Raw genomic sequence first — 60,948 nt, forward strand, 5'->3', positions numbered from 1 at the left:
TCTGTAGTCATGGTTATAATTTTGGACGGAGTTGGTTTCGGATGCTTGGATCCGGAGTGGATTTAGCATCCGAGTGTGGATCTGAACAGGGGAAACCGAGTTGTGCATGGATTTTGAGTTTTCTGCTCTCTTTTTGTTTTACTTCGTCTAGCAACCGTAGATCTCCCTTAGTTTAAATTGTTCTTCGTTTAATTTTTTTTAATTCAGTCTGTTTCGTTTTTGATTCACGTTCCATCGCTGTTTCTACTGAAATTTTTATGCAAATTGATTGGAGAAGATGATGTCGCTGTTAGTTGGTACTTTTGTTAGTTGTTTTTCAGCTTTTCATCCATACTTTACCTTTTCAGCAAATGGTCCCCACCGTCAGTTTATTTCCCAGGTCTAGGTAATTTAGAAAACAGTTTCTTGGATCTAGTGATTGACTCGTTTCCAGTTACATGCATGATTTCTGTTCTGCCTAGATCTAGTTGTTAGCGTAGCAGATTTCAACTCCAAGTTTAGTTTAATTTCCTCAACCCAAAAATGCGTGGCAGCAGCCAACCCAAAAATAGACCCGAATCCTTGAGCATGTTTACTTGCGCATCCATCTCTGTGGGATCGATCCCTACTTCCCTGTGCTAATTTTAGTATACGTGGTTGAGGGTTTTTGAAGAGGTGTTCTGTGTGTCCGACGACCGAGATCTTCCAACGATACGTGAGTTCCTAGACCTTGTGATCTAGTGGATTCACTGGACCTAGGAGACTTGTTTTTCCTTACTGTGCACACAGTCTAAACACAAATCGTTGGAGCTTCAAATGGCGCCGTTGCCGGGGATGGATGGCGTTAATTGTTTATGCATTTGAGGATTTGGCGTAAATAGTTTAATTTCTGTTATTTGTTTTTCTTGACAGTTTATGAACACGGGCTTCCATTCTGGAAGTTGGGCTAGTTCATCTGGGTCAGGAAACGCTCGATACAAGTGGCAAGTCAAGGAGTCTACGTCCACCGTCACTACCAGATCAGGGTTAAGGACAGTAGACCCATTTCCATTCGAATCAGAAAGTGAGAAGGAGTGGAACTCGTCAGGGGAAGAGGACCCGAAGTCGTCCACAGAAACAGAGCATTCCGAGACTAAGGAAGAGAAAGACGTGAATATGGCACATTTAGTGGATCCCGATCCGGAGATAGGCTCACTCACCGCGCATCTAGACGGTGAGCCCGCCCATGCCATAGTCTCAAACCCGCGCCGGAGGTCTATAGACATCAAGACAAATGTGCTCGGGGTTTTGCCCACATTCTTTGGACGAAGGAACGAATGTCCTTACGAATTATTAAACGAGTTTAGTAAGCTGTTCAGCATTCAAAAGAGACCCAACGAGGCGACTGAAGAGGACTACCGTTTGCCCTCTAGGGGGAGGCTAATACTTGGCTGCTACGGCTCCCACCAGACTCGATAAACACATGGAAGGATTTCAAGCTGGAGTTCTTGGACTATTTTTTCCCGTCCAACAAGACAAACGCCTTGAAGATGGAGATCCAGGAGTGCAAGCAAGAATATGATGAGTCTCTGAGCTCTTATTGGTCCCGGTTCAAGTGACTGTTGGATGCTTGTCCGAACCATAGGATGATTGAGGCAGAGACTTACTATCTGTTTTACGAAGGTGCAAACCCTGAATCAAAGGACTTGATGAATTCCTCGAGCGGGGGAAATTTTACCAAGAATAAAGCAAGTGAAGCCAGAGAAACTTTGGAAAGATTGATCGAGGCGAAAAAGGCCTATGATAACCCGCGGAGGACTCACCCCAACTTTAGATGGACTGACAATGATCAAAGTCAGTCACCCCCACTGCAACTCACAAATTATGCACACCCTCCAGAGACGCAGTCCAACTGGTCAGGAAGAAATCAAGAGGGGCAACTGCAACCGGGGTACAGGAATCAGGACCATACTAATTGGGGAAACAGGAATCAAAACAATCCAGAGAGCTCCTATGTGCCACCTCACCAGAGAAATAACCAAGGGAACTATCAGAATACCCAACCAACTCACCAAGGGAATCAAGGATCTAGCAACCAGTACAATAACCACCAAGGAAATCAGGGGAACTATCGGCAAACACAAGGACAGAACCAAGGTCAAGGATCAAATTCTAATCAATTCAACCCCAGGCCACCAAAGAGTTTGGATGACATGGTCCAGGACCTAGTGAATTCACAGCAGTTCATGCAGAATAACTTGCATTCCAACAATGACGTGGTGCACAAATTGCAAGACGCTCAGTCGGAACACAAAGCAGCCATGGACATGATGGCAAAACAGTTGTCCCAAATCGCGGTTTCCTTGAATGAGATGCGGGGAAATGAAGGAAAACTTCCTGCCACGGTCAAGCCACCCGACCAAGCAAATATTAGTCACATCACCTTGAGATCCGGGAGGGGCTATGAAGGACTGACAATGGAGATCGACGAAGAAGTACCCACACAGGCAAGTAAAGGGAAGGAGGGTCAGGTGTTTCGAGAAGACAACCCTAGACCCAGAGAAGTTCTTGTTCAGGATGACCTCCAGAAAGGAGATTTAGGGGGATCTCTACCTCGAGCAACTAATCCATTTTTCCTAGATCCAGAACCTGAGTTAGTAAGTAAGGAAGGAAGTAGGGAAGCTGGCGAAACCCCGGCTGGGAGTTCCACAAATGCGGTGAAGCGAACAAAGCCGTTTCTATACCGAGGGGAAGCAAAGAAAAAGAAGGATGATACAGAGGACCTCATGGAGATTTTTAGCAAGCTGGAAATCAACCTGCCCTTCTTGCAAGCCCTGAAGATGCCTGCCTTTAGCAAGTTCATCAAGGAATTCATAGCTGGGAAGACCAAGCCAGACGGGAAGATTGTGATCGGGGAAAACGTGTCTGCTGTGATACAAAAGAGAAGGATGCCTTCGAAATGCATAGACTCAGGTATGTTCACATTACCCATTTCTCTAGGACATATCAGAGTCGAGCATGCTATGTGTGATCTAGGGGCGTCTATAAATGTTTTACCGCTTTCGATCTACAAGAAACTGACAGGAGTTAGGATGATCGCCACCAAGGTGGTAATCCAATTAGCAGATAGAACTTGTATCTGTCCTGAAGGTGTGTTAGAAAATGTCATAGTCAAGGTGCATGATTTTTTATATCCTGTTGATTTCTATGTTATCAAAATGAACGATAATGAGTCTGCTGAGTCTAGTGGTGTGCTCTTAGGGAGACCATTCTTGCGCACTGCTGAGACCATTATCGATGTCTTTGATGGAACAATTTGCTTGGATTATAATGGGGAAAAATATACATTTAGCGTTGATGAGGGGATGAAAAGGCCATTGGATGTTGAGAATCTGTATGCTATTGATGTTATTAACCCTTTGGTCCAAGAATATCTTGAGACAGAATTGATGCAGGAACAAATGGAAAATTCGGAGTTGAGCCATTTAATCGACCGAGAAGTTGTAGGGTGGTGTGCAGCAATGAACACGACGGAATTGACAGATGAGGAACTAGCAGAGGCCATCATGGAGTTTTGCAGAAATCCCGAGTCAGCTAGATCAAGGGGATCAGCCCATGTGATTAGTCTGGAGAATTCTCCTGGGTCTGGGAAGGAAACATTACCTGATATTGCAGAAAAAAATCCCTTGCCCCGGGAGATGATTGACACAAAGAAGGAACTGAAGACACTCCCACCAGGCCTCAAGTATGCTTACTTGGAAGAGAATGAGGCATTCCCAGTGATAGTCAACAGTAACTTGACTGAGGAGCAGGAGAAGGAATTGTTGGAAGTGATCAGGCGGAATAAGAAAGCAATAGGGTGGACCCTCTCGGATTTAGTGGGAATCAACCCTGATCTCTGTATGCACCACATCCGTCTAGAAGAAGGTGCGAAGGCTCACCGGGACGCACAACGGAAACTGAATCCGAACATGCGAGAGGAAGTTCTGAAGGAGGTGTTGAAATTGCTCTCTCTAGGGATCATCTACTCCATTCCGGACAGTGAGTGGGTCAGTCATGTCCATATGGTGCCCAAAAAGTCTGGAATACAGGTTGTTGTCAAGAATGTAAAGAACGAGTTGGTTCCCACTAGGCTGGTGACGGGGTGGAGGATGTGCATCGACTACAGGAAGCTGAATGAGGCCACGAAGAAGGATCATTTCCCCCTACCTTTCATTGATCAGATGTTAGAAAGGTTGGCTGGCAAACAGTATTTCTGCTTCCTTGATGGATACAGTGGCTATTTCCAGATCTACGTTAACCCAGAGGACCAAGGGAAAACCACGTTCACGTGCCCTTTTGGTACGTATGCATACCGAAGAATGTCGTTTGGGTTGTGTAACGCACCAGGAACGTTCCAGCGGTGTATGATGAGTATTTTTTCGGATTTGCTTGAAGTATGCATTGAGATATTCATGGATGATTTTACCGTATACGGGAATTCATTCGACACCTGTTTGGCCAGCCTTGACCTAGTATTGAAAAGATTCCAGGAGAAGCACTTAGTCTTGAATTTCGAAAAATGCCACCTCATGGTGACTGAAGGCATTGTCCTGGGTCACGTGGTTTCTGAAAGAGGAATACAGGTAGACAAAGTAAAGGTAGATGTGATATCAAAGTTACCTTACCCCACGAACCAAAAAGAAGTCAGAGACTTCCTGGGTCACGCGGGATTTTATAGGAGGTTTATCAAGGATTTTGCGAAAATCGCGCAACCGCTCACTCACTTGTTGCACAACGATGTAGAATTCGTCTTTGACGAAGGATGCAAGAAGGCATTTCAGTTGCTTAAGGACAGACTGGTGTCCGCACCAATAATCAGGGCGCCAGATTGGAATCACCCCTTTGAGATAGACGGAAAAAGTTATGTGATCTTCTATGCATCCAAGACTCTAAATCAAGCTCAGAAGAACTATGATACCACGGAGAAGGAAATGTTGGCTGTCGTTAACTCATTCGAGAAATTTCGACCTTATCTTCTTGGGTCGAGGGTTATAGTCTTCACAGATCACGCAGCAATAAAGTACTTACTGGCTAAGAAAGAGTTTAAGCCGAGGTTAATCCGTTGGGTGTTGCTTTTGCAGGAGTTTGATTGGGAAGTGAGAGACAAAAGAGGAACGGAGAATAGAGTAGTCGATCACTTGAGCAGAATTCATCAAGGGGAAACAGAAGAGGCCATACCCGATGCTTTTCCTGAAGAACATTTGTATTATCTAGGGGATTTTCCTAGACGGATCAGTTGGGAAGCAGTTTTGGCATTAACCGGTCTAGGAGATTCCGACAAGGGTAAGCGAACACTTAACGCAGAGCCATGGTTTGCTGACTTAGCCAACTACTTGGTCACGGAAGAAGTGCCAAGTTCAGACGAAGTTTCCCGGGCCCAGAAGATGAAAATTAAAAGCGATGCCAAATATTACTTTTGGGACGATCCTTACTTATGGAAGATGTGTTCGGAGCAAGTGATTAGACGCTGCATTCCCGAATGGGAACAAAGAAATGTGCTAATTCATTGCCACACCTTGGCGTGTGGAGGTCACTTTGGACCAAGGAAGACAGCAAGGAAAGTATTGGACAGCGGTTTCTACTGGCCGACGCTTAATAAAGATGTCTTTGAGTTTTGTCAGTGTTGCGAGAGATGCCAATAGACAGGGGGAATTTCAAGGAGGGACGAGATGCCTCAGGTCCCGGTGATTGTTTGCGAAATTTTCGACGTATGGGGAATGGACTTCATGGGACCATTTCCATCATCCTGTGGGAACACATATATATTGGTTGCAGTAGACTATGTGTCTAAATGGATAGAAGCTAAAGCCACCACGACATGTGAATCGAAGGAGGTGGCAAAATTTCTGAAGGCTAATATCTTCAACAGATACGGAGTTCCTCGAGCCATTGTCTCAGATCAAGGAACACATTTCTGTAATCGCACCATCGAGGCTCTGATGAAGAAATATGGTGTTCACCATAGGGTATCTACCCCGTACCACCCTCAGTCTAACGGCCAAGCAGAAATTTCTAATCGTGAGATCAAGGCAATATTGGAGAAGACAGTTAATCCGTCAAGGAAAGACTGGAGTAAGAGGCTCGGTGATGCATTATGGGCCTACAGAACTGCTTTCAAGATCGGAATGTCTCCTTTTAGGCTGGTGTTTGGCAAGATGTGCCACCTGCCCGTGGGTATCAGGCATAAGGCGTACTGGGCAGTAAAGGAGATGAATATGAAGCCTTCGGCTTGTGAAGAGGAAATGAAATTACAGCTACAAGAACTGGAGGAACTGAGGCTGGAGTCTTATGAGTCTGCCATGTGATATAAGGAAAGGATAAAATTCTGGCATAACAAGAATCTCCGGGTCAAGGAACTCCATGTTGGACAGAAGGTGCTCCTTTTCCAATCCCGGCTCAAGCTGATGCTAGGGAAGTTGAAGTCTAAGTGGATCGGTCCATATACCATTGTCGGCCTCCGCGCAAATGGAGCAGTAGAAATCCAGGGAAGTGCCTCTAACTCTGTCCTTTTTCTTGTTAATGGTCATAGAGTGAAAGTCTATAGGGATAATTCTGAGTTGTGTGTAGTGGAGGAAGTGCCACTACGCGCACTCCCTATTATCACCTAGTCAGACGAGGAGGTATTCTCGATGAATTCCTGGGTCAGGTAAATTGGTTGACATTTTGAATATATACACTGAACCAGGGAATCTCGGGAATACTAAAAAAGAGTGTGTAAATAGTTTAATTGCTTTTCAAACAAAGGAAAGCCTGGAGAAGGAAGTCAAGGAGGGATGGAGATAATTTGAATTTCAAAATTGCCGATATTTATGGGAGGTGTACGGTTGCTTACATCACGCCTGCAACCGCACCATCTTTTCACCAGAAAAGGCTAACCGGCATTTCTCTCTCCAATAATCCCAATCGACGAAACTGCATTTTCTCTTCCTTCTCTCTACTTCGTTCTCTCTCAAGAAATACAAACCCTAACCAATTTCGACCGAGTTTTCTTCTTGATTTCAGATTTACAGTAATGGATCCAACTCAGGCCACCAGCAGTTCGTAGCCGGCGGTGTACGACGCGGTTCTGTTGGTAGAATTGACGCAAAAATTAGGGAGCGTCGAGAAGGCGAAAGAAGTTTACGCTCTGTTCTCCACCAATCTGATGGCATCCGCGGCGGCCGTACCATCACCAACGATCCCAGCGGATTTGGCAGCACAACCCGCAGTTCCCCAAGAAGAAAGGCCTCAAGATTCAACCAGGGTGCCGGACTCTGGATCTCAACAAGCAGAAACCGCTTCACTGGAGGCGGATAAAGAAGAGGCAACGAATGAACTGCCGGCAGATGGTGGGCGGAAGAATGGTGAAGCGGAGGTGGAGACCGAAAGACAAGGTAATGAAAACCCTAACTCTGAGGGTGAGAAAATTGCTGAGGGGAAAACCCCTGTTATGGAAGACAATGTGGAGGGGGAAACCCCTGTTGTGGAAAGGATTCGTGAGGGGGAAACCCCTGTTCACGAAGAAGTTGCTGAGGGGGAAACCCCTGTTCGAGAGTTGATGGATGAGGGGGAAACCCCTATGGAGACTGGGGATGAAACCCCAAAGGATTTTAGGGGTGCGACTCCTGAACCCGTGGAGGAGGGGGCGACCCCAAGTGATGTCAGGGGGGGAAACCCCTGTTTATACTGAGGGGGCGACCCCGATGGTGGATGATGTGGGGGAAACCCCGGTAAAGCTTTTGGAAGAAACAAACCTGGATACTACTGGAATGCCGGAGCCCGGTGAGGAAGGGCTAAATCTGATTGTGGACCTGGTGGACGACCAGGAAGAAGACGAACCCCGGGTGGACGAGAGAGCAGAGAGGAGAAGAGCCAGAAGGAGTCTGCTTGACGAAGTGGATGACTTGGTTTATTCCGAGAAGAAGGAGTTCCCTGCCCGGGGGATGAACGCTGAAGAGGCAGAGGAACGTCGCCTGGCCAAGGAGAGGGAAAGGAAAGGAAAGGCAGCGGCGACTCAGTCAACATGATCAAGGAAAGCTCCTTCCGTCAAAGAGGTTGAGGAGACCCTTTCCCCAGTGACCGAAGCTCCCTCTACCGAGGAACAAGACAAGCCTACTCCTGGGTCCAATTCTGAACTCGAAGAATCTGAAGAGGAGTTTATCCAGGGACGCCCGGAGGTGTGGCTGACCAAGGAGCTGCTGGAGTCGATGAGGCATTTCGACGATCAGAAACAGGCCACAGTGTACAAAGAGAGATGCAGTGCTGGGAAGATGGCTAAGTCTGGCAAGCAGTACAGCCCCAAGGAGCTTCGGATGATTGCATGCGATGAGGACTTCCGCGCATGTATCTATTCAATCGGTTTTGAGTGGTTATTAAGGCACAGCCAGGAGAAAGTACTGGTGGATTAAGCAAGGGAGTTTTTCTCAACATTCCGATTAAAAAACACTTCTGACCTTGATGCGGATTCCATAACATTCAGGCTTTTTAATGAGGAACATGAAATGAGCATCCGAGAGTGGTCTTTGAGGATGGGGTTGTTTACCCAGGCTGAGGATGATGAAGGAATATGGAACGAGAGGATGATCGGCGTGCCGAAGAATATGCCAGGTTTCAAAGTGCAGGCAGCGTGGAAACTAGTCACCCACTCTAAGGCAGGGGCATTTAAGTCCAGCTACTCCAAGGCCTCTCACATTGAGGACCGAATCCTTCGGTTTGCCCAGACGTTTATCAGCTACAACTTGATGGGAACTGCGAATTCAGCTCTAACAACTACCGACCTCTATTTCACTTGGTGCATGGCAAAAGGCGTGAAGGTGCATCTAGGTTATTGGCTGGCTCAAGCATGCCACCAAATGACAAGCAACCCTGCTCGTCATATGTATACCTGCCACCTCCTCGGCGCCTACCTCCAGTGGAACATTGAAATAAAGATAGCCAAAGCCGCTCCCTTAGTCGTCATGTGCGAGCCCCCGGAGGTTTTCAGCGTTGAGTACTTTTTCAACAAGGGGTTACTCCAAGCCCACGGCAAAAAGACCTTCTTCTACACGGTAGGAGACAAGGTGAAAGTGGAGGCTGGAGAGGCTGAGGAGGCTATGCCAAGTGAAGAGGTCGAGGAGCTGAGGAAGGAGTCCAGGAGGTGAAGAAAGAAATGCAAGTGATGTGGAAAGAGATGGTGAGAGAACTTGAAGGGATAAGGAAAGAGCTGAGCGGGAGCCGTGAAGAGGTGAAGACCCTGCGCGGAAACATTGCGGACCTGGCGGTGAAGTCCGCCAAGCAAAACGAGCGAATGACGGAGGTTGAGGAGCTTGTAATGAAGATGTTGAAATGGTTGGAGAAGACACTTCCCTTGACCCAGTCGAAGGTAACTCCTGGGTCCAGCAGCGAGGTCAGGCAACCAGGCCAGAGCAGTCCATCCGTCCAGCGACCACCGCACCCGCTCAAGCAAATGGTCACCCACCCGTGTCTAAGCCAGTGTCAATCCCAACGAAGCCAAAGTCCTTGACGAATAAGAAACCAGTGTCTGATCAACCAGAGAAGGAAGAAGAGGAACCAGCAAGAAAGAAAGTGAAGATGTCCCACCCCGGGATCCCACCCCAATCTGGCTCTCGAGGGAGCCAGCCCCAGAAGTGATTCACCCCCATGACCAAGTAACTTTTAATTTCTGCTATTTTGTTTGTTTTTTTCGTTGTCTATGTTTTTGTGGTGAGGAATGAGTGATCAAGTGAATCCAACAATTGGAGAAGTAAAAGGCTATCTTGACGAACTGACAGATTGATTAGGTAGAAGAAGGGAAAGGGCTGATTTGGAGAAGTGCAGCCTGTTGGATTGATCTTGATCTTGTGGGGACGGTTGCTCAAAAGTTGAAGCTAGTTCATGCATATGTGTCTATGTGTTTTCATTTATTTTAAGTGTTTGTTATTTGTGCGTTAGTTATGTCTAGGTCTAGGAGTGTGTGTTAAGTTAGAGTCTAAAGAGTCGTTCAGGGGATAACCGTGCTTTGAAATTTGCCTTTCTTTTTCTTGTCTTTATACTTGAGGACAAGTATGGTTTAAGTGTGAGCAGTTTGATAAGGCTAATTTCATGCATCGGTTATGTGGTGAAATCCAAGTGTGTGAAGGAATCGCTAGATCCAAGAAGAGCTGGAGAAAATGGACTAGCAAAGGAAAATGAAGGAAAGTGAGCAGAGTTGAAGAGAAAAATGGCTAGACGAAGGAAGTCAATAGCTAAGGGCAACAAAGACTATTCATACCTCGTTGGACCCACTTCAACGCCTATAAATAAAGGAGCATGCAGCACACTCACACATACTTGGGAAAATTGGGAAATTCTGGGGTAGTTAAGGCTTCTAGGGGTTCATCTTCGGAGAAAAGTTAGTTGTAACACCGTCCTTGCGAAGGGCGAAGAAACAATCTGTTTACATTCAGTTTTTCATACTTTTATCCGTCGAACTTCATCGTTTTGGAAATCGATTTGGCTGCTGGCTACTTATCGGTTATCTATGCATTTAGTTTATGTCATGATGGTGTTTATCTTGTGTTGATTTACGTTGATTCTGTGTTTTGAGGTTTAATTTCGGAAGTTGAATATTATTCTTTGTTTTGGACGTTTCTGTGCTTGATCTAAGTAATATAGCTGTGGATCTGTGTTGTTGTTGTTGATCGGTGGTTGTTTGGCGAATCTGTAGTCATGGTTATAATTTTGGACGGAGTTGGTTTCGGATGCTTGGATCCGGAGTGGATTTAACATCCGAGTGTGGATCTGAACAGGGGAAACCGAGTTGTGCATGGATTTTGAGTTTTCTGCTCTCTTTCTGTTTTACTTCGTCTAGCAACCGTAGATCTCCCTTCGTTTAAATTGTTCTTCGTTTAATTGTTTTTAATTCTATCTGTTTCGTTTTCGATTCACGTTCCATCGTTGTTTCTACTGAAATTTTTTTGCAAATTGATTGGAGAAGATGATGTCGCTGTTAGTTGGTACTTTTGTTAGCTGTTTTTCAGCTTTTCATCCGTACTTTACCTTTTCAGCAAATGGTCCCCACCGTCAGTTTATTTCCCAGGTCTAGGTAATTTAGAAAATAGTTTCTTGCATCTAGTGATTGACTCGTTTCCAATTACATGCATGATTTCTGTTCTGCCTAGATCTAGCTGTTATCGTAGCAGATTTCAACTCCAAGTTTAGTTTAATTTCCTCAACCCAAAAATGCGTGGCAGCAGCCAACCCAAAAATAGACCCGAATCCTTGAGCATGTTTACTTGCGCATCCATCTCTGTGGGATCGATTCCTACTTCCCTGTGCTAATTTTAGTATACGTGGTTGAGGGTTTTTGAAGAGGTGTTCTGTGTGTCCGACGACCGAGATCTTCCGACGATCCGTGAGTTCCTAGACCTTGTGATCTAGTGGATTCACTGGACCTAGGAGACTTGTTATTTCTTACTGTGCACACATTCTAAAAACAAATCGTTGGAGCTTCAAGCAGCCACTACAGAAGTAATATTGAACTCTCCCCATCCAAATCTGAAATTACAAGTAATCCAGGTGTCCACTTTGTTTATTATTTATTTCTCGCGCTTAAGATATAAATGTCCATTAATTAATTAATGTCTGCTATGAACTTAATTAATTAACATCTTATTAATTTCCAAGAGTGGACTTAGCAAGAAACATTTATTTATTATTCATAGAGCGATAAAACTCCAACTGGCCAGTTTTCTAAATAATAAAACCTTGTTTCGAGCTCCTCTTGAGGACATTATCATACGAGACTCACCTCGTGCACGTTTCAACATAATAGCAATCCTGGCACCGCTAGATATTAACCACCACTACCCAATATATCAGGATAATTGGGTTGCGAAAAACCCGCACCATTTGATAATTCAAAGTAGTGCATAATCAATATCGTATGCTCAATGTTAACATATGTAGATTAAGAAATAGTATTTTATCAAGACCTAGTCTTTCAGTAGATAGCATAAAGACACGTCTTGCTGTTAGATTCGTTCAGTGCTATACCACACCAATGTCATCTTATTTCAGTAAGGCTTAGAAATATGCGGACTGACATTGCAACCTTTCATGATAGGTAGCCAAAGCCTATCTAGGTTGTGAAATTCTTCTTTTTCTTTTGCAAAGCATTGCATAGATCTGACCGTGTTACCTTAAAGTGGACGACGCCCACAACCGGTCTACTAAGCAAAAGACTTAGACTTTGTTTGCTTCTTATGCATTTAAATGTTTATAAAACATCTTATAAATGCACAAGCAAACACAATGTAATAATAATAGTGATTCTATTCGTGCGAGACTACTCGAATAATACTGAATCGGGTTAAAAGTGGATTATAGAGTTTTACGTATACAAGCAAGATTCTATTCGAGCGAAACTTGCTCGAAACATGCTTTTCAGTATACCAAACCTAACAGTGTCCTCATCACTCACCAACTTGTATGAAAAACCTAGACTCACAATATCGATATTGTATATAAAGTTATACCTGCTCTACAAATAATACGACTCGGGAATTTAGAGTCGGATGCGATGAAGAGCGATATTGAGGAATACAATGTGAGTGAAAACTCAAAGAATATATAATATCAAAGTAAAAATATGATTACAAGTTATGAAAATTTATTGGCACAAGTATACTCACATTCGGAATACTCTAATACATGCGAGATCAATATTATTTTTAATTGCATCATTGTATATTTGTTACTCCCTCCGTCCCTGAAAATTTGTCACTTATTTTCTTTTTCATCCGTCCCTAAAAATTTGTCACCTTTCACTTTTACCATTTTTGGTAGTAGACCTCACATTCCACTAACTCATTCTCACTCACATTTTATTTTAAAACTAATATATAAACGTAAGACTGAAAAGCCTCTGATGTATTTGTATGTATTCAAATAGGGAATAACAGGTTCCCTACATCCAGCAAATCCACTAGATCACGTGGTCTAGGAACTCGTTGATCGCAAGGAATCCCGGTCATCGGACACACAAAGCACTTCTTTTCAAAAACCCTCAACCGTTTTACTAAACCTAGTATAGGGAAGTAGGGATCGATCCCACAGAGAAGGATGCGTAATACTCATGTTCAAGGATTTGGGTGTGTTTTTGGTGTTAGCTGCTGCCACGCATTTTCTTGGGTTGAGGAAAAAAAACAAAATTAACTTGACTTGGGAAACTTTAAAATTCTTAAGCTAACAGCTAGACCTAGGCAAAAATCATGAAAGAGCGTAGTAAAGGAAATTAACTGTTCGACACTTGACCTAAGAAAACTACTTCACTACTAGACCTAGGAAATAAACCTACTGTGGTGACCATGACTGAAAAAGCAGAGTACGAACGAAAAGTTGGCAGAATAACTAACTCTCATACTAACTAACAGCGACATCGTCTTCTACAACCAAATTGCGTAAAACTTCTTAAGAAATTCAACATGAGCGAAATTAAAACAGAGCAACTGACTTTTAAAATCAAATTAAAGCATGATCAACGAAGGACCTAACAGATCTGCATACTCTAGACGAAGCAAAAACAGACAAAACAAGAAGAAAACAGAATCCATCTAACAACAATCTTTCCACACGTCGAATCCAACCTCAGACGCTAAATCCACTCCGGATCCAAGCGTCCGACGCGAACTCCAACTAACAGAAACTCTTCATCACATCAGATTTAAACAAGGAACTCCGAATGCTCAAATAACCACATATCTATCACCAAATTCCATATCAAACACCACAACATCAAAATAAACAGAGATCGACATAACATTTGAAGAAATAAACTAACAGCAGAGAGATCTATGCAAATTGACTTGAAATTTTAACTGCTAAACGCAGATCAACAAACGGAAAGACAAATAAGTATCATCAACAGCAAGGTCGACTCCCAAAAGCGAAGTTCGACGGTAAAAACGAGCAAAACAACTGAAATTAAAAGGAATTGTATCTTCGCCCACACTCGGACGGTGTTGCCAACCACGAAATTTCTAAGAAAGTAACCTTCCGTTCCCGACTACCCCAGATCCATTCCCAAGTGTGTGTAATGTGTGTGAGCTAAGAAGAGTGAAAAAAAGTGTATATCCTTGCGTTGCATGCTCTTCTATATATAGGCGTTTGAGTGGGGCCCAGCGAGGTATAGATAAGACTTTGATGTCCTCAACTATTGACTCCTCTGTCACGCCAATTTCCTTGTAAATCCTGCTCACTTCGTTCCTTTCCTTCGCTAGACCATCTCCTTCAGTACTTCCTTGATCTAGCGATTTTCTTCACACACCTGGCTTAGGAAACGTGTTAGACCCAGCAAATTATAACATTTTTCGCACATTTCTTAAAACCTGTGTCGGGTCAAATGGTGTCAAATTTTAAGGGACGGGGGGAGTACTATATTTTCAAGATAGAGTGAACTGCATGAAAGGTCCCTACCTTTTTCGGTTTGTAACACCGGTGACCCCTAACAAAACAAATTCCCACCTCATGGGTCTAACAAAATATACAATCATAAATAAGGTTTTTACGGACCATAACACCCTCAGCCCCTAAAAGGGCATTCTCGTCAAACACAGACACCATGCTGACGCCGCCCCTGCCATGCAGCCTGCTTCATGTACTGCACACTTACACATCAAGAGGATGTGACTTAAAGTAATATTTTTTCAATCTTCATTTCTTTCAATTTTACAAATGATTACGTAGGGCCAATTCTCCAGAATACTGCATATTTTACATAGAGTTAATTCATCTTCATTTATTTCTCTCTCATGGTGACTCGTACAAGAAACACTAGCCATTCTTCATCTATCCTTTTCTGAGTGTCAAGTCATGTGCCCTCACAACGCCTTCATCAACTGCAAGCTTTCTCCTCCTCCAATGGCGGCCGCACTGCCCGCCACGTCTTCTGGGAATTCTCCCTCAAAACGTGTCCCAATTCTACAAACTTGGATACTCAACAATTTTCCCCTATCGAAACACTCTAATTTCTCCTGAAACACAACTGAATTCGCAGCTATTTGAGACTAAATGTGACCTCAAAAGATTCTCACATGGTAATTTCTTGCATACGAAACGTGATTCCTCCGCCATGATTTTCGATTTTTTTTCAATTTGGGGTGGGGTGAAGATCGAGATTAGTGGAGTTCTAGAGAGGTATTAACTAGTACTCCATTATTATATTCCAATCATAGAACTTGTGAAACCAGAGAGAAGGGAGGGGCTTAAGCCCTTCCTCCCTCCTTACTGTGTCTGCCACTGGGTGGAAGATGCGTAAAATTGCGATGACTAACTCAGAGATGGCGATGCACACTAACTGTAGAAGCACACTAAAAATAAAAACAAAAGAGAATGAAAACTCTTCAAATGCAACATCATAGGATATATGACTCTTACACTGTATGATTTGACAAAGCTCTGCAAGTCAATGTAAAGTGGGTGAGTAGGTTGGCAGTTATTAGACAAAATTGCCCTTCAAGTCATTTGGGCATTTTCTTCTGAAAAATGGCTAAAAACACCTGGTTTGTGAATGTATATTTTGTTAGACCCCTGTGGTGATATTATATTTTGTTAGGGATCACTGGTGTTACAAACACAAAAGTTAGGGACCTTTCATGCAGTTCACTCTTCAAGATATATGGAAAATAAATGTGGAAATCAAATCTTCTACTCTATTGAATAGTATTCTAAAAATTTATATTTAATTTTATAAACAATAATTGAATTAATTTAATACTACCCTATTAAATGTAGCGACTTTGGGGGTTTGCCTTTATTAACAGTGTCATTTCTCTATCCACCGGAATCCAAATAATTAGGCAATATGATACTCCACTTCTCAATCATCGACTTGTAATAAAAAAATGCATACAGATATGAAAAATCTAAATACCTGAAAAGGTAAATATCAATATTGTACATAAAGTTATACATGAACACTCTACCAATATGGATATGTTGAAGGACAATAATTTATTAAAAGAATAATAAATTTAATTTGTCACTAGAACTCAACATCTACTTGGATCATTTACTATCATCAAATAAGGCTCATAACTTAACAAAGGGAGAATGATTGTATTATGGTTATAATTGTTATAGTAAAATAAGAGACTCCCTCAGTCTCATGTTACTTGAGTCGTTTCTTTTCGGCACGGGATTTAAAAAGTTGTGTTTAATGAGTTAAATAAAGTAGAAAAAGAGAATAAAGTAAGAGAAATGAGAGAGAATAAAGTAAAAGAAAGAATAAAGTAAGTGTGATTAGATGTTTTGTTTTTAGTTAAAAAGAGAAGTGAGTCAAGTAACTTGGGACAACCCAAAATGGAATACAACTCAAGTAACTTGGAACGGAGGGAGTGTTTTCTTTCCAACTGGTGGGCCGTCTTCTTCCCGCCTTGGTCGAACCTCGGGACAAAGGCAGAGTAGCCGACTGAGTTTTTTTTTTTTTTCTTAAGAGGATCGTCAATGGTTCCCCATCTACCCCCCCAATTGGGTTCGAATTATGACAAGCAAACTTAAACCCTCCCCCCCCCCCCCCCCCAACTGGGTACAGGCCCATAAGCTCGGAGGCACACAAGCAAACTTAACCCCCCCCCCCCCCCCCAACAGCTTAGTACAGGCCCACATGCCCACACAAGCAAACTTAATCCCCCCACAGCTGGGTACAGGCCCATAAGCTTGTCAGTTCCACATAGGAAATTAATCCCAAATTGCGCCTCCTAGGGGTCGAACTCGTGACCTCTAGGATGGGGACGCGGTATCCTTGCCTCCTTTAACCGCTAGGTCAAGGGGCTTGGATAGAGTAGCCGACTGAGTTGTAGAGTAGAGTGATGTTAACGTCTTGGTAGCTTATAGGAACTGGTGGCGGATCTAGGATTTTTCATTAGGGGATTCAAAAAATATTCTAAAAACTATATTTAGTTTTATCAATTTAGTATACATATAACTAATTTAAAATTAAAAAAAAAACATTAACATGTCCAGAATATAAAGAGAAGCTCCACTGTTTTGTAATGAGAATATTGAGAAGATATGATATGATATACTCCATTCGTCCCGCTTAAGATGACATGTTTTCCTTTTTAGTTTGTCCCAACTAAGATGACACATTTCCTTTTTTGGAAACTTTCTCTCTCCAATTAATACACCCACCATCTTTTTCTCACTTCTATTAAAATATTCATCTTTCATTTTCTCTCTATTTTAATACTTACACTACATTTTCTCTCTCCAATTAAACATTTTAACCAATAACTCCTAAAATCTCGTGTCGGCCAAGAAATGTGGCATCTTAGCCTGGACGGAGGGAGTACTATTTTTTAGGATGGTAAAAGTAGTATTTTGAATTATTGCATATATGCCAAGACGGGTCCTCTTATAATACTTATAGCATCATAATCCAAAACTAAGACCAAATCCACACTCTTAAATTTTAAGATGAATAGATGAGATTAAATCTCACGAATTTCAATAAATAGCAGACAAAATATCAACTAAGAGGTAAGATCGTCATCTGTTATCATATGATAATTTTCGTGATTTTTTTTATATCAACATAGTGTATTAACAATAAATATTTCAACACAAGTACACAAAAATATCAACACGGTTTTATTGATAATTTTTATGTGTTATGTTGAAATTTTTTGATGCATTTTTTGATATACGAAACTGAAATAAAAATTATCAAATTTTTTCATTCGAACGTCAACGGAACATATGCAATTGAAATCTCGTTAGAATCCTTATAATATTATCTTTAATTTACTACTCCCTCCGTTTCTTAAAAATAGCAACTCTTTCCTTTTTAGTCCGTTTCTTAAAAATAGCAACTTTCAAACTTTCTATTTTTGGAAATCTTTACACCCTTATACATCAATTTATTTACCCTAATAAAGTGGGACCCATAATCCACTAACATTAATTCCATTACTTTTTTTTCTCTCTCTCTCTCGTACTTTACCAATTATTTTCTCTCTCTCTCTTACTTTACCAATTTTTCTCTCCCTGTCTCTTACTTTACCAAATTTTGCATTAAAACTCGTGTCGTTTCAAATGTCCCTATTTTTAAGAAACAGATGGAGTATATTTTTAGCGAAAAAATAATTTCAATCAAGAGAGTTATGTAAATTTAAAGTTTTGAGATGATTTTAAGAGAGAAAGTAATTAGTTTTAACTACCATAAATAAAAATTGAGATTAATACCCTTTAAGTTTATTTACTAATTATTTAAATTTAAAATATAATCCACCTGGCATTATTTGAATCACTAGATCTCCTAATCTAACTACTGAGAATTGATAGATTTCTAATTAATTAGCGATAGATCATAATCCATGCCAAATGACTTAAATTGCTCTCTAAGGTAAAATTAATGGTTAGACATTATTCATACCATGTGATATTTATGATAAAAGACTGATAATTCAAAACTTAGATTATTTTCTCAATTAAGAAAATATATTTATGTAGAGTTAATCAGATTGCCCATATATAACAAACTAGGTGAATATATGCAATTTGTTTAATCGTTTGCGATTTTGTATGTCTACATTTTATTGGTTAAATGTCATTTTCAAAACTAAATATACTATTTTTTTTTCTACACTTTTCCTTTTTAGTTCGTCCAATAAAAGATATTATATTTATTTTTTAAAAATGATTTTCTTTTACAAAAATATAAATAAATTATTTTCTTTCTTCACTCAAGACACAAATAACATCTCCTAAAATCTAGTATTATTATTCCAAGTGTGTCATCTATTATGAAATGGTGAGAATATTATTTTATATGTACTACCATATATCACATTCATTTGCTAGATCTGAAAGGTTGCATAACTGGTCAAATTTAATTGTCACATCTATAATGCAGTATATTCACTCCATTCACGAAAAATAGAGCACTTTGTGAATGACATGGGTTTTAATGTATAATTGGTAAAGTAAGAGAGAAGAAAAAAAAGTAAGAGGGAAGTTGTTGAAAATTTTCCTTTTCTGAATGTGTCTTATTTTTCGTAGACAACCAAAAATGACAAATGTGCTCTATTTTTTGTGGACGGAGGGAGTATCATTTTAGAACTTATATGTCAGGCCATCCATGTGTCACGACAAATTTTTAGACCCTGCAATGGACTCGGTACAATTGATGCAAAATCAATACTCATGATTAAAATATTTTATAATGGCTCGTAATTTAATCGATATTGCATAAATAGTTTAGGATTTAACTGTAAGTCACAATCCAAGTGAGCTATTTACAAAATAATTTCCAAATAAGTTAGCTGCGTCGAAATAGTTACTATAAGTTTAAAATGATAAATGTAGTCTATAACTAAAATACTAAGCTATAGAAAAATAGTCAGTAGAAAATAGAGTGAGAAATGTGAATCAAGTCCAACAATGGCACGTATTCATCAACCAACGTTCAATTGAGAAATATGCAACTCTTTTCTTTAATTTATTTTAAGTCTCTCCTTTTTTTTAATCCTCGGATTGTCTCAACCACTAAATATCTCATTAATCATTGACCGTCGCAAATTACGTTATGCCCCAAATATTTTTTAAACATGATATTTCTATTACCGTCCAATAAAAATTATCTTACTTGTGAACCACGTGCATTTTAATATAAAATTGGTAAATTAAAAAAAATAAAAAGAAAAAGTCGAATAAATAGGAATAAATAGAAGCTAATTTTTGTTAATGACGCAAAATGAAAAAACATAGTACAGTAACTATTTTGCATGGAAAGATGTCGAACTTAAAGAGTTATACTCTCTCTGTCCCATTAGAAATGAAACGTTTTCCTTTTTGGTATGTCCCATAAAAAATGAAACGTTTCTAAAAATGATAACAATACTCTCTCTACTTTTTCTTCTCTCTTACTTTATTCTCTCTTTACTAACTCACAAAACAACACTACTTAAAATTCCGTGCCGAAAAGTAAATGTTGCATATTTAATGGGATGGAGTGAGTATTTAGTATTTTGAATCTTTTTCACAGAAACAAATTGCATAGCAAAACGTGGTGTAGAACCTCAAAAATATAATGAACAATTTGATAAATGAATTATGTAAATGTATATAATCTTCCTCATCCGCTATTAAAATCATTCTTATATGTTGTTTGTAATACTCGTATTTTATTTTGTTTACAAGATTTTAGTGAATAAATCAGCTGCGCCAATTACAGCTATTCTATTCATCGTACTATTACGTGGACAGCTAGAATACGCTACACGAAATCTATGGAATGCTGCGGCCCTGCGGTCGAATCTCTTCGCCACGTGGCGAAATAAACTACAGGTGACTACGGTGGTCCGCGTCGCAGAGAAACCATCGTCTCAGTTTAAAGCCTGGTTCACTTGTTGTGGGTTGAATGTGTTTCATTACGTTTTCATACTTTGGGAAATTTTAATAATTGAATATACTGTTTTGAAAAAACCCGAAACACTTCCTTTTCTTCTCCGTCTTGGCGTGACCAGAAAATCTGGCCGCCGATTATTTCAGAAAGAAGGCAAGAAGTATACAGATTACTAGAGCAAAAAAATGAATTAATAATTAATTCTATTGTTGTTGCTCGTGATAACTAGTGCTAGGGTTTGGCGCCCTTGCACAGCGGAAGACTTGTACAAAACAAATAAATCAGACATAGATCTATTTGACCGATTATGCGATTAATCAATTCACATGTTAAACAGATAATTGCATGTTGAACGCAAATAATTCATACTTAGAAAATATAAATCCTAAACATGATTTCTACGGTTTAGAGTTACCGATTCTGATTCTCCAAAGAATCGACGATTGATCGCGCCTTCTCCACGATGATGATCTTCAATACTAGACCACGGATCTTCTGACTGGTTCCCCAACTGTATCTCGATATCAGGGTAGGCTGATCTTATCAAAATATTATACTCGAATAAAGAAGACAGAAAATTTCTCATGGAGGAGGAGCTGAAGATCTCTCAGAGGAGAATAATAAAAAATCGTTCCCTCTCTAATTTTTTTTGGGACTGGCGTGATTTTCAAAAAAATAATGTGTTCCTGTCTCCTTTATTCTCCTATTTATATTAAGTTCATATTGGGCCCAGACAAAGATCTATGGAAGGTTTTGGATATGGGCTCCTCCAATTAGCTTTTTACTAATTAAATTGAACCCCAATTTAATATAAGCTTTTAATTGTAATATTACGAGCAGCCACTACATAAGTAATATTGCACTCCCCTTCTGAATCTGAAATTACAAGTAATCTGGGTTTCCATTATTTATATTATTTATTTCTCGCGCTTAAGATATAAATGTTCATTAATTAATTGAAGTCTGCTATGGACTTAATTAATTAACATCTTATTAATTCCAAGAGTGGACTCAGCAAGAAACACTTATTTATTATTCATAGAGTGATAAAACTCCAACTGGCCAATTTTCTGAATTATAAAACCTTGTTCGAGCTCCTCTTGAGGATGTTATCAAACGAGACTCACCTCGCGCACGATTCAACATAATAGCAATCCTAGCACCGCTAGATATTAATCACCACTACCCAATATATCAGGATTATTGGGTTGCGAAAAACCCGCACCATTTGATAAGTCAAAGTAGTGCATAATCAATACCGTATGCTCAATGCTAACGTACGTAGATTAAGAAATAGTATTTTATCAAGACCTAGTCTTTCGGTAGATAGCATAAAGACATGTCTTGCTGTTAGATTCATTCAGTGCTATACCATACCAACGTCATCTTATTTTAGAAAGGCTTAGAAATAATCGGACTGACATTGCAACCTTTCATGATAGGTAGTCTAAGCCTATCTAGGTTGTGAAATTCTTCTTTTTCTTTTGCAAAGCATTGCATAGAACTGACTGTGTTACCTTAAAGTGGACGTCGCCCACAACCAGTCTACTAAGCAAAAGACTTAGACTTTGTTTGCTTCGTATACATTTAAATGTTTATAAAACATCTTATAAATGCACAAGCAAACAGAATATAATAATATACTGATTCCATTTGTGCGAAACTGCTCGAATAATACTGAATCGGGTTAAAAGTGGATTGTAGAGTTTTCCGTATGCAAGCAAGATTCTATTCGCGCGAAACTTGCTCTAAACATGCTTTTTGGTATACTAAACCGAACAGCTAGTCCATTTTTTCTAGGGTTATAAACTCCATTTTGATCAAATTTGTGTGATTCCCAATCTCTTTATTCATTCATTGAATTTGAATCATTTCAATGTTATTGGTGTGTTTGTTATTGTATGCGTAAAATGTTTAATGATTTTAAGGGTGCAAGGAAATTGTGTCGGTTGAGACTTCAGTTTTCTATTTGTTTTCTAGGTTGAAATAGATGTTAATTTGATGGAATGTAGGAATATTGCTTTGATCTTTAATTCACGTTATTGTTTTGATGTTGTGTTGACATTGCTCTTTCTGTTGCATGGGTGATAGGGCTCGTTACAAGCATGGCTTTATAGGGGTTTATTACACTAACATGGGTGATAATGTGCGAAAAAGTGGTGAATTTGAGTGTGCAGGAGCTAAAAAGTGTTGAAGCGGCAAAGTGCAAGAACAACTTGATCAACTTGGAAAATAAGCGAAAAATGGCCAGAATCGAAGATAAGTTGATCAGTTGAGAACAAGCAATGGAACCTGCCTAGCCAGCAAGCTGATCAAGTGGAGTTCACCACATGAGATGATGAGTCATAGGAGAGAGAAAATAAGATGTCATCTCAAGGGCATTAATGTCGAGACAGGATGAGCTTACCCTAGGGATTTGGGTCCAATGCCATCCTATAAATTGTGAAGAGAAGGCACACAGAAGGGAGTTCGGCATCATCATCTTCAGTCACTTCACATTCCACACTTCACACTTTTATTCGTAGCATGGAGCAAGGAAGCTAGGAACAACCGGAGACACTGTTCTACCTCTACTTTCCTCTCTTCTTCCTTATCAAGGAAGAAGGGACTCAGATTTTTTGGTTTCTAAAATTACAAGAGATAAAAGCCGGGCATAATACAATCCAAAAAAAGGAATACAAAAGAACAAACTGAAACGAAATTACAATGGGAAAATCGAAATAGTAAAACCGTAAAAGGAATTTAGCCGAGTCGAGGAGGCCTCTTTCCGCAAGATGAGATACTCCTCGGTAGTGCTCTTCGGATTGGTGTTTCGTCCCCAAAGATAAAACGGCTACGTCTCCGCTATCAGCAGAGCTCCGGCGAACTGGATGGAAGTGAGGGAAGAACTTCAACAGAAGAACTATGCAAAAGAGAGAGAGAGCTTATGCTTTGGTGAAATGCTTGTGAATTCTAGTGTGTAAAATGCATGGAGTGGCTAGCCTATTTATAGGCTCAGTCCACTGGCTGTCATCATGGTGAGGCTGTAACGGTCGGGCGTTACAAGCCGTTACGAGCTCAGAGCTGGAGAGGTTGAATCTAGACGCGTCTAGGTTCATTCACGACGTGGACTATCACGTTTCAACCACGTTGGCTTTACCTCGTCATCCTGACGAGGTGTTATCCCGCTTGTCTTGCTGACGTGGAAATGGTGGCGGTCTAAAAAGAACTAGATACACTAGCCTTGGGTCGAATCCAAACATCAAGCCCACGACCAGGCCTAAAGAACAGCTGGTAAGGGTCGTTTCATGCATTGGTTTTAGGTTAAAATTCTGTGCATTTGGGGCGCTAATCTGTGTTTCTGAGTTCAGGTGCGTAATAAATCTGCCGAACCTAGGAGTTGTTGTTACCTGACCTGGCAGATCCAAAAGAGAGTAATAAATTCAGATGACCTGGGAGAATTAGAAGTTGGCGACGGGAGCAGAAAAAGGCAGAGAGCAGATATTTTAGAGCGTCTTATTCAAGGGCACAAGCGTCAAATAACAAAAAGGATGTCCTAGGGATTAGAGCCTCTCCTATATAAAGAGATCAACCTAAAGGAAGAAGGCACGACTGGATATATCAATTCTCGATCAGCTTCAACACAATACACTTAGCTCCCTGTTTTTCACACTTAAAACTCGTTTCACTTGCTGCGCACTTGGAGATGGGGTGATTTCTGGCCGCCGTCGTGGTTCTCGTCATTTTGCTGCTGTGTAACACCGCCTTATGAAGGCGAAGAAACAATATTTATCTTGTTTTGTTTAGTTTGTTTTCATTAAGTTTCGTAACTTTACTTTCTGACTTTGATCTGCTGGATTCGAAGCTATTTCTCGTTATTATGGAAGTTTATGTTGGTTTTTGTTGGATCTCGCTGAGTTGATGTTTATTTTTTGCTTTTCGTTTTCGTTGTTGTTGATTGTTGGATGTTTGGAGCTGAGATCTGTTGGTTTGTTGTTGGAGGTTGTGGATTTACGTATGGAGATGTTTGGATTTGTTGAATCGTGGTGGATTTGAGTTGGAGTTTCGTGGATCTGGTGTTTGCTGTTTACGTTTTGCATGATTATGGCTATTTACTTTCTGTTTCTGCATCCTCTAGGTCCAGTAGCGTAGATCTGTTAATTTAGGCTTTAATTTCTCGTTTTAAGCTTAGATCTGAAGTTTGCTCTGTTTTCATGGTGTTTAATGCTCTGTTTTATCTGCTATTCTTGTTTGATTCCCGAAGAAGATGAAGTTTGTTGGTAGTTAGAACCAGATCTGCTTTTGTCAGTACTTTCTACATGTACCTTGCTTTTCTGCGTGTTCTCCAGACCTTGTCAGTACTTTCTGCATATCTTTTTACTTTTCTGCATGTTTTTCCAGACCCTGGTAGTTTAAGGAAACTTGTCCCCACTATTTGCTTTGTCTTTGTTTGTCCAAATTAGGAAAATCCATCTAGTTAAGTTAACTCCAGTTGTCTTAGAACTTTAAAACATTTCGTTTCTCAAAGTCATGCATGTTCCGTACGTTCTCATTTCTTAGACCCAGTAGGTAGAGTAAAGTAGTTTAAGTCTCTCAGACCCAGTAGTTTTAGTACTCGACCCACAAATTGCGTGGCAGCAGCCAACCCCCTTTCCCAAAACATCCTCAAATGCAGTATCGTAACACATCCGTCCTCGTGGGATCGATCATTTACTTCCATGTGCTAGTTGTAGTATAGTGGGTTGAGGTTTTGAAGAAATAGAGTGCACCCAACGACCCCTGTCTGATAGTTTCATGATCTTCTAGCCTCTGAAATCTAGTCGAATCCTCTGGACCTGTTAGATAGAGAGATATCACACACTGCACGTCTACTCTAGTCTCTTCAACAGCCCAAAGACCAACCAAAGACCAATTGTCAAGATCCAAGTCCAAGATCCAAGTCCAAGTCCAAGTCCAAGGTCACAGGCAAGGGCTCAGGCTCGCGGCGGGGCGGCTGGCGACGGCACGCGTGTGCGCATGTGGGCTCTACAGCCCATTTTAGTCCACTATAATCATTACATGTAATAATCCTTCTTATTAAATACTTGATTAATAAGGTTGTAACTTCCAATGTGGGATAATTAACTCTCTTAGTTATTCCCTAAGCTTCTCTCATAGCTCATTTAGTTTGCAATTTTGCACAACTTTAATCCATTATTTCTCACTCACCGGGAATCGGTTTTGAGAAAATGAATATACCACGGGGGCATCTACTCCGAACGTAGATCAACGCTATATCATTTAATTTTATAAAATTAAATATCTCGTTGAAATTATAATTGGTTAAAGTCCATTGACCGGCATAGATTCCAACAATCCCCCACATGAGTGGAAATAGTCCAATGCATATGCATGCAGACACAAGCTCAACCCTCGAGAGGTATATAAGCATAAGGATAGGTAGTTTTTAGCTTTTAAACTTCCATAGTCAACGCCATTGGATACACTGGTGGCCTAGTAGCGCGATGCTTTGAACTAGTCCCCCACAGCGTGCACCGAGACAATGGTGTTAACACTTAAACACCTCAACCTCATCTGTTCTCACGTTTTGTGTCCTTTGCGGCCTTGGACACCACTTTGGATTCATAAGTGTGTAATTTGAAGCGCCACACTTCACACTTACATAGGTGATTCCTACTCGAGTATCTTGCCCTACTCGGTCTCTTTGAGAACTTAATCTCCTAAAGATCCTTAGGAATCATTAAAAGTCATAGACTTATCCTCACCACAAGGCAAGTTTTCAACACTCTATTGCTCTTTAGGGAATAGATGTAGACGAGTGTTTCACACAAACTCTAATAGCTTAGTTTTCCTGTTGAACCAAGTTCTTGGGATCTCCAGTCATCATGGTTGGGTTACCACTATGACAATTCTTTAGTTTGCGGATTTCAAACCCATTCCCTCTAGCAACTTATTCATTTGATCACGGTTTAACCCTTTGGTTAGCGGATCCGCTAGATTATCTATTGACTTCACATATTCAATTGTAATCACGCCTGTTATGATCAAATATCTCACGGTATTATGTCGTCGACGAATATGTCGAGACTTACCGTTATAGAAGCCATTATTTGCCCTCCCGATAGCGGCGTGGCTATCACAGTGAATCAACACTGGAGGCACTGGCTTACACCAATCTGGAATATCCTCAAGGAAGTTCTTAAGCCACTCGGCTTCTTCCTCAGCTTTATCTAAAGTTATGAATTCTGATTCCATGGTTGAACGGGCTATTCCGTGGTTGAACGGGCTCTTTGTTCAACATAAAAGCAATGTAGTCAGGACCAAATGTTTTTGGTGTTCTGACCCTACTACCACGTCTTAGTACTGCATCACTTGGATCAGGCCTCACTCGCTTGCGTGATTTAGGCTCTTCATCCACTGATGTAGTGTTAGAGCTTGTATACTAGAAATCACCTTTCGAGTGATTGAATACTGTTAAAACTCTTATTTTATTTTTCAAAGGAATAAATAGATTATTTTTGTCATAATGTTGTTATGTTTTACATTTAATAGATTTTTATTACATGTTTAAATGTATAAGTAACTTAACAAAGTCTAAGTCTTTGTTTTAGTAGACCGGTTGTGGGCGTCGTTCACTTTAAGGTAACACGGTCAGTTCTAAACAAAGAAAAAGAATAATTTCACAACCTAGATAGGCTTAGACTACCTATCGTGAAAGGTTGCAATGTTAGTCCGATTATTTCTAAGCCTTACTGAAATAAGATCACATTGGTGTGGTATAGCACTGAAAGGATCTAACAGCGAGACAGTCTTTATGCTATCTACTGAAAGACGAGGTTTTGTAAATTGTTATATCTTAATCAATGTACGTTAGCATTGAGCATACGGTATTGATTATGCACTACTTTGACTTACCAAATGGTGCGGGTTTTCCGCAACCCAATAAGCCCGGTATATTGGGTAGTGGTGATTAATATCTAGCGGTGCTAGAATTGCTATTATGTTGAATCGTGCGCAAGGTGAGTCTCGTTTGATAACATCCTCAAGAGAAACTTGAAGAAAGGTTTTATTATTCGGAACCTAGCTAGTTGGAGTTTAATTACTCTATGAATAATAAATAAGTTTTCTTGCAGAATCCTCTCTTGGAATAAATAAGATATTAATTAATTAAGTCCATAGCAGACAATAATTAATTAATGGATGTTTCTATCTTAAGCGCGAGAAATAAATATCAAGTAATGGAAACCCGAAGTACTTATAATTTCGGATTTGGATGGGGAGTGCAATATTACTTTTGTAGTGGCTGCTCGTAATATTCCAATTATAAGATTATATTAAATTGGGTTTAATTTAATTAGTAAAAAGCTAATTGGAGAAGCCCATATCCAAAGCCTTCCATAGATCCATGTCTGGGCCCAATATGTGACTTATTATAAATAGGAGAATAAAGGAGACAGAAAACAGACTTGTAATTTTTACTCAAAATTTTCGCCCCCCCTCTCTTTCTGGGAGTGGTCGAATTTTCTTCTCCTCCGTGGGAAAGGATTTCTGTCTTCTCTATTTAAGTCCTAGTACACTCGTGAGATCAGCCCACCCTGATATCAGTTTACAGTTCGGGAACCAGACAGAAGATCCGTGGTTTTGTACTAAAGATCTTCACGTGGAGAAGACGCTAGCCATCTTCGATTCTTTGGAGAATCATCAAGGTATAATGGCTAAACCCTAGAAAAGCATGTTTTAGATTTCAATTAATTTAAAGCATGTTTTATTTGAGTTATGAGCATGATACATGTGATAATTACACGAATAGAATTTGTCTAAATAATCTGCTAAATAGATCAGAATTATTATGTACTCCCTCCGTCCCACATTTATAGTCACATTTAGTTAGGGCACGGGTTTTAAGGAATTGGTGGAGTGTGTAATTAATGAAGTGAGATGGTAGAGTGTGTAATAAATGAAGTGAGATGGAAGAGTGAGATGGTGGAGTGTGTAATAAATGAAGTGAGATGAATTAGTGTGTAATAAATTAGGTGAGTTGGTTGAAGGTGGGTCCCTTGTTGACTTTTTGGTTTTTTATTTTTGTTTTGGTTTATTTTTGTGTTGATAATGGCATTTGGGTGTAATTTTAGTGAATAATGGGGTAAAATTTTACGTCCAAATATGAAAAATTCTAAATGTGACTATAAATGTGGGACGGACTTTTATGGCAAAATGTAACTATAAAACTGGGACGGAGGGAGTAATTGATTTATGTGAGCGCTTCCGCTGCCAACCCCTTCATGTAGAACTAGTGGCTTCATCCACTGTTTTAGAACTAGTGGCCTCATTTTCATTTCTTGTCTCAGAACTGATTGGAACTTCTTCTTTGTCCTTGCAAGGAAATGTATTTTCGAGAAATACGGCATTCCTTGACTCAATTGTTGTTCCTACTGTAATAGTCGATATTTCAGACTTGTGAACAACAAATCTATATGCACTACTATTAAGATCCAATGAAGATACAATCAACCGTTTTAGGTCCAATTGTCACTTTCGTTTCTCTTGTTTAGTTTTAGTTTTGTTCTAATTTTGAAGTTAGATCTACATAACTTAGTTGTTTATGACTAGATTCGATGTTTAGATGGAGTTTGCGATGCATGTTGGTTTGGTTTTGTTGATAGCTGAGTTGGATTCTGTTCTGATGATTGCTTGTTGTTCTATTTTCGATTCATCGTAGTTAGATTTGAGTTTTTAGTTCGTCAATTTGCATAAACTAGGATAGATATTATAGATATGTTTTCTCTTTATGTCTGATTTACATGGATCCATGCTTTGATTTATCTGTATTCTATTTTTATGTTAGCTGCTCTGTTTTCATCTATCGTAGGTGTTTTATTTAGTTGCTTAGTGAAGAAGAAGATCGTAGTTCGTTAGAGTAGCAGTCCTTGTCACCTTTTCGTTGTTTACAGCTTTTTAGTAGTGCGTAATAGTGTCAGTGGTCCCTATTTACCTTTTGCAGAGTACTTTTCCCATCTTATTTTAATTGATCAATCCAACATGTTTCTCAGCTTTAAGTTTGTCTAGGTTAGTTGATCTATTTAGTTTATTGAGTTGATCAGTTTAGCTTTTAGTCCCAAACTTAACCCACTGGAAAGCAATGTTTTAAAAACCGGACCGGCAAGCGAACCGGCGAAGCTACTGGTTCACGGTTCAACTGGTCTGACGGTCCAACCACTGGTCGGGCCGTTTTACTGTAGCATATATAATTAAATATATTATATATAATAAAATGTAGGTTTTGATCAAATTTAGTGAATAATAAAATCTTATTAAGCTTAATTGAGTATAAGTATAATTAAATTTTAGTGAAATAAAAATATAATTGTATAAATATATACCTAATATATTAAAACTTATATTTATTTAAATATATGTATGACAATATTCAAATTTAGTGTGATAAATTACTATCAAAGTTTATTAGATAATAAGTATAAATAATATATTTTATTTACAATTAATCATAATTATTTAATCAATTTATAAGTAATAAATTATAGAATGAATGAAAATTATTGATTATAAGAATAATCAAAGTTACTGTTATGTCACAATAATTGAAGTGGTGGAGTGGTAATGGAGGTGGACTTGCATACATGAGGTCTATGGTTCGAATCCAATTGAACTCAATTTTTTGTAAAAATTGTTGAAAATCAAAGAAAACCGGTTCAACCGGTTGGCGGTTCCCGGTCGAACCGGACGGTTCATCTGGTTCAAAACGGCCCAACCTCCTGCCGGCTTTATAAGGTGAACCGAACCGGTATGAGCACCGGTTCGCGGCCGGACCGGTCCGACCAGCCGGTCCAAACCGGTTTTTAAAACACTGCTGAAAAGTGTGGCTGCAGCAAAAAACCTCCCAATGTCTCAAACCCAAATCATCCTGCCTCTGTCCCTAAGGGATTCAACCCTTACTTCCCTTTACTAGTCTATAGTATTGTGGGTTAAGGTTTTGAAAGGCCTAAGTCTCTCCATTTGCATATCCAACGACCGATAGATAGTAGTTTGCTTGATCCATCGACTGTTTGACTTGATCAAGTGCGTGAACTCTATGCGCTTTTAATATGTATTGCAAACTAGAGTACTTGGTGAATTTGGAGGAATAAATTTAGGCATTAAATATAAAAAAATTGATTCATGTAACAGTTACAAATCATTTAGAGTATCTTTATATTATGCCTTTTTAATCATAAATTTGAAAAAGTTTTTGGTTTTATTTTAGTGTAAACCTAAATATAAGTATATCTTTACTCAAAAACAAAAAATGAAATTGGATTAGAGTACTATTAGAACTAATTTTCTACTTCATTTTAGATTTTAGTGTACTATTGGAGAAGGTCTTATTCATTTACATTTTACGTTCACTGCTCAACGCATAGAGAAATAAGAATTGTTCATTCAAATGGTTTCTGGCTTTCTGCACTGCTCCAGACCAGCACGTGGTGCAAGTGGTGTTCATTCAAAGTGGATAAAAAATGCTCCCTATATTCCAGTTCAAGTGATTGACTGATTTTCGGCATGTGTTTTGAGAAAATGATAATAAATAGTTAAAGTAGGGAGAAAATAAAGTAAGAGAGATATTAATGTTGAGGAAGTCCTCTTCTACATTACTCTCTATTTTACTTTACTTTATCTGCATTTTAACTATTTACTATCATTCTCCCATAACAACGGCTGAAAAGAAATCAATCACTTGAGATGGGACGGACATAACACTTTTTTTGTGTTTTGATCAAATTTGTATAGCAATTGTTTGTGGTGTTATGTACGTCTATTACTTGATCCTATAATGTGTTAGTTCTCATTCAAATAATACAGCAAGAGAGTGTTCGGTTTGCAAGATTATATCTCATGATTAAATTATGTTTGGTTGAAGAGATTGAATGTCATGACTTAATTTTAGATGGATAGTCATTGATAATTAGTCACAACCAACCCCTCCTAATAAATAATCTCACAACTTATTCCTATATTATATCTTCCAACTATTTTATTTTATCTAGTAAACCAAACACCATCTAAAATGCTAACAATTTTGTTTGACAGAATAAACAACTAAGAACATGGCTACTGCGAGTGAAACCATGATTTATCTTCAGAGATGGAGCTGGATACTTTTCGACGTCTTTTTCCTATACGTTTTCATGAACGACATCTCCTTGAATCTATAAGGTCAGATGGGCGGCCCTCGGGAGAGCTAGAGACACTTCACTTGGTCTTGGTCTTGGTCTTGGTCAATCACTCTGTTTTGTCACCTATATTGCTAATAGCTGATTGCTGAATATATATATCCAACATTTGAAAGTGTAGGAGTTGTGGGTAAAAGTAAAATATTTCTGTATTGGATTGGAAATAGACTCACTTGAGGGATTTGAGGGGGTGAAGCCATTCTACTACGTTTGCCTGTCAAATCAATTTCGTGCCAAATTAATATAGAATACGTAGAGGTTCATATTCTTCTCGTTTGAAACTTTTAGTAAGCCCAATATCACTTGTTATAAATTAACTTAATAATAAATGTCTCACTTATATCTTATACTAGTTGGTTTTTACCTTTCAGAGTACATTTCTTTGACATTTCAAATCATGGTACATTAATAAAAAATTATTTAATTAAAATGACATTCTTGTAAATTCTTCAAAACTTTTTTGCATAGATACTACAATACAAATCTGATTTTCATGGGAGATCTTCTAAGTGCCCATTTCAGATTGAACTATAACCACAAGTATTTGAGCTGTGATTGCTTAGACATTTGTATTGATGAATTTAGATAACAATGTCTCAACTCTGCTCTTACAGAAAATATAATAAGCCTCGATTATTTGTTTTCTTAATGTATACTTTATGATGAAAATTGTTCCTCTTAAACAACACTGTCGTCGGAAGTTGGCTTGGAGACATGTGTGTTGGAGGTTTGATTCTGCGGTGATTGGTGGACAAGTTCCGATTGAGGATACGTGGATACGCTTTGATCGCGAGTCTTTCCCCATATAACTAGGTAGAGCCCAATCACGATCACCGTGGCTCCTGCTACCCTGCAATTTGAGCACCCTCTGTTAGCATCCGTCTCATTCATACAAACACCTAGGTCTAGGAAAATTGGAAAACGTACTTGCCGACGTTGAGCTGCTCGGCCAGAATGAAAGAGCTCATGCCGGCAACAATCACCATGTTTAGAGGATTGAAGGAAGTAACGAAAACCGGGCCTTTGTCCTTCATGATGACTCCTGATACATAGTAGGCCACTCCAGAACATATTAATCCCTGCATTGTCAAAATTCTTTTTTTAAGTGTTAAGTGAAATAATTTGAAGATATATAGTCCATCACAAATGCGTGTTCTTACACCATAAACATAAGCTAAAAGTGAGGTGTCCCATCCAATTGACCAGATGTGAGCATTGCCCCTCTCGACCACGAGAGTGAGGACGGTCCCTTGCAATGCTCCGAACATGCATATGAGGCCGGTGAGGGAAATCGCTGCTGGGTACGACTTCAACGTGATCGCCTATAACACAAGAAATATTGAAAATGTATACTAAAGTAAAATAACAAAATAAATTGCATTTACTGCAACATAAACAGTCTTTCATGCAAAATCCATCCACTAATTTTGTTGCTTAAATGTTGGAAGGACACTATATATACATACCTGTAGAATGTAGAAAAGGGAGCCACAAATACAACCAGCTCCAATCATAATAGCTCCCATGATAAATTGGTGGGGGTGTATTTCTTCAGCAAGAGAGTTAGAGTTGGCGTTTTGTCTGGTCCATGGCAATTCTATAACAGAGCCTTTTACCAAAGTCATTATCATTGCTCCACCTAGAGTTACTACAGTTCCCACAACCTTTGCTTGGCTGTGCAGTTTTCTGAAGTTGACGGTTTCAAGCCTGAAGAGCCACGCAAATAGAAAGGTGAGGGCCGGAACCGTGTTCCACATCGCGGCTGCAAATGTAGCTGTTGTGCTCTTCAGCCCAATGTAGTACAAGTTTTGATCTATCACAGGCCTGCAATTTCAACAACATGTTAGGTTGTTGGGTTGGTTTGTAGAAATTAAGACTATAAAAGAGTGAGAGAGAGTAATTAGTTACACTTACTCCAATAGAGCAAGGAGGGATATTTTGATGAAAATGGAGAGTGTCATTTTTGGCCTGGTTTTCCTGTTTACAAACAACAAATAAACTCTCAACTTCACACAAACACTAACACAAACACAAACACAAACTTGGCAACAAATTCTAACCTTTCCAAGGCAAAGGCAAAAGGGGCTACGACGATGGCGGCCACCAGATTTCTGTAGACAGCAAATGTGTAATTGCTCATTCCCTTATTCAGAGCTAACTTTGCTATTATACCTAAGCCTGCATACCCAAACTGCAAAAATATTGCACCCAAATATGCTCTTAGCTCTCTCACTAATTTACTATCCATCTCAAGTCTACTTATCTCTTGATACATGTGTGTGTCTACCTCACCTATATATAATAGGAGTTTGTTTGTGTACATATCATGTCTTAGTTTGAATCCACTACAAGCATGTTACGTGAAATCAAACCTTTAATTGTGTTGATTCTTGAATATATCTATCTCATTTCCACAATCTTTTTGGTGGACTATGAGTGCAATACACCTCTGTTATTCTCTGTTACTGCAAGATTAAAGAATAGAATCTCCATTTCAATGCCACATGACTCATTTCATCAAGTGATGGGATGGATGTTACTATAGCATAGTCCATTAATGTTGTTGCTGGTATATAATCTTTTGGATTGAGTATTTAAAGCATACATATATAATTAAATTATTATATTAAAATTAAATTAAAAAGGGTGCAAAGTAATTATATATACTAAACTCTGGTTTGTGCCAACTTTGTTGAGCAAGTGCATGTGTTGATTAGTTATTGCCACATACCATCAATCGCAACTTTAGTTTGTTATCCCCAATTAAAGATGCATATTTCTCTTTCATTTCATCATCCTATTTTTCCCTCGTCTTTAATTTCAGTTTTGACCACCCACCATATGAACGGTTTTCACTACTATTTCATTTATAATCGTTTCAACTTTACATTTCTTGCTGTATTTTATTTTTATTTTTTATCTTTTTTCAATTAATAGATGATCAATTTCTTGACGCAAAAACGAGGGTGCCGCCGTTCCACACAATAAGTTGATTAGATTTTTGAAGTGAGGGTTTATCAATATGGATTTGTTGGTTCTCAATTAAAATTCGTTAATTTTTAATTTCAACAGATGCAATGTTAATACTTGTGGTTAATTACATTGTACATGCAAAATGTTTCACTAATATTTCAATTTAGTACTATAAATTAGCATATATCATACTACAAAAGTTTGATTAGTATTTTAAATCGGTACATTCCATCTAAAATCACTAACATAATTTTTTTATTTTTTTTTTTGTTATTTTTCATCCCCTCCATTCTAAAGTATGTAGTCTCCGTATTCAAAAAATAGAAACATTTGAAACGACGCATGTTTTAATCCACAATTGGTAAAGTAAGTGAGAAGAATTGGTAAAGTAATATAGAAGAAAAGAAAATTGAGTAAAATAAGAGAGAGGAAGAGAAAAAGTAGAGTTAGTGGATTGTGAGATCCATGTTCTAAAATAGAAATATTTTAAAGTTTCTATTTTTAGGGAACGGTCCAAAATGGAAATTGTTGCTATTTTTAAAAAACGGAGGGAGTAGTATGAACTATGAAGGTTACAATAATTTGGAACAAGTTGAGCATTGAGTTTTCTCTTCCAAATTGTAAATAATGTATCTCGATAACGAGCTACGTGCAATAACAATCAGCGCTGATATATTGTTGAATAGATTCATGTGTGATCGTGGTGCTAAAAGTACCAAATGTGAGAGTTGCACCTGCATTTAACTAGTACTCCCTCCGTTCGCGAACATAAGTCTCATTACTATTCGGCACGAGTCTTAAGAAATGTTAAGAAAAGTGGGTGGAAGAAAGTTAGTGGAATATGGGTCTCACTTGTATATATTAGTTTTAAATGATATGTGAGTGGAGTGAGTTAGTGGGATGTGGGGCCTCTTTATCATTTATAATAATTATGAAACCGAGACTTTTATTCACGGACGGACCAAAATAGAGAAACGGATTTCTAGTCGTGGACAAAGGGAGTATAACGGTAAATATAATGCTTTCCAAAAAATTTAATTTTAATCCCATTTTTCAGGTGTCACGTCATTTTTTATCATTTTAGCTCCACACTCGCAATATAGTCAGTCTCTTTTTAGCCTCACTTTTAGCCATTGAAGTAATTGAATTTTAATTGAAAATTACATTAACTGAAATATAAAAAGTAAATGAAAAATGCTATAGTATAAATAGCAAACAATTATAAAATTAAATATAAAAAATACTACTCTCTCCGTCCCGCTTAAGATGACACATTTTCCTTTTTAGTTTATCCCAACTAAGATGACACATTTCCTTTTTTGGTAAATTTCTCTCTCCAATTAATACACTCAACTACTTTTTTTCACTCCTATTTAAATATTCATCTTTCTTTATCTCTCTACTATAATACTTACGCTCACCTTCTCTCTCTCTCCAATTAAACACTTTAACCAATAACTCCTAAAATCTCATGCCGGCTAAGCAATGTGTCATCTTAGCCGGGACGTAGGGAGTAATAATTAAAACATCAAGTGTATGTGCCCAAATTTCGAAGAAGAAGAAGAAGAAGAAGAAGAAGAAGAAGAAGAAGAAGAAGAAGAAGAAGAAGAAGAAGATCACGTGTGTAAACTGCGAGCTCCGCATGGCGACCGACATTTCAGCTGAAGGTTTGCTGGGCCACCCTGGCGCGACTGCAATCTAAATACAGTGTACTAATATTGTCTATTTTGGATTAAACTCTTACAATTTTACTTTTAAGTTATTTATCGAAAGGCCTTATATTAATGAAATTGGAACATAACTTATACTCACTCCCGCCTTTGTTACACGCACTTTTTATTTTCGGTTGTGAATTTGAGATTGTATTATCTATGTAATTAAATTAGTGTAAACAGTTTGGGACGAACTGAAATAAAAAAATGCAAATAACGTGGAACAGAGAGAATATATTATTCGCAAGTAAACTTATTGTTTGATGTATATATGATTTTCATTTTGATACTTCATTAGTCCAAATTTGATCAGCAACAAGTGATACTCCCTCCATTGTGCAGTAGTAGAAGCATTTTTTTTTGTCATGGAAATTAAGAAAAAAGTGTGTAATTCATTAAATAAAAGGGTACTCATAAAGTAAAAGAGAGGAAAAAATAGAAGTAATAAAGTAAGAGAGAGAAAAAGTAAAAGTGAGAAAATGTGATATTTTTTACTAAAAAAAGAAATGACTCTATTATTATCAAACGCCCAAAATGAAACACGTGACTCTACTACTATGAAGCAGAGGGAATACTTGTTTGTGATCATCTATTACCTTTTCTTTTTTTCTTTTTTTTTTTGATGTGTATCTATTGCCTATTTTATTATCTATGAATTTAACTGAAATTTGTTATTCGGTGAACATAAGATGTATATTTGTGATACTTTATAAATATAAATTGTACTAATGGTCTTTGTACTAAGGTTTTAATTTATTAATAATTAAAGGTATTTGTTTTTTTGCCTTTTGAACTTTCTTTCTTATTTTACCCTTTCATTGCCAAAGAAAATTTTGATCATTTCACTTTATTCTTATTTCTCTCTTTTTTGTTATTAATTTCATATCCTCTCATTTCTCTTTATCTGACATTTGTTTTAAAATAAAATTAATTTTAGATCATCTTCCGAAATTTTTTATAGTCTCCAAAATATTCTTTATATAAATTTGATATAATGTTAGATCATATAAATATATTCACTTCATGAAAATTGAACGAATGTTGCCAAAAATTGTGTGTGAAGCATAATTGCCAAATATTTTGGCACCTAAATAAAAATATGGTAAAGTAACTTGATTTTGCACATATTTAAAAAGTTGTACTAATTCGGAAATGATGTGCTTTTTTGGTTTCGACGGAACTTTGTTAGAGTGGACAACTTTTTGTCGTGCTTTTCTCTTCTTGTTTAGAGACATGTATAATATTGGAAGCAAAAATATGAGAAGCAAAATAAAATTGTTTGATGCTCTTTTATAAAAAATATTAGTTTTTTGCTTAAATCATTAATTTCGGAACATTGGATGTTGCGTGTCAGTTAGTGCATTCAGCTATGCTATGAACTCAAACTCATTCTTTCATAGCACTTACAATTAGGGCACTTATCGGCCGTTGTGCGATCGGCGCCTATTGGGGAAGTAGAGCCGAGCGGCGGTCAATGGAGGAGCGGGCACAGCCGGACTTTGATGTGCGCTCGATCGGCGCCAATCTCAATTTCATTTTTTAAAAATATAATCATATTTTAATTTTTTTTTCTCTTATTTATTTCCTTTTTGTTGTTTTCTCCAACAATTAAAATAAATTATATATAGAGATAATGAGATACATTGGTAAGGTTGAAGATGAGTTGTTAGATAGACTAATAATGTGATAGGAGGAAATTGGAAATGGGCTGTGAGGAGGTTTGTTCCTATGGTGAATGCTCTAAGTAAGATTAATTAAGGGTTAATTTTATAAATGATTACTATAGTAAATTAGAGTAATTCTATTAAATTGGTTTTAAAGTTTCATTTATTTCAAAATAGTCAGTAAACTAATTTAACAAATTAAATTAAACCATAACCAAAATTAACCCGATTAAATTAAACTATAAATAATACTCCCTTCGTCCTAAAGTAGTTGAGTTGTATTCGTTTTTTGTTTGTCCCAATGAAGTTGAATCATCTTCTTTTTTAGTAAAAGTTTTATTCTCTCTTTTACTTTACTCTCTATATCTCTCTTACTTTATTCCAACTCTTACTTTCTTCTCTCAACTCTAACCTTTAACAAATCAATTTCTTAAGTCTCGTGCTCAAAAGTTGTCCCAATTATCTTGGGACGAAGGGAGATGTATAAAGTTTAGTGTTGATTTTGAAACAAATTAAACTTTAGTAACCACTTATACATGCACATATTTTAGTAAACAAAATTAACCCGATTAATTGGATTAACTAGAACTATCAACTAAGTAAGGACAAATTAAAATTTTAATCACAATGATCCGCAATTATAATTTATTAATTTTTAATTGCGGTCAGCGCATAAGATTAACCTACGACTAAATAACTAATTCCACCCTTAGTAACTATTTTCTCCGTAAGCAAATATGAGTATCATCTCACTTGGGTTTTAAGAAATGTTAACACTTATTTTAAGAAAGATTAAGGAAAGTTGGTGGAAAAAAATTAGTAAAATAGAGATCTCACTTGTATATATTAGTTTTAAATAACATGTAAGTTAAAGGAGTTAGTGAAATGAGGATATTACCATTTATAGTAGTTATGAATCAAGACTCTTATTTATAGACGAACCAAAATGGAAAAATGAGACTCCATTCACGGACGAATGGAGTATTTTCTAAAATCAATATATCTATATCACTCCTTCCGTCCAACAAGAATATACACTCTTTCCTTTTTAGTCCGTCCCACAAGAATATGCATTTTCTAATTTTGGAAAGTCTTTTCTCTACAATGAGGTGGGACCTATTCTCCAGTAACAATACTTTAATTACTTTTTCTCTCTACCTCTCTCTTACTTTACCAATTTTACATTCAAACTCGTGCTGAAACCAAAGTGCATATTCTTTGGGGCCGGAGGGAGTATGTTTGTACCCATTTCTAATTTATGCAAATAGTGTCAACAAGTGAAAAATGTAAGTAATTTGATTTGCTATATGTTTGAGAAAGTTAAGAACATGGTGAGAACTGAAAATAATGGAAGCAACAATGTTTGAGCCAATCGACATCCCCAAATAAAGATATTTAAGTTTCTAAAGTTTTCTTACTCTTCTCCTTCATGCGGCAAGTCACGTATATTGTCGTACGATTGTTAAAAAATCTGGATATAAATGAAGAATTTGTCAGACGTAATACAACTCAAAACAAGTGCTAATAGTAAAAATTACAAGGTGAAAAACTTGAAATTAAACAATATATAATGTAACTGAAACTACATAACCATAAATAAGCATGTCGTCTTAAAAGATGAAAGTGTTAGCAAGGAATGCCTTTTCCGCAAGACAAGATGTATATCAGTTTTACTCTCGGTTAGGCGTGTCATCTTAAAAGATGAAACGACTTCATTTCATTTGTAGCAACACCGCTAACAGACCAAGCTCCAACTGATTGGATGAAGTTGGGACAAAACTTTCAACAATGAAAACATACTAAGCTTTAATTAGATTGTTATCAGATATCTTTGTGTGAGAATGAATGGAAACTATTCTTTTCATGTTGGAATTAATGTGCTGAATGTTATCATTTATGTAGATTCAAAAGCTGTAAAAGTTATAAGTTTGAATGTTTATCCTGTTCATATAACCTCATCATGACTGGTGTAACAACCGGGGAGATGCATGAACTTATACAGAAAATGGGTCATGTGACTCATGTCTAAATGATATGTTATTGTGGTTCAAAAAGATTAATCTGTCGGAACCAAGTCCAACGACCAAGCCTAAAGAACAATCCAAAGAAGCTTGACGATCGACACGAGGCCGGACGACGCCGGCGTGTAGATTTAATAGCCAGTTACTTGTGCACATAACTATTACATGTCTTCATGAATCACTTGATTAACACATTAATTAATCTCATAATTCCAAGTGACAAACTTTGATCCATTGTTTTTTACTTATTGTAAATCGATCAAGAGAAAACAATTGTACCACGATCATTCGTTTAGAATGTAAATGAATTATATATCATTTCATTGAACAATGTTACTTTTCTCTGATCCTGTAAAATAGTGTTGACCAATCACATCACAATTCCAACAAAAGTATATTTGGTCATTACTAGTGGATGTCAATCGAGTCGGATCATCGGGTTTCGGGTCAATCCTACTCGGGTTGCGGGTCAATCAGGTGCGGGCTAATCGGGTTGTGATTTCTTTTGTGTTATAAAAGTTCAACTCTAACCCTAAAGCTCGGGTTTCGGGCTAGCCCAGCGGGTTAATCGGGTTGCTGTCGATAAAATTAACATGTGATTAATCCAATAATAATGATGAAAATTAGTTATATTCATAAAATGTAAAATATTTAACTACGATAAATTTGAGATATATGCTTTAACTCAAACATAAACATAAACATGATCAAATACTATTTACATGATCAAATACTAATATTTGAGATATTTCGTGAAATTTTAATGCATGTTTTAAAAATTTAAATATTTTTTCAGTGAATTCGAAGTTTTTAATTTATTTATCAATTGTTATATTAATAAAAATTTAATCCTATATAATTTGTATATTTAATATAAAATTGAAAGTTATTTTCTTAGTTATATATATTATTCCCTCTGTCCCAGTTTAAGAGTAAGATTTAGTTATGACACATGTTTTAAGAAATTGGTGGAGTATGTAATAAATGAAGTGAGGTAATGATTGTTAGAGTGCGTAATAATTGAAGTGAGGTAGTGGAAAGTGAGACCATTTTGACTTTTTGTATGTTCAAAATTTTGTTTTGTTTTATTTTTATGAAAGTAATGACATTTGAGTGTAAATTTGAAGAATAACGAGGTTAAATTTTATGTCCAAATATGGTAGATTCTAAATGTGACTCTTAAATTGAGACATACTTAAATGGTAAAATTTAACTCTTAAACTAGGACGGAGGGAGTATAAAACTAATTAATGAAGTGTCAGATTAGGAGTGAAAAAATAGAATATTAGAAATTTATTGGGTTTTCGGGTCTAGCTTTAACGGATTGAGGGTAAATCGGGTGCGGACTAATAGGGTTTTAACTATATCGGGCTTGAAATTTCCAACCCTAACCCTATAAATTTGACGGGCTATTCGGGCCAGCCCACAAGTTACGGGCTACACTGACATCCCTAATTACTAGGGGTCGGTCGGTACGGTATACTGTATCGAGAACGTTATACTGCATACCGTACCAAAAACTGCGGTACAAAAAAATCATACAGATACCATACCAAATATTCGGTATAGACAGTAACCCTAAATTGATACCGATATCGTACCGAAAACTGTTGTATACCGAAAAACCAGTATATTCAGTATTTTTTCAGTAGAGTATATTTTTCCTCACCCCTAGTCATTACGCAACAATAGCGACTTTATTACCGTTACTATGAACTTTGGACCTAAATACTTATTTAAAAACAAAATCTATATATTTAAAAATATAATTCAAGAATAACAATCTGCATGCAATGATGAAAGACCTCGGACGACCTTCAACAAACACAATAAATGTCATAAATTTATCTCTAATCTCACCTATTGTAGACAATCCAACACTTGTCTCTCCCCCTAAAATGTGAATAAATATCACTTTACTCTCTATCCTACATATTTATTAAAAAAGAGAAATTATTATAATTAAAGCTCAAACTAAAAAATTTCATACATAAAAAATATCATCGATATTTTTATTTTTCCAATTCCGAAGATCCATTGATAGTCATCGTATTTATTTTTTAACAAAGTTGGTTTATGATAAAATGAAGTGAGTGTAATTTCCTGTTTTAAATATCTAAAATATTTTATTGAGTTTGGTTCCAACACAGCACATAGATTTTTGCATAAAACACGAGTGACGAGAGTCGATGGATCACAGCCGTTGATTTATGTCCGTCTCTGACCTCACCACCACCACGGCGCATTAAGCACCTCGCCTTTCCACACGCTTAATAGCGCGTGTTCAACACTATGATACATCAACCGCCTGATTTATCCCAACAAACCAAGATTAAAACGTGGCTGTCACGCGCAAAGCACTGTACTTAAATTACTTGTATCCTGACTTGGAAGGTACAACATTTTGAAGCGAGTGGTGCGCAGAGAAGCGCAGCTCCAGTTTGGAAGAACCGTTTACTAAATTCGTAATTTCCGTTGATTCGAAGCCCAGAAAAGTAAAGATCTGAATTTTAACCTAAAACTACCTTCAACAAAGAAATCCATAACCAAATTTGCCATTTTCCTCGCTTCCAACTGCTCCAAAGACTAAAAATATGGATATTGTATAAGGCAACCGAAGATGCTCTACGTTTGCGAGCTGGAAGAAGAAGATGGAGAGGCCTAAGGATTCTTTCGCGGGTATTCCATTTGCTTCAACTCTTGATCACTGTGATTAAAGTTTGAGTTTGCCATTTTTTTTATTGCATGTTAATTCGTGCAGATTTTGCTTTATTGCTTGTTTCTGTAGTTCAAATTATCTACTTTTGAACTGAGGTGAGAGTTGTGAAGAAATTATGGGAGGGAGGGTTAGGAAAGTGGAGAAAGGGGTTCTAGGAGGAGGGAGTGGGGGTTTATTGGGCGGGAGTGACTGTGGGTCGTTAAATGTGCCGGCGGGTCCTGTGTTTTATCCGACCGAGGAGGAATTTAAGGACACTTTGAAGTATATATATAAGATCAGGCCTGAGGCTGAACCATATGGGATTTGTAAGATTGTTCCACCAGCAAGTTGGAAACCCCCATTTGCACTGGACATGGACTCGTTCACGTTTGGGACTAAAACACAGTCCATTCACCAATTGCAGGCGCGGTGTGCTCCGTGTGATCCCAAGACTTTTAGGTTAGAGTACAATCAGTTCTTGGAGGAGCATTGTGGGAAGAAGGCAAAGAAACGGATTGTGTTTGAGGGGCAGGATTTGGATTTGTGTAAGTTGTTTAATGCCGTGAAAAGATTTGGAGGATATGACAATGTTGCGAAGATGAAGAAGTGGGGGGATGTTTTCAGGTTCATTCGGCCAGGAATGAAGATTTCAGCTTGTTCGAAGCATGTCTTGGCTCAATTGTATTTGGAGCATTTGATTGACTACGAAGAGTACTATTGTCGGTTGAATAAAGGAAAAGGCAAGAGCGGAAAGCGCGGTTTGAATGGCTCGAAGAAATGTGAACCGTTGGTCGAGGCTTCAGGTTTCAAGAGAAGACGGAAGAACAAAGAAGGCGATAGGATTGAAATACAGAAAATAGAGGACAAAGAGCATGATCAGATATGTGAACAATGTAAAAGTGGATTCCATGGTGATGTCATGTTGTTGTGTGACAGATGTGATAAGGGTTGGCATACATATTGCTTATCTCCACCATTGAAGACAATTCCATCAGGAAATTGGTATTGTTTAGAGTGTTTAAATTCCGAGAAGGATAGTTTTGGTTTTGTTCCTGGCAAGCAATTTTCAATTGAATCATTCAGGCGTGTGGCTGAGCGTGTCAAGAAGAAGTGGTTTGGATCAACAGCTACTTCATGGGTGCAAGTGGAAAAGAAGTTCTGGGAAATTGTGGATGGTTCAGTTGGAGAGGTGGAAGTAATGTATGGTAGCGATTTGGATACTTCTGCATGTGGGAGTGGCTTTCCTCGCCAAATTGATCAAAGGCCTCCATCAGTGGACATTGATGTTTGGAATGAGTACTGTGGTAGCCCGTGGAACCTTAATAACCTACCTAGATTACAAGGCTCAATGCTTCGGACTGTCCACCAGAACATTGCTGGGGTTATGGTGCCCTGGCTTTATCTTGGCATGATTTTCTCAGCATTTTGCTGGCACTTCGAGGATCATTGCTTTTACTCAATGAATTATCACCACTGGTATGTAGATAATATTATTATGTAGTTCTAATTTTCTTTTTTCGTCAGTGTCCACTGTTGAGAAGAAAAGCTTTAATGCATGATTATAGAGTCATTAATATGCTGCACTGCAGAAGCTTATGCCACTAGCTTTTACAGTTATCAATTAAAAAGAAAGTTAAATCAAATGATCAAAAGAAGTTGCTTGATTGCATCACTATGTGCAGTATGAGCACAATCCTATCTCGTATATTGATTGATGATTTGAAGTGAGTTGCCTTATCTATCTATATTATCATCTGCCTCTGCAAAAATAGTATTATCACTGCAGGTCACATGCTTACAAGTGTCTATGGGAAAGAATATTTTTGTGTTCTTTCTTAGGGTTAGAGGTATTGTCTATATGCATGTGACAAATTTGTTGCAATATCAATGTAAAAAATGGTTTAAAGATTTTAAATTGGCGAGACTGTCAAGAATTTATACATTTTCTGTTGAGAATGCTTAGTGATCAGCTGATCATCTTGGTTGGTTTGGTAAATTTTATGTTTGTGCAAATTTTCCTCTACAAAGATGAAGAGACAAAACCCAATATCTTACTGTTCTGCTAGGCAGTCAACCTTCTCTTGATTGAAGGGTTTTTCACCAGAGGGTTTCTTTACTTAGACAGCAAATCACCCTCCCTCTACCCAAGAAAAGAAAAATATATAGTGAAGGAAAGAGCTGTAATGGTTTCTGATTAAACTGAAGTGCCAGTAAATTTCAAGTTGGAGTTATTAACATTATCACTTCCAATGGGATTATTATGTGCCATTATCTTTCTATGGGTGCAATGCATCACATTGTCTTGATTGGGCTGTCCAATTCTCTAAAGCTAATTAAACATCAGAGAATGCATTATGAGATTCTGCTGGCAGTTTTTTTTTCAAGCTCTACCTGTTTGATAAATGATTGTGTGAGGTTGACTCTTTACTTGTATAGTTGATTAATTGGACTGGGCTGTATGCTGGGTTTGGTGTGCGTGTCTTCCTTGGCTGCTGTCATTTCTCTATGTGGGTCTTATACTTTTCTGCTCTCACATTATTCATGCAGTGGGTTCAGTATTCTAATCTGTGTTTTTTTTTTGTACTCTTGACTGACTGACCTATTTGCTCCCTCGTTTCAGGGGAGAGCCTAAATGTTGGTACAGTGTCCCTGGTAATGAGGCTGATGCTTTTGAAAAGGTATTGTTGCTTCATTTATTACATACATACATTTTCCGGTCTTAGGAGGGACTTAGGCATGTGGCTAATTTCGGTGGTGATGTTTGAAACATACAGTATTAAACTGTGATGAAGTTTTTTAGGCATTACACAAAATCTTTTACATGTTTCTGGTCTACATTCTGGTATGGTCTCTTCAGCTGTGGGGCCAGGCCACTATGTGGTAATTAAGACTCCTCTTTAGCTATCTTATAACCGTCATGGGATTTTGCCAACAATAGTCATGTTTGGAGATGCATCGCTTCTTCAAGCAGTTTTGAAACAAGGATGCTACACACTATAATTTCTCTCCCTGTATCCAGAATGCCATTTCAATTTTATGTCCTCAAGCATTACAATGCGTCTTTTTCCAGATGCTTGTCTTCAGTGGTTGTTAGTGTTTATTACTCTTACGTGTTAGACATGTGGTAGAACTGCAGAACTGATGAATGAGTAGCCTACTTGATTGCATATTTCCGATTCCTAGGTTGTTTTCGTGTTTGAGTTTTGCTGTTGTGTAGGTAATGCGGGATAGTCTGCCCGATCTGTTTGAAGCACAACCAGACTTGTTGTTTCAGCTTGTAACTATGCTGAATCCTTCTGTTCTGATAGAAAAAGGAGTTCCAGTGTACAGTATAATTCAGGTATGTTAAAGTATTTCAGAACTCCGAAACTTGATGTTTATCTCATTGTGAGATTTTCTAAAACTAAATTTATTTGTCTTTGTAGTAATTTTATCCACCTTAGGTTCTTGGTTTCTTTTAAAAGCTTTAAAGCGTGCAGAATACCTCTGTAATTTCATTTTATTTTTGGCAGGAGCCTGGGAACTTTGTCATCACTTTTCCTCGATCTTATCATGGAGGTTTTAACCTGGGTAAGCATGAAATACTCCCCGTTCTGGCACTTCTTTTCGGCACGGAGTTTAAGAAATGGATGTTTAGTGTGTTAAGTTGATAGGTAATAAAGTAGATAATGTAAGAGAGTGAAAAAAGTAGAGAGAATAAAGTAAGAGAGAAAATGAAGTAGGAAAGAAAAGTGAGTTAATTATTACCATATATGGAAATGAATCAACTATAAAGGAACTTCCCGAAATGGAAAAATGATTCAACTATGAAGGAACAGAGAGAGTAGTTAAATTGCATTCCCTAGTAAGCTTGAAACATGAAATCTTATCACTTGTATCTCTTTGACTAGTTATTTCTTAGTTTTAGTTTAGTTCTAAGACATTGCTTTGGTGTCAGGCTTAAATTGTGCTGAGGCTGTCAATTTTGCCCCTGCTGATTGGTTACCTCATGGTGGTTTTGGAGCTGAGCTTTACCGGCTTTATCATAGAGTACCTGTTTTATCACATGAGGAACTCCTGTGTGTTGTGGCAAAGGTTTGGTATTCTTTGCTGCTTAATTTTTGTGTTGGTTACTATCCATTTGGCTTGTTTATGGGAGAAGAATGTTTTAGTAGATGCTGTCCTCCAATGTTTTACGAAATGATTTCAAATGGTTAAAAATTCATACTGCCTTCGTCCTTTAAAAATAACAACTATTTCCATTTTGGTATGACAATACACCTACTTTCAATTTGTTTGATTTTACCACGATGAAGTTTGCCAGCCACCTTTTAAGATTGACGTGTCACTTTAATGGGATGAAATGGTTTTGGCGCGCCAAAATTTGGGCTATGTGGTGTTTTTCGGAGTTTAACAATGACGTTTAGGTTGTTGTTTGTCTTTGTGTCCTGTTCTCATCCTTTTGTGTCTGTCCGTCTATCTCTACTGCCGGATTCTGGCAGCCTCAATATGACGTTCACATATCGGCCCCTCCTTGCAAACACATCTGGAAAATCTACAATCTGTTCTGGAATCTGATACCGTGCCAATCCGCACCGAGCCAACCATTCCTGACACACAACCTCATCAACAACAACCTCAACCAAACACCAACACCAAATTGCCCAACCATCAACATCGTTCAGCCAAATCCATTTCGAAACGGAAAAAAAATCCCAAATTTGGGCACTCCAAAGTTCAACAAAAAGAAACAAAAAAAGAGGAATAAGGTGAAAGGGAGGATTAGAAGACAAAGACTCGAGATGCGACAAGTTGACAACCATTACCGTACCGCCGAAGATGAACTGATGAAGAAGAATCAGAACTTGAAATGGAGGAGGACGACTGAATCTTTGAATGTGAGATTGGAAGGAAACAAAATTTCTAATGAGGACAAGGAAAACCGACACCAGAACAAACCAGGGAACTCGGGTGGCGACGTCACGCCGCCACATCAATCGGAGAATGTCGCTCTTCAGCCTTTAGACGTAGTCCCGTCGCCCAACTCGGTTTTAAACCCAACCCGAATAACCAGATTCAGCTGAACTACTCTTCCATTCCTCTGTCATCCACACCGCTACACAAGTCAGCATTGCTCCGAATTCTATCTCCTAGATGAAGAATCAGTAACCCTAATCCCTAAAAGAAATGAATCTGTAACTAAATCCTAATACACCATTATCTTTTAAAGTGTGGAACGATGTATGCAATGTCCCACATAGGCAATTTCTTGACTCCATGCCATCTTAAAATTCGGGATTTTAATTTCGTGGTAAAATCAAAACAAACTGAAAGTTCGTGTATTCTCATACTAATTACCCAATTTATATGCAATTCATTAATTTTATCGAAGATTTTGTATTTAGAGGCTAATATCCAAAGTTAAACCATGATTATAGAACACTACTTTCTAACTTTGACTATCCTTTTTTTTTATTTCCTCTTTCTAGTTGTAATGATTTCAAGTCATTATAATTTATAAGGTTGCTATATTTTATCGCAGAGTGAATTTGATAATGGAGTATCCCCTTACCTGAAAGAGGAGTTGCTTAGGATATACAACAATGAGAGAACTTGGAGGGAGCGGCTTTGGAAAAATGGCATAACTAGATCTTCTCGTATGACACCTCGAGTACAGCCTGATTATGTTGGTACAGAGGAGGTATGCAATGAGTTTTATACTTCTGTTCAGTGTATGGGTGGGCGGTGTTTACATCCCCCCCCCCCCCCCCCCATAAATCTGCTTTTCGTCTGATTAGCATCACTGATGTTTTTCAAGGATCCGATGTGCATCATTTGCCAGCAATTATTGTACCTCTCTGCTGTTTCTTGCAACTGTAGACCATCCACATTTGTTTGCCTAGAGGTGAGACAGTCCTAGCTGCTTAAATAAGTTACTATTTCAATGTCAACTACTTCATCTTAATTGTTGAGTGGCTTGGCGTTCATCTTGATAAAGGTGGTTCTTGTTTACTTTGTTGTGTTTTATGAGTGGGTGTGAGGGTTGGGTTATATTCCTGCCTCTTTCACTGATGCAGGTAGTGGTAGGGCTACAAGGTAAAAGATTTATGTGCAATTATGTTGCAGACTGATGTGGAGAAAAAATGGAAATGTAATCAATACCCACAAAATGTTTGATCAAATGACCGCATGAATAATTTAGTGCACAAAGTGTTTGAATAGATAAGTGAATGAAAATGCATGTATCAAATAAACGACTCCTATTACGTATCTTGATTTGGAATAAAATTCTAAATGATCATTTTCAAATAAAAATGCATATTAAATATAATACTCCATCCGTCCTATAGAAATAGGCCATATTTCCTTTTTCGTCCATCCCATGGAAATAGTCCATATCCATTTATGACAATTTTTTTACTTTATCATTTATGGCCCCACCATCCATACACAATTTCAACTACTTTTTCTCCTTTTTCTCTTACTTTACCAAATTATGCATTAAAATCTGTGCCAACTGTAAAGGGCCTATTTCTATGGGACGGAGGGAGTAAGTAATTATAAATCCTAATTTGATTATTGAACCCTAGTTAATAGTTGCAAAATTTAAAAATTAATCGCAAATAGATTGAAAAAAATGAAAATATAATTAAAAAATAATAGTGGAATATCAAAATTCAGATTCCTCTTTGGAGGCCGCAGAATGCTTCCGTCCAACAATGATCTCTGAAAGATACCTCCCTCTTAACCTCAGAATGATACTTAAACAGTTTACAAAAGACTCCTACACAACTGACTTCGGAAAAAAATAAATTTCGCATCTACTTGACAAAAGATAGTAACAAATGAATTATAAAATCCCAAAGATATTGATAGACTCCCCCCATGCCAACATCTTTGATGGATGACATACATCCCTTCCACACACCTCTACGACCAATACGCCTCTCCACTTATTCCAGACATGGCATTGCGTGCTTACTGGGTTTCCGATTGTAGTCCATCACATCCCTTCTGCAACGCGTATAGATGTGCCAAGGATGATTGCTATCACAGACGATGATTGATATATGCAACAAGTCACGGTTAATTTTTCTTATATGACCATATTGAGGGTTTTCCTGATAGTTGACCACTCTGTCCATTTATATTTTGCAACATCATCTTTTTATTCGCCTTGTGTGATACGTCTTCCAACTGCCTGTTTTTTGCTGAATGCTTGCCGATCTGGTGGCTCTATGCAGTTCAGTGTCTTTATGTTGTGCTTTCAATGATATGAATCTCAAGGGCCAAAAAACTGTATTGAAACATCTAGAAATTGAAATGATGTTCTTTTCTTGCAGCACTGGGAGCACCTCTGTGAATGCAAGCCGATCAAACTTCGTCTTCAATACCGCCATACTCTGGCAGAACTGACTGGTTTGCTGCATGAAGCTGATAAGTTTTATTCGGTGGAAGCAGCTGAGGATTCACATTTGAAAAGAACTGCAAGCTCAGAAAAACAAGCAGTATTAACAAAAAAGGTTGAGATAATATTAATGATACATTGAAAGAGTAATTCTTCTATTCATTTTTTGCAAAGAGTTTCTTGTCTGAATTCCTACTAGTACAGTTACCATTTCTCAAGATGTGATCTGTCAATTTTTCTGCACAATTGCCATTGGTCATTAGTTTAAGATATAATTTGAAGACAATTCTTGCTTTGGTACCCGACCTTTTACATGTGCTCATAGTATCTACCCTTAAATGTTGTGATATGACTGCCTCCCTTCCTGCTATATTAGTAATAATGATTCTCATAAATAACGGCTCTATTATTTTAAAAGTTCATACCTTGGAGGTAGCAAGACAGTGCTCGTTGCTGTTAGCTTAATTTTATGAATAGAGCAGGTGGAATTAAATTGTACTCTGTCTGCGAAAAATAGTTTCATTTTGCTATTTTGGGATGTCCACAAAAAATAGTCCCATTTCTAAAAATGGAAAGTATTTCTCTCATACTTTACCCTCTCTCTCTCTCTTACTTAACCCACTTTTTGTCCTTCTTTTTCTTACTTTACCAATTTCTCATTAAAACCCGTGCCGAGTATCAAGTATCACATTGCACCAGCTTAGTGAAGAACCACTTTCATCTCAGTAAAGCAAACATTTTTTCGAAGATCTTCAGTTTGTGGAAGGTAGATCTGAAATCATAGAACGTCTTTGGGTTATAAGCTTCTAGGTGTTATTCACTGGTCACTGTTTAGCCACATATAGTTTCTACTATTGCATAGAACTCTGTATCCTCCTGGAAGAAACTTGTTTAAACAAGCATAGCACTCACTCCATTTGCATTAAGCGAGGATTTTTTTTTGCTTTGTCAACGTGAGATGATAATTTAATCCATGACATTCTCCATTTATAGGTCAAGGGTGGCCATGTCACACATTTGCAACTCGCTGAAGAGTGGATTTTGAGATCATGTAAGATACTCGACCATCCGTACTCTAGCCAAGCTTATGTCAGTGCTATAGAAGAAGCTGAGCAATTTCTTTGGGGGGGTTCTGAGATGGATCTTGTAAGCATTATTACTCTCCTCAGGGTCTCTGGCTTCATCTGAATTTTAGTTGTGCGTGCATCTGAAGATCCTCTAATTATCTGTCCACAGGTGCGAGAAATGCATACCAGCTTGGTTCAAGCACGAAAGTGGGCAAAATCTGTGAGAAATTGTGTTTCTAAGTTGAAGACGTGGTCCAAAAAGTCTGACTTAGAGAAGGTTCAGATGAATCATGTCAATGAGTTGCTCAAATTTGATACCCCACCTTGCAATGAACCTAGACATATTCAGTTAAAGGTTGGACTGTTCATGTATGTTATTAGTTTTCAGTATTCTGTGCATTAGGTGCTGAGCTTAATGGTTAATGTCAATATCTATGTAGGAATACAAAGAAGAAGCTGATATGCTAATTCAGGAAATTAATTCTGCCCTCGCATTATGGTCAGAATTTTCTGTAAGATAACTTCTAGACCCTCCTTTCAGTAGCTGTTGTTCTGCACAGATACTGCTGGATTTATTGTACAAGAGTTGAGCTTACACCTGTCTTTGTATTTTTCCTTGTGAACTTGTCCAGTTAGATGATTTGGAGATCTTATATATGAAGGCTGTTGACCTACCAATCCACACAATGGAAACTGAGCAACTAAATCTCAAGCTTTCTGCTGTGAAGGTATTTGTGATTTTGGGTATATTTGGTTTCTATGCCAGGGTTTATTTCAGTAAACTAGTCTGATTAAAATTACTTCAATGTACTACTCCCTTCCACCAAGAGTGTGCAACATTGAGGAAGACACAAGTTTTAATAAATTGTTAGGTAGTTATTTGGTTAGTGGAGAAGTGTCCCATCATGGGAAAATAGTGGGTTAAGATAGTGGTGACCATGGGTATTTTTTTTTTTGTAAATAATGAGTATTGTCAAGAAAATAGAAGTTGTACATTCTCTGTGGACACCTTAGAGGCAGTTTTTGCCCTCTTGGTGAAGGGAGGGAGGGTGTATCATTATTTTCAAGGACTTCCATGTTTTCTCAGTTTGAAAAGGTTCTTTCAGTTCTCTAATTTAGATTGTTGTCTACTATCTCTACTTGCTTAAGATGGTTTGGCGTAGATGCATCTCCTGTAGATGCTTGTTTTACTAATATTGGTGAATGAAACAGTGAACAATTTTATCACCACTTAATGAGAGTGTTAGGAACTTTTTTGTTTTGTTTTTAAATATAATACATGTGTAACAACTTTGTGGTCATTGCCTGTGTTAGGTTTGGGTGGACAATGTTAGAAATTGTTTCTGTCAGAAAGTTCATTCCTCAGTTCAGATGGATATGCTCTACAAGCTTCAGGCAGAGGTATACTAAAGTGTTTCCCCTCTTGCTCTCCATCCCCACCTTCCCCTATCCCCTCGTGTCTTTTTTTCCTGCATGACCGACAATTGTTTTATGTTTTTCTTTCATATAGTTGGCTGTTTATAATTTTCAGATATTAGGGAAACAACTTCAGCTTCCTGAAGCAGATAGGCTTAACGATTTGATAAGGCAAGTCGAATCTTGTCGGTCTCGGTGCATTCAGATTTTGAAAGATTTGGATTCGCTAAAGGTTGTGGTTGCAGCTTTTTAATATATTGGCCATTGATGTGGAACTCTTCGTTAAAAACTACTACCTTTTCAACAGGAAATCGAACAGTTTCTTGGTGAATGGGATGATTTTACTGTTAACGTTCCAGAGCTAGAACTTTTGAGAAATTATTACAGTGATACCATAACCTGGATGTCGCGTTTTGATCATGTTCTTATGAATGTTCAAGAACGGGAGGATCAAAGAAATTTAGTTGATGAGTTGACATGCATCCAGAAGGATGGACTGTTGCTTAAAATCCGAGGTATATTGCACTGTGACTTCCATGATTGTGTCTGCTGATTAATATTGTTTTTTCTATTCAAATTATGGGTATGTTATGTATAAATTTCTTCTTTCTTCTGACGTAGTGGATGAGTTGCCTCGTGTTGAACTTGAACTTAACAAAGCACGATGCCGTGTAAAAGCATTGGAGGTAACTTGATCCCTGTTTTGGTTTAAGATGTGTATTCGCCATCCTGCTCCTGGCCTCTTACTGTTTTAAGTCTTGGTTTTTTTGGTAAATGTGTGCTTCTTCGGTCACATGGAGCACATGTCCACTTTGATTTCTAAATGATGTTGCTAGGTATTAATTGGTAACATCACCAGTTAAGCCACTGTGCTCTATTTGTCTTGGATTTTGGGTGTGAAGATATTGTGTGTACTCTAAGTCGCTTATATACAATTGATAGATAGCATATCTAAAAGCATCATCAACTTCAATACAGGCACTTCATGGTGAAATGTCCATGGATTTTGTTCAACAACTGATGTCGGAGGCAACAATGTATGCTACATTTTGTAATTTGTTTGTTTTAATTTCTTATCAGCTTATATATAATTAATTTATAAGTGAAGTCTGAACTGCATATCTTGTCAGACTGCAGATTGAGAAAGAGAAGATCTTTGTTGATATGTCGCAAAGACTTGCTGGTGCTGTTTGCTGGGAAGAAAAAGCACAAGAGCTTTTTGCAACCAAGGCACCTATGTCTGAGTTTGATGATATTTTGAGGTTGTACTATAAATGTTATTTTGAACTCCTAGCTGTTGAACTGATGTGAGAGTGGCCCTTGTTAATGAAATATTTAAATACAATATTTTCAGGGCCTCTGAGGAGATTGGCATCATCCCACCATCTCTTCCTGAAGTCAAACTTGCATTGTCAACAGCTAAGCAGTGGTTATCGAAGTGCAAACCATTCCTACTTCAGGGCTCATCCAGTTTCCCCGTCTCAGATTCTTGTCTCCAAGTTGGTGTATTGAAGGTTAATCCCCTTGACGTTGATATTAAGTTTGCAGTTATTGTTCTCTACTGACGAATCTCACTGATGGTTTATAATTATGTAGGAGTTGGTGTTGGAATCAGAAGACTTGAAGGTATACCTTGAAGAATGTTCACTGCTTGAAAAAGTTTTGAAGAAGGTCAGTGAGTGGGAACAGGAGGCCAGCTCTTTACTACAAGATGCAGAGAACTTGTGGCTTGTCCACATTGTTGGTGAAGGCACTGCCAGCTCTCTTAAACCAAGACTTGAACATCATGTTCATTCAATTGAGAATGCTGTTGCAGCTGGTGTTTCCCTTGATCTTAAGCTTAACATGGTTCCTAAACTGCAAGATGCTTGTTCTATGCTCAAGTGGTGCATTCGTATCATCTGTTTTTCTTCTGTTGTTCCTACCCACAAGGTGATCCTATTTCTTTGTCATAGTTTTCAAGATCCAAACTACACTTGGATTCTGATTAGATGTCGTTTATTTCTTGCAATCTTTTATTGAGCTTCTATCCAACTTGCCTGCTTCAAAAATGTTAACTTGCTTTCTTTCAATTCAAGACAATAAGCAGCCAGTGTAATTTCAAAGCTGTCTGTCTCTATTCTTCATTACATTTATTAACACCAAATATTTGCATTTAGAACTGGGTTATGATATTCTTCTGTCTTCTAACTGGGGAAATTTCTCTTAATTCTATTTTTGTTACCTATCTCTACATCTTTGCATTAATATTTCTTTTGGTTTCTGAGGTCAAATTTCTTTTGTCATTGTCTTAAATTACTATGGTGTTTAGCATTTACCTTCTTCGAAGAAATTGTGTCCCTCCTGCGTCTATCATAAGCATCCTTAAGTGGGAAATCTTCTTTTTATCCATGATTCGCTTCCTTTCTAATCATGTGTGATGCATCTAGAAGGCATGCTACTTTTTATAGTGACATGTTCTATGCCTTGGATTATTTGTTTCATGAAATGTCTGAATACCTTAAGTTGATTTTAAACATTTTTTCTTTGTTTTGTGGTTTGTCATTTTAATCCAACCAAAGTAATGCATGAGGGGAAATAAAGTGCACTCATATTAATTTATTGTTAGTCATACCTATCTTGTAGAAGATTGGAAAATATTTTCATATTGTTGGATATCTATTAATTTTTCTGTTTAATAGCTTTATGGTTTGCAGATCGTCTAATGGTCCAATTCTTTTGTTTTAGGAAGTCGAGATGATGTTGGATGATGCTGACAATCTTCCTGGAACTTATAAATCCAGTGCTTTGTGGATTTCATTGTTTGATGGCTTACAATGGCTGAGGAAGTCCATTCACATTCTTGACCCTAACAATCACTGGCAGTTTGAAGTCAGCGACGTTAAAAAACATATTCTTCTGTCAGAGGTCTCTATGATTGTATATTCTACCATTCATTCATGGAAAGTAGATAGCGCCAGATCTGCTCTTTTATTCATCTAACTTTTTTTAAGTTGCAGGATTTGCACATTTCGTTTCCATTGATTGTTGGTTGTCTACGGGATGCAGTTCAGAATCACAAGTAAGTTATTTCTATTACAGCATTATACAAGGTGTCTTAGTTCCATCTGCTGCAGTTCTTGGCTGTAAAATACTCCCTCTGTCCCTTTGTAGCTGAGTCGTATTACTTTTTGGGTTGTCCCACTGTAGCCGAGTCATTTCCTTTGTTGGCAAAAAGTACTTTACTCTCTCTTACTTTACACTCTCTTCATCTCTCTACCTTTTTCCTTTCTACTTTATTCTCCTTTTACTTAACTCATTTAAAACAATTTTTCTTAAATCCCGTGCCGAAAAGAAATGCCTCTACTATAGAGGGACGGAGGGAGTATTATTTTAAGATCCACTAATATACTGAGCAAATTTATATATTCGAGTCATACTTTTAATGCTATTTAGTAATAGTTTCTATATTTGTATAGTTTGTGGTTGAAGCAAGTTCTCCTCTTTCTTGGACTCAGTCTTGGAGACCGCTCATGGGATTTATTGCTGCAGCTCAAAGTAAGAAAGTCAATTTACATTTTGGTCTAGATTTTTGGCCGTATATTTGAGGATAATTAGCATCTAACATGGAATTTCCCTTACAGCCATTTCATGCTGTATGTTGTTTAAGCCATGTCTGTGAATTGACCTTGTTGAGTGTCTCTCTCACTTGAAGTGTTGGGCCACATACCAGTTTGACTAGAACGTGTTTCTTGGATTGTGTACTCAACGAGAATGACCTACAAGAAGGTTGTTCTTAGAAACACTATGAAATTACCTTAAAGAAATGGCTACTGAGTCAGATATTTAAAATAATTAAGTAAAATAATGCGAGATTAATCTTAACGGGGCTTCAGTAGGATGAAGGGGAGGATGCTTTAAATTGGTATTTATTTGTCTTCGCATGTTTGTTGTACTTTTAAATTGGTATTTATTTGTCTCCGCATGTTTGTTGCACCATTTATTCTTGACATAATGAACAATAATGTTCGTAAAAATGGTTTGGAAAGTAGATATTGTTAGTTTTATTTACATTAAGCACTCATTGTGATAAATCTTGCACAAAGAGAAGACCCAACACAAGAGATCTTGCCACTATAATGTTAAGTTTGTTGCTCGAGTTAGTCTTTTTACATAAACTTTAATATGTATGCATATCAGTTCGTATCCTTTCCAGTGATGGGTATAATTGTAGCTTTTTTTGTTATAGAAAGGAAGCATAATAAAAAGTTGATGTATTCATGGATCATGAATGGTTGTTGTTAAGCCTTTTCCTTTGTCTAATTCAAATGGTAACCTAAAATGTTAAGTATGTCGTTGAAATTAGGCTCTTGATGTGCTTAGAATTCCTTGGAACTGTCCATGTCTTAATGGAAGTTGCTAGCCTAGTTTAAAGGGCATGCTTATTATGGTTCTTGTTTCATATCATAGTTCTTGTTTATTGCACTTGTTGCCTGCAATCAAGATATTGAATATCTGTGACTGCATAAAATTATTGAGAAAAGTAGATCTGTTGCTTTGCTCTAAAGATTATGTCGGTGGTGTAGGAAGAATAATGCTATATAAGAGTTTAGTTCTTTGAATGACTGATTATGGAAACATCGACTCTTTTGTATACAAGTCCATTCCTTGATGGGTCCTTTCACAGTTACACCTTTCTTTCTTAGTGGTTGTGTTGTTCACTTGTTCTTACCATCTGTACTGCTTTACCTAATGACCAAATGGTCAATGTACATTGTTTCATGGAAAGAGAACATAAAATTGTTCTTATTTTGCATTTAGATGTCATATTGTGTTTACTGGATTTTATGGTTATTGAAATGGCAATTTTAACATCTAGGAACATGGAACTCTCAATGCATTCAATTGTGTTGAACTACAGAAGGTTCTGCTTGAGTTTGAAAAAGCTCAGAAGTGGAAAGAGCGTTGTGTCGAGCTAGTTAAGCCTTCAATTGGGGAGGAAAATCCACCACTTAATATTCTTACACAGGTTATTGAGACTGGTCCTATTATGAATCCAGTTAAATGATGTGTGGTGGTTATCGTCTAATTCTGAAGGAATTACTTTTTCTGTTTCAGTTAAAGAATGCTCTTGAGAGATCTCTTGAAATATTTAACTATCACGAGACCGGAGAATCAATAAATTTATGCTTATGCTGCATCAAAGCTACTGAGGATCTTGACCTTTTGACTTGTTCTATTTGCAAGGACAGGTCAGTTTTCTAGGCACATCATTTTCATGTCCACCTGTGCTAAAATTTTCAAATAGATGCATAGCATTTTGGCAGGCAGCAATGATCCATTATATTACTCTCTCTCTTCAACTTATATTATACTTCCCGTGGAAACTACTCTCTTCAACTTTCTTAATCAGCAATTACTACCTGCTTATTTAATATCTATTGTGCAGTTTCCACGTGCAATGTACAAATACATTGTTGGAGGATGCTGTTTCATTTGTTTGCCAATACTGCGACTTTGTGAATAGTGCTAAAATTCCTCATGGTGGATGTAGCATGCTGGTTTGTGATTGACTAATAATTTACTTCTCTTTGGAGTTAATGCATGGAAATTTAATGTTATAATTTCATCTCTCCTTGTGTAGAGATCTGGAAAGAAGCCAATAGCATTGAATGGGCTTAAAGTTCTTCTATGTGATGCCAACGATCTTTGTCTGCGGTAACCCACCTTATTTCTTGCAATTTTTGGATTTGTTTGCTATTGATATTTGTGCACTTATGTTGGTCGGCAGATTTTCCATTGCTCAAGATTTATAAGCTTAGAAATTAGAGCAAATAACATGATTGCCTCAAGATGATATTAGCCGTGGGGTGTATACTGTTTATGTGCATATGTTCATGTATCTCGAATTGGTTGAATCAGTCTCCACTTTGGTTTTGTACATGCTACATGTGCTTCTTCTTTCCATCAGCTATAGGTATCGACCTATCGTTGATGTTCAAAAATGTATCTGTGTATGAGATTGTGTCCCCTCACATGAAGTTAAATCATTTAGTTCAGTGAATACTAGCATTATTATTCCATAATGAATCTGATATGTGTTATTTTGCACAGGACGGAAGAATGGGAGATATTGGACCAAATTGTTGCGAAAGCGCATGATTCCAATGCACGCGCTATGGAAATCGTAAATTCCGCATTATCCTACACCAGCCAAGATCTTGATGTTGTCAAACAAAAGTTGTGTATTGCTTTGAAGGTATGAGGGGATGTAATCTGGTATATTGGCACCGCCATCTTTTGAGTCTTCATTTAGTTTACTAAAAAAGATATGATTTTTTTTCAGGCAACAAATGTTTCAGGCATTTCCGATGATGAAGCAGATCTCAAATTTGAGTTGGCATTGGCTAGAAATTCATGGAAAATCAGAGCAGATAAATTTTTACGAAGCTCAGAAAAGCCCTCTCTTAAACAGATCCAGCATCATCTGCATGAAGTACTGTGTTTTTCATCCAGTATTTTATTTTGGTTCGAGTTTATTCATATAATGAAATCATTTCGTTCGTATGATTATATTCTGTTGCTGCAATGTTTCAGGGACTGGTTATGAAGATCCCTCCAGAAGATTACTTCACTGAAAAATTAACAGAAATCAGGGATTTGGGCTCGCGATGGGCAGATACAGCCAAGCAGGTCATAATTTCATACATCATACATAGAGAGAGTGCTTCTATCCTGCCACATATGATCATCCTTCTAATTCTCTATCCCTTAAGATACAAACAGGTCTCGGCGGATGGTGGGGTACTTGGATTGGATCGAGTGTTTGCTCTTATTTACGAGGGTGAAAGTTTGCCGGTATCCTGTGAAAAGGAACTAAAGGTAAATGACCGTGAAATTCTCATGGCCAATTGCCCTTTACAGTACTGTTATCCTGAGCTTGTTGCTGCTGCAGTTGCTGAAGGATCGGAGCATGCTTTACTGCATTTGTCGGAGACCATCCGGCCAGAGAGCTATGATCGCTTGTGACAAATGTGACGAGTGGTATCACTTTGACTGCGTAAAAATCTCGTCAGCCCCAAAGTTTTACATATGTCCAGCATGCAATCCTTGTCCGGGTGAAGATACGCCTCCATCAGTGGCAGCTGCACAGGACAGGCAAGTAGTTATTGTGCTTTACAATGGATTTTCCTATCGTTTCTAGAAAAATATGATGTATGATGAAGGGTGATTTATGAGAACAATGTACACAGTAGGAATTCATAGCATACTAATATGCATCATGCTTTATCAAAATGTGTGTTAAGTAGCCATTTGATAAACACAAATGTGGATGAAAGTTGAAGCTGAGTTCGAGCTCTCGATCAATTTACTTGATAAATGATGGATGGGATTTCATATTTTGTGGTCGTTATATTTGATTTGCAGGTGCAGTGCTGAAGAGCCTCATACACCGTTGAGGAGGTCCGAACTGAGGAGGAACTCATCGAAGAAGATAGGTGCGGAGATGGAGATAGAGATGGAGATGGAGATGGAGATGAATAAGAAGGAGATGGATTATAGCAAATTTGAGACATTGTTATGGAAACAGAGAAAGCCTTTTAGAAGGGCAGCTCGAAAACGTTCTCAACTTGAGAGTTTATCTCCCTTTTTCTACGTACAAGATAAGTGATTATTATTGTAGTTGTAGTCTTGTAGTTGTAGACATGTATTATTCATCAATTTATTCAATTGATTTCCCCCTCTCTTTCTGTGTTAACATCATTTAAATCCTATACTTAACATCCCAGTCATGAGAGAGTTTTTAAAAAAATTGGTTAATTTACTCACCGACTATTACTAAATTTTCGATTTTCCATAATCCTTAGAATTAGTGTAAATATATAGGAGGTGATCAATTGGTAACTAATTAGCAATCTCAAACTATGACTAAATCTTAGTTATATGGATAATATTTTTAATTAAGAAAATTAATAAATAAAATTAGAGGGTATTAATATCAATTTTCTTTCATTAATATCATCTTAAAACTTTAAATTTATATAACTCTCTAGATTTAAATTATTTTTTCGCAAAAAATATATCAAATTAAAGATAATTTTAAAAGGATTCCAACGAGATCTCGATTGCATATGTTTCGATGATGTTCGGATGATGAAATTTGATATTTTTTATTTTAGTTTTCGTAAATGTTGATAACCAGATTTTTATCAACAAATACATAAAAAAATCTCAATAAAACCATGTAAAAATCTCAATAAATATGTGTTGATATTTTCTTGTACTAGTGTTGATATTCTTACGTCATATTATTGATATTTGTAATACACTATGTTAATATAAAAAAAACATTCACGAAAATTATCATATGATAACATAATGACGATATTACCCTTTTGTTGATATTTTATCTACTATTTCTTGAGATTCGTAAAATTTAATCTCATCCACTCATTTTAAAATCTAAGGATTAAGATTTGATC

General features: G+C 37.6%; 2 protein-coding genes and 1 pseudogene across 6 annotated transcripts; 2 read left to right on the forward strand and 1 right to left on the reverse strand.

Annotated features, from left to right (window-relative positions):
• Positions 1 to 7,144: 7,144 nt before the first annotated feature.
• On the forward strand, positions 7,145 to 9,119 carry LOC148934196 (uncharacterized; annotated as a pseudogene).
• Positions 9,120 to 31,993: 22,874 nt separating this feature from the next.
• LOC125185418 (WAT1-related protein At2g39510-like) lies at positions 31,994 to 33,808 on the reverse strand. The gene is made up of 6 exons (XM_048081941.2): positions 33,609 to 33,808; positions 33,463 to 33,525; positions 33,015 to 33,372; positions 32,709 to 32,870; positions 32,476 to 32,627; positions 31,994 to 32,398 (listed from the first exon to the last, which is right to left on the reverse strand). Exons 1-6 carry the CDS (start codon positions 33,794 to 33,796, stop codon positions 32,227 to 32,229), a joined length of 1,095 nt encoding a protein of 364 aa, XP_047937898.1. The 5' UTR covers positions 33,797 to 33,808; the 3' UTR covers positions 31,994 to 32,226.
• Positions 33,809 to 42,332: 8,524 nt separating this feature from the next.
• On the forward strand, positions 42,333 to 60,210 carry LOC125219749 (transcription factor jumonji (jmjC) domain-containing protein). 5 transcript variants are annotated; one of them, XM_089067011.1, is made up of 34 exons: positions 42,333 to 42,597; positions 42,680 to 44,092; positions 45,237 to 45,294; positions 45,834 to 45,956; positions 46,129 to 46,186; positions 46,554 to 46,690; positions 48,138 to 48,296; positions 48,414 to 48,500; positions 49,939 to 50,118; positions 50,997 to 51,149; positions 51,240 to 51,425; positions 51,511 to 51,582; positions 51,703 to 51,798; positions 52,385 to 52,471; positions 52,581 to 52,718; positions 52,794 to 53,001; positions 53,108 to 53,172; positions 53,465 to 53,523; positions 53,617 to 53,748; positions 53,841 to 54,000; positions 54,083 to 54,418; positions 55,214 to 55,393; positions 55,486 to 55,547; positions 55,945 to 56,023; positions 57,345 to 57,494; positions 57,584 to 57,717; positions 57,915 to 58,026; positions 58,110 to 58,183; positions 58,580 to 58,724; positions 58,812 to 58,961; positions 59,063 to 59,158; positions 59,252 to 59,347; positions 59,421 to 59,623; positions 59,894 to 60,210. In XM_089067011.1, the coding sequence occupies exons 2-34, from the start codon at positions 42,753 to 42,755 to the stop codon at positions 60,135 to 60,137; spliced, it is 5,559 nt and encodes a 1,852-aa protein (XP_088923137.1). In that variant the 5' UTR covers positions 42,333 to 42,597; positions 42,680 to 42,752; the 3' UTR covers positions 60,138 to 60,210. The 5 variants fall into 5 exon arrangements, with proteins under 5 accessions (XP_088923137.1, XP_088923147.1, XP_047977751.1 ...); XM_089067021.1 differs by having other exon boundaries at positions 57,387 to 57,494; XM_048121794.2 differs by having other exon boundaries at positions 52,602 to 52,718.
• The last annotated feature ends 738 nt before the right edge of the window (positions 60,211 to 60,948 follow it).

Source organism: Salvia hispanica, chromosome 1, assembly GCF_029641045.1.
Source record: "Salvia hispanica isolate PSC_SH4W2 chromosome 1, Shi_PSC_v1, whole genome shotgun sequence".
NCBI classification, from domain to species: Eukaryota; Viridiplantae; Streptophyta; class Magnoliopsida; order Lamiales; family Lamiaceae; genus Salvia; species Salvia hispanica.

Coding starts and splice junctions, on each gene's coding strand:
- LOC125185418 (XM_048081941.2), bottom strand. CDS start 33,796: ATGGATAGTAAATTAGTGAGAGAGCTAAGAGCATATTTGGGTGCAATA. Junction 33,526..33,608: donor TTTGCCTTTGCCTTGGAAAG/GTTAGAATTTGT, acceptor GTTTGTAAACAG/GAAAACCAGGCCAAAAATGA. Junction 33,373..33,462: donor TCCCTCCTTGCTCTATTGGA/GTAAGTGTAACT, acceptor TTGAAATTGCAG/GCCTGTGATAGATCAAAACT.
- LOC125219749 (XM_089067014.1), top strand. CDS start 42,753: ATGGGAGGGAGGGTTAGGAAAGTGGAGAAAGGGGTTCTAGGAGGAGGG. Junction 51,150..51,239: donor GGGGTTCTGAGATGGATCTT/GTAAGCATTATT, acceptor ATCTGTCCACAG/GTGCGAGAAATGCATACCAG. Junction 53,002..53,107: donor ACTGTTGCTTAAAATCCGAG/GTATATTGCACT, acceptor CTTCTGACGTAG/TGGATGAGTTGCCTCGTGTT.